This window comes from Salmo salar, chromosome 20, assembly GCF_965601325.2.
Source record: "Salmo salar chromosome 20, fSalSal1, whole genome shotgun sequence".
Lineage (NCBI taxonomy): Eukaryota > Metazoa > Chordata > Actinopteri > Salmoniformes > Salmonidae > Salmo > Salmo salar.
The window spans coordinates 64935884-65007972 of record NC_138310.1 but is presented as its reverse complement, the minus strand read 5'-3'; the positions used below and the strand labels follow the sequence as shown (position 1 = coordinate 65007972).

The 72089-nt window shown below is 44.6% G+C and overlaps 2 protein-coding genes across 5 annotated transcripts; both read left to right on the top strand.

Moving 5' to 3' along the window:
* Window positions 1–13736: 13736 nt before the first annotated feature.
* LOC106581168 (pre-rRNA-processing protein TSR1 homolog) lies at window positions 13737–33284 on the top strand. Its single transcript, XM_082966106.1, is given in 16 exon segments — window positions 13737–14182; window positions 17492–17595; window positions 17897–17966; window positions 18496–18684; window positions 18904–19286; window positions 19288–19365; window positions 22296–22419; window positions 22630–22811; window positions 26711–26916; window positions 27883–28048; window positions 28139–28249; window positions 31215–31347; window positions 31564–31680; window positions 32112–32252; window positions 32521–32595; window positions 32705–33284. Coding segments are annotated over 16 exon segments (2376 nt in total). The 5' UTR covers window positions 13737–14064; the 3' UTR covers window positions 32884–33284.
* Window positions 33285–44287: 11003 nt separating this feature from the next.
* LOC106581167 (hypermethylated in cancer 1 protein) lies at window positions 44288–63288 on the top strand. 4 transcript variants are annotated; one of them, XM_014163041.3, is made up of 2 exons: window positions 44288–44551; window positions 53776–63288. In XM_014163041.3, the coding sequence occupies exons 1-2, from the start codon at window positions 44492–44494 to the stop codon at window positions 56023–56025; spliced, it is 2310 nt and encodes a 769-aa protein (XP_014018516.1). In that variant the 5' UTR covers window positions 44288–44491; the 3' UTR covers window positions 56026–63288. The 4 variants fall into 4 exon arrangements, with proteins under 4 accessions (XP_014018516.1, XP_014018518.1, XP_014018517.1 ...); XM_014163043.3 differs by having other exon boundaries at window positions 44292–44551; window positions 53792–63288; XM_014163042.3 differs by lacking the exon at window positions 44288–44551 and adding an exon at window positions 45467–46531 and having other exon boundaries at window positions 53792–63288.
* The last annotated feature ends 8801 nt before the right edge of the window (window positions 63289–72089 follow it).

Sequence of the window (72089 nt, the reverse complement as noted above, 5' to 3'; positions counted from 1 at the left end):
CGGGGAAGGGGGCTGGGATTAAAAATAAAAATGACAAGAGAGACTGCCTTTTGGTAGGCCGTCATTGTAAATAAGAATTTGTTCTTAATTGACTTGCCTAGTTAAATAAAGGTTAAATAAAATTAAAAAAGAGACACCACAACACTACATAAAGAGACCTAAGACAACAACATAGCATAGCTCTCGAGAACCCAAGCAGACCAAAGGTGGTTTACAGCCGGTCCCAAATGCGATGCAGTTGGAGTCATGATAAGGGCAAAGCATTTCCACGAACATCACTGAAGTTGGGTTCAATTAGTGCAATTTAGTTTCAGACAGATACATTATTGGAATATCTAACAAATTATGCCGAGGGTCATAACTAAGCTATTACAGATTGACCAATTGTGAGTCCTACTATTCTATGTCAACACCCCAAAGAAAAGGAAAACAGACCATGTATTGTATCAGTGATATTAGTAGGCCTAATATGAAGTGCTTTGAGAGACTAGTCAAGGATCATATCACCTCCACCCTACCTGACACCCTAGACCCAGTCCAATTTCCTTACCACCCCAATAGGTCCACAGACGACGCAATTGCAATCACACTGCACACTGCCCTAACCCATCTGGACAAGAGGAATACCTATGTAAGAATGCTGTTCATCGATTACAGCTCAGCATTTAACACCATAGTACCCTCCAAACTCGTCATTAAGCTCGAGACCCTGGGTCAGGCCTCCGCCCTATGCAACTGGGTCCTGGACTTTCTTGTTCAAATATTTTTTTATTGAACACATACTCAAGAATGGTGTATAGGTATAAAAGACAAGTTTACAGTTCTTATCTAAACATAAGAGAACAGACATTAATCAAAAGACCCAGAGTTCTGGGCACAAAACAAATATTACAAAACAAGACATACAAAACAAGGACAGGTAGAAAGAAAAAAGGGTCGATGTAGCCCCCCCACTTTATCCCCCCCTTCTTCCACCCTATACCCCTCCCATCTGCTCGGGTGGCGGGGCCAACACATGCTGCCCAAAGGTAGATTACCATATGACAATTGAGAGTGCGTTATGAAGTGCAAATTCACAGCACCGCCTGGTCCAAGTAAGAGAGGAAAGGCTGCCAGATTTGTTCAAATGTTGATAATTTATTGTTCAGAATATATCTAATTCTTTCTAAGTGTACAGTGTTTGCCAATTCGCTGAGCCATAATTTGGTAGAGGGCGCTTCCCTCTTTTTCCAAAACAACAAGATTCGTTTTTTTGCCGAAATGAGACTGTAAGAGATGAGTTGTTTTTGGGAGTTGGTTAATCCGTTTAGGGAATCGGACACTCCCAGGATTATCAGAAGCGGGTCTGGGTCTATTGAAGTCTCCAGAACTTCAGAGAGGACCCCAAAAATTCCACACCAATACCCATACAAGTTAGAGCATAGGGAAAGCAGTGGAGTAGTGTACCCTGCTCAGCCTGACATTTATCACACATAGGGGATGTACCAGGAAATATCCTATGTAGTTTGGTTTTGGAATAGTGTAATCTGTGTAATACCTTGAATTGTATGAGACGATGTCTGGAGTTGATGGAGCATGTGTGGATATACTCCAAGCTGTCCTCCCAGTCTGCCACCGAAATATCAGTCCCTAGTTCTTCCTCCCATTTTGCCTTAATGGCATCAGTAGAGGATGCGCTAACAGATTGAAAAGCGTCATATATACGAGATATCAGTTTGTCTGAGGTGGGGCATATTTTTATGCATCCGTCAAACATGGAAGGTTTAGCATTCCCAAATGTTGGGAGGTGTTTTCTAACATAGTCTCTAATCTGTAGGTATCTGAAAAAGTTACTTCTGGGAAGATTATAAGTTTCCCTCAGCGATTCAAAGGAAGCAAAGGTTCCCCCTATATATAAATCACCTATGGTACTTATCCCCAACTCTCCCCACCGCTCAAAGGTGTTATCAAGGTTAGAGGGGGCAAAGGAGGGATTCCTGGCAACAGGAAGCATGAATGATATTGGTCTAAGCTCAAAGTGGACTTTAATTTGCTTCCAGATTCGGACTGTGCTATGTATAATAGGATTGTTACGGTAAAGTGACATCTCCAGATTGACAGGTGACAAAATCACAGCACCAATAGAGAAGGGGTGACACTCCTCACGCTCCATACTAAGCCAGCTGGGTGGCGGGTGTGCGTCATCCAGCAAAAACGTAACAGCGAGGAGGTTGGCGGCCCAGTAGTAAAATATAAAGTTTGGGAGAGACAATCCTCCTTCCATCTTGGATTTACAGAGGTGTTTTTTACCTATCCTGTGTGTTTTATAATCCCAGATGAAAGGATTGATAATAGAGTCCAGTTGTTTATGAAAGGATTTAGGTATGAATATTGGGATGTTCTGGTATAGGTAGAGCAGTTGTGGGAGGAAGACCATTTTAATGGCATTAATTCTTCCGAGCAGAGAAATTGGGAGAGTTCTCCAAAATTGTATGTTTGCCTTAAGTTTTTGCATCAGAGAGGGGAAATTCTCTTTAAATAGTAAGGAGTATTGTTTGGTAACTACAATTCCAAGGTAGGTAAATTCATCTGAAGATAGCTTAACTGGAAGATGTTCTAGCCAGGAGGTTTATTGCAACCGTATGGGCATTAATTCACTCTTGTTCCAATTTATTCTGTATCCCGAGAAGGTACCAAACAAATTAATCACCTCCAGAATAGCTGGAATACTATCTTGGGGTTCTGTTACATAGAGGAGAATGTCATCTGCGTATAGGGAAATCTTATTTAGAGTATCTTTAGTATTATAGCCGTGTATTGCTGCGTGAGATCTGATCGCTTGAGCGAGAGGTTCAATAATTAGGGCGAAGAGCATAGGCGACAGCGCACAACCCTGCCTTGTCCCTCTGTAAAGGTTAAATCGGGGCGACAATGATTGGTTAGTGAGTATTCTCCCGTTACTCTCTCCTCTTCCATCCTATCATCTCTTCCCTCTGCTCAAACCTTCTCCAACCTATCTCCTGATTCTGCCTCCTCAACCCTCCTCTCCTCCCTTTCTGCATCCTTTGATTTTCTCTGTCCCCTATCCTCCAGGCCGGCTCGGTCCTCCCCTCCTGCACCGTGGCTCGACGACTCACTACGAGCTCACAGAACAAGGCTCCGGGCAGCCGAGCGGAAATGGAGGAAAACTCGCCTCCCTGCGGACCTGGCATCCTTTCACTCACTCCTCTCTACATTCTCCTCTTCTGTCTCTGCTGCTAAAGCCACTTTCTACCACTCTAAATTCCAAGCATCTGCCTCTAACCCTAGGAAGCTCTTTGCTACCTTCTCCTCCCTCCTGAATCCTCCTCCCCCTCCCCCCCCTCCTCCCTCTCTGCGGATGACTTCGTCAACCATTTTGAAAAGAAGGTTGACGATATCCGATCCTCGTTTGCTAAGTCAAACGACACCGCTGGTCCTGCTCACACTGCCCTACCCTGTGCTTTGACCTCTTTCTCCCCTCTCTCTCCAGATGAAATCTCGCGTCTTGTGACGGCCGGCCGCCCAACAACCTGCCCACTTGACCCAACCTTCTCCAGACCATTTCCGGAGACCTTCTCCCCTTCCTCACCTCGCTCATCAACTCATCCTTGACCGCTGGCTACGTCCCTTCCGTCTTCAAGAGAGCGAGAGTTGCACCCCTTCTGAAAAAACCTACACTCGATCCCTCCGATGTCAACAACTACAGACCAGTATCCCTTCTTTCTTTTCTCTCCAAAACTCTTGAACGTGCCGTCCTTGGCCAGCTCTCCTGCTATCTCTCTCGGAATGACCTTCTTGATCCTAATCAGTCAGGTTTCAAGACTGGGCATTCAACTGAGACTGCTCTTCTCTGTGTCACGGAGGCTCTCCGCACTGCTAAAGCTAACTCTCTCTCCTCTGCTCTCATCCTTCTAGACCTATCTGCTGCCTTTGATACTGTGAACCATCAGATCCTCCTCTCCACCCTCTCCGAGTTGGGCATCTCCGGCGCGGCCCACACTTGGATTGCGTCCTACCTGACAGGTCGCTCCTACCAGGTGGCGTGGCGAGAATCTGTCTCCGCACCATGCGCTCTCACCACTGGTGTCCCCCAGGGCTCTGTTCTAGGCCCTCTCCTATTCTCGCTATACACCAAGTCACTTGGCTCTGTCATATCCTCACATGGTCTCTCCTATCATTGCTATGCAGACGACACACAATTAATCTTCTCCTTTCCCCCTTCTGATAACCAGGCGGCGAATCGCATCTCTGCATGTCTGTCAGACATATCAGTGTGGATGACGGATCACCAGCTCAAGCTGAACCTTGGCAAGACGGAGCTGCTCTTCCTCCCGGGGAAGGACTGCCCGTTCCATGATCTCGCCATCACGGTTGACAACTCCCTTGTGTCCTCCTCTCAGAGTGCTAAGAACCTTGGCGTGATCCTGGACAACACCCTGTCGTTCTCCACTAACATCAAGGCGGTGACCCGATCCTGTAGGTTCATGCTCTACAACATTCACAGAGTACGACCCTGCCTCACACAGGAAGCGGCGCAGGTCCTAATCCAGGCACTTGTCATCTCCCGTCTGGATTACTGCAACTCGCTGTTGGCTGGGCTCCCTGCCTGTGCCATTAAACCCCTACAACTCATCCAGAACGCCGCAGCCCGTCTGGTGTTCAACCTTCCCAAGTTCTCTCACGTCACCCCGCTCCTCCGCTCTCTCCACTGGCTTCCAGTTGAAGCTCGCATCCGCTACAAGACCATGGTGATTGCCTACGGAGCTGTGAAGGGAACGGCACCTCCATACCTTCAGGCTCTGATCAGGCCCTACACCCAAACAAGGGCACTGCGTTCATCCACCACTGGCCTGCTGGCCCCCCTACCTCTGAGGAAGCACAGTTCCCGCTCAGCCCAGTCAAAACTGTTCGCTGCCCTGGCACCCCAATGGTGGAACAAGCTCCCTCACGACGCCAGGACAGCGGAGTCAATCACCACCTTCCGGAGACACCTGAAACCCCACCTCTTTAAGGAATACCTAGGATAGGATAAAGTAATCCTTCTAACCCCCCCCTCCTTAAAAGATTTAGATGCACTATTGTAAAGTGGTTGTTCCACTGGATATCATAAGGTGAATGCACCATTTTGTAAGTCGCTCTGGATAAGAGCGTCTGCTAAATGACTTAAATGTAATGTAATATTCTCGCACAGGGGTTCCTATATAAAAGCTGGATCCACTTTATGAACCCATCCCCAATATTAAATTTCTGTAGGACCTTGAATAGATAGGGCCACTCAACTTGGTCAAAGGCCTTTTCAGCGTCAAGAGATATAACGGCAAGGTCCACGTTAGGTAACCTCTGAGAATACATAATGTTGAATAGGCGCCTGAGATTGAAGAATGAGTTTCTGTTAGGGATAAAGCCAGTCTGGTCTGAATGGACCAATTTGCCAATTAAAGTGCTAAGCCTGTTAGCCAAAGTTTTTGCTAAAATCTTTTGGTCTGTATTAAGGAGGGATATTGGTCTGTATGACCCTACCTCTTCCGGATCCTTACCCTTCTTATGTATAACTGTAATAAACGCCTCATCCAAAGTGAATGGGAGCACTCCATCCTCGTTGGCCTGAACCAGCATTTTGTGTAGGTAGGGAGAGAGCATGTTGCTGAATGTTTTGTAGAATTCACCCGGGTATCCATCTGGGCCCGGGGTCTTGCCACTCTTTAGAGATTTTATTGTTTCTCTAATTTCTTCAAGAGATATTTCCTTATTCAGGAAGTTAGAGTCTTCCTGGTTCAGGGCGGGAAGATTACAGTCCTCCAAAAAGTTTTGCATAATTAAGGTAATTGTATTTAAATTTGAAAGACATCATTTTTTTATGTTTCTCCCTAGATGGGTGTCTAGCATTCTCCCTATCCAGTAAGTGAATTTGTCCCTCCAGTTCTACCAATTCTCTTCTGTTTTGCCTACTCCTGGCAGTCTGAAAGGAGATGATACAGCCTCTCAAATAATCCTTCAGCATTTCCCACAGTAATTCTGGGGAAGTCTCTGTGTTGTCGTTGGTATCAAAGAAAAATGTATTTTGGTCTTTAAGATGTTCACAGAATGTTGGTTCTGTGAGGAGCTGAGGATTCAACCTCCAGACCCTCTCGTTTGGTACGATGTCACCCAATCTCAGGGAGAAGGTGAGTGGACTGTGGTCAGAGATTATAATATCATGATATCTCACATTACAGGTATAGGGGAGTTTAGCATCAACCAAAAAGTAGTCAATTTGAGTATAAACATTGTGAACATGAGAGTAAAAGGAGTATTCCCTACCCGTAGGGTTAGAGATCCTCCATATATCAAATAAGTTCGAATTTTTTATGTAGGTATTCAAGAATTCGCTTGAATAGGAGGTAGGGGTTCGCCGGGTAGAGGATCTATCCAAATATTGGTCTAGTACACAGTTGACGTCCCCTCCAATGACCAGGTTAGTATGGGAGATATCTGGAATCAGGGCAAGGACTCTTTTGAAAAAAGAGGGGTTATCAATGTTTGGCCCATAGATATTTAGTAGAGTTACAGAAGTAGAGTGGATCTCTCCTATTACGATCACATAACGACCCTCTTTGTCCACAATAGTGGTTTTATGTTGAAAGGGAATTCCTTTCCGTACCAGAATCGCTGTGCCTCTCGTTTTGGCAGAGAAGTTAGAGTGATACACTTGCCCCACCCACTTACATTTAAGTCTGCTATGAGAATTGTTTTTCAGATGGGTTTCTTGCAAAAATATAATATCAGACGAGAGTGCTTTCAAGTGGGCTAGGACCTTGCCTCTCTTAATTGGTTCATTTAAACCCTTGACATTCCAGGAAGTGAATGTAAGCCCCGCCCTCCTCTCATTTGTAGTTCCTATGGTGGCCTGCATAGCATGTAAGTTACTAAAAAGGTAAGAAAGCGCACCAAATCATCACGATCAGCATATGTAGCACCTACACCCGAGCAGTATCCAACCCACCCCTCCCCCCCTGCAAGCACCTTTACTCTCCACCCTGTTCCCCTACTTTCCCCAACATTTACCCCTCCCATCAACCCACATTTAACACATTGTCTGGCCGATGCCAAAAAAGCACGGCGCCACCTCGAACAAGAGGTAAAACAAAAATAAAATCCCAACTGTACGTTCACCTCTCACTATCCTAGAACTTCTACTAACATCTGAACTGAGGAGGCTCCCGCGCTTAAAGTGTTCAGATAGCATCTATTAAACCTAAACAGAATAAGTTGCAACTTAAACATATTGTGCACTTAAGCTTCATCTTGGGTCAATCCCTGAGATAAGCAAGATATAGTATCACAAGATTACATTGCTAAGCAATTCCGGTCTAAACATAAACCATCAGCAACCGACATAGACAGCAGTACAATTACATATTGTGGGTTAGGAGATGGGAACAAGGATTCAAGGGAACAAAATACAATTAAAAATAAAAAAAATAAAAAAATATATAGTTTTTCTTGTGAAGAAAAAAAAAGAAAAAAAGAAAATTGAACAAATTATCTTTTTAATAACTAAAAAAACAATAGTGAGATATATATATATATATATATATATATATATACACACACATACACATATATATACATATATATACACACACATACACACATACATACACATACACACATACATACACATACACACATGTACATATACATACACACACACATCCATACACATACACACATGTACATATACATACATACACACACGTGCACACACATCCACATATATACACACCCATGTGCATACCTACCTACACACACCCACGCGCAAGTATATACACGCATACCCACATACGTACACACGTGCATACACATACACACACTTACGCACATACACATCTACGTACACATACACACACATCCCAAAAAATCTACATACACACCCCAGAAAAGTAATCTACACTAATTTAAAATATACACATACCTAATACTAAAATGCTAAGAGAAAATAATAATAAAGTACACATAGTAATTATATGTACGCACACCTACACAGACACAAGCACCACGGAGGTCTGGTGGGAATCTAATCGTGAGGGCGGGCCAGGCTATGACAAAGGCAGAACAGCACAAAACATGAACTTGCTATCCAGGTGTCTGCGTCTGCCCCTTCCGAGCCATCACCCCCAGACCCCCGCAAGCAATAAATAACTGGTATGGTAAAAGGAATAATGTAAGAATTGAAAAATAAATAACGAAACAAAACAAAAATGGGGGAATATAAGTATATCCATCCGAAAGTGTCAATGATCAGACCTGGAAGGCCTCCCAAACAGGCACCACCCCGAACCCAGTCGGAATTAAAGTGAAATTGACGTTAAATGAGAGCTCTAACCGCCCTCCATTGGTCAGCTCAGCGTGTTACATGTTCGGCAGGCCTTGTTGAGACCGTTTAGTACGGTTTCACCCGTTATGGTATAGTATGGGTTCAAGTCCATGAGCAGACCCTAACACACAATGACAAGGCACTCTAACCTGTACGGGGGATTGGCGTATATTCCCGGATAAACTTCTCTGCGTCCAAAACCGAGGAGAGCCAAATCTTCTCTCCGGAAGGCGGGGTAATTCTTAGTCTTGCAGGGAAGAGCAAGGCTGGGCAAAGATGGAGTTTGTAGAGTTTGGTCATGACATCTCTGTAGCCGGCGCGGTGCTTTGCCACATCGGGCGCATAATCCTCATAGACACGTAAGGGGTGCCCTTTATGTAACAGGTTGCCCCTCATTCGAGCCTCGCGCAGGATAAGATCCTTGGTCTTGAAACTGTGACAACAGATGATTACTGGGCGAGGACGTTGGCCCGGTCGAGGCACTGGGACAAGGGCGCGATGTGCACGGTCCAGTTGGGGATCTGAAGCCAAAACATCTGATCCCATTGCATCCTTCAATAGCTTGGCAAAGGGGTCGGTGGGGCGAGAGCCAGCCTCTACCCCCTCTGCCAGACCAACAACGCGAAGGTTATGACGTCTGGATCGGCCCTCCAGGTCGACCACTTTCACAGAAAGCCTCTGCACACTATCCTGCAATGACGTGCATAGCTTCTCCAACTCGTCGATCCTACCAGCGTTGAATTCAGAAGCTTTCTCAAGGTCCACAATACTCTGGCCCTGCGAGGCGACCGTTCGAATGGTGCTCTCAATTTTAGTGTCCAGTTCAGCGATAGTAGCCTTAAGATCCTCAGCTATAGCAACACGTAGTTCTCCCAAAGCCCGGGTAAGTTCTGTAAGTGTCACGTTGTTACCTGTGCCTTCCGCCATGTCTGTCTCGTTGTTTGGCGGGGAGTAGGCCTCCGAAGTGGATTTATTGTCCTTTGGTCGCTTATTACTCGGCATTTTCACATAGAAAGTTACAATATTGTATTAGAAAGAAACGTTTGTTGTAAAAAGTGCTATAAAGTAGGTTAGGTTAGATTATTTGCAAAAAAGTTGCAGGAGCCTCTCACACACAGCCGTTCACTCCAACATGCTAGCTCCGCCCCCGGTCCTGGACTTTCTGACGGGCCACCCCCAGGTGGTGAGGGTAGAAAACAACATCTCCACCCCGCTGATCCTCAACACTGGGGCCCCACAAGGGTGCGTTCTCAGCCCTCTCCTGTACTCCCTGTTCACCCATGACTGTGTTGCCATGCACGCCTCCAACTCAATCATTAAGTTTGCAGACGACACTACAGTGGTAGGCCTGATTACCAACAATGACGAGACGGCCTACAGGGAGGAGGTGAGGGCCCTCGGAGTGTGGTGTCAGGAAAATAACCTCACACTCAACATCAACAAAACAAAGGAAATGATCGTGGACTTCAGGAAACAGTAGAGGGAGCACCCCCCTATCCACATTGACGGGACAGTAGTGGAGAAGGTGGAAAGTTTGAAGTTCCTTGGCGTACACATCACGGACAAACTGAAATGGTCCACCCACACAGACAGCGTGGTGAAGAAGGTGCCTCTTCAACCTCAGGAGGCTGAAGAAATTTGGCTTGTCACCAAAAACACTCACAAACCTTTACAGATGCACAACCGAGAGCATTCTGTCGGGCTGTATCACCGCCTGGTATGGCAACTGCTCCACCCACAACCGTAAGGCTCTCCAGAGGGTAGTGAGGTCTGCACAACGCATTACCCGGGGCAAACTACCATCACTAACATTGAGTGGCTGCTGCCAACATACTGACTCAAATCTCTAGCCACTTTAATAATAGAAAATTTGATGTAAAAAATGTATCACTAGTCACTTTAAACAATGCCACTTTATATGATGTTTACATATCCTACATTACTCAACTCATATGAATATACTGTACTCTATACCATCTACTGCATCTTGCCTATGCCGTTCACCTGTGTGTATAAGGTAGTTGTTGTGAAATTGTCAGATTACTTGTTAGATATTACTGCACGGTCAAAACTAGAAGCACAAGCATTTCACTACACTCGCATTAACATCTGCTAACCATGTGTATGTGACCAATACAATTTGATTTGATTTGATCAGATCTAGGCTAAGATTTTTTCTTGGTTTGCTGCTCTTGAAGCATTTTTATTCATGTGTAGGGCATATCATGATTATACATGTCTACAACAACTTATAATGAGTTATGATCATATGACCATATTATAACACATTATTCCATCCTTGAACATCAGCCTTCACAAATTAGGTTTGTAAAGTGAAGTCAATGTCTGTAATATTTTACAAGAAAAAACCCTAATGGAGTATTAGGGACTTGTGTAATAACACTGTAATCACACTAGTTATAACATAGCAAATTAGAATTAATTGCATTACAGGCTAATCCAGTTTATCCTACATTAAGAAAACCTTTGACTAATTCATGATTATACGGAATGTGAAACAGTAAAAAAAGCTGGTGACAACTTTCTCTTCTAAACTACAGTGAACCAATCGGTGCTCCAGATAAGCAGTTTATACTCTTGATTGGCTCCCAACCAGATGGCCAGCCCTACCAATAAGGCTGCAGCATCTCTTTATGAAAATGAACAGGAAGCCTTTCAGGCCATATCATGAATGGGAGATACAAAAGTGCTGTATTGCTACTGCAAGTAAAAATTCTGATGCCAAAGAAAAAAAGGTGATCATGAAGAATACAATGCTGTATATGAAAGGTGCATCCAGATTAAGATAAAGAGGATTTTGAAAGATAATCCTATTAAATGTACCCTTTTACAAGAGGACACCATTTAGAAAGAGGCTGGATGATAGGGCGCTAGATGTAGCCTATCCCAAAGCTGTTCAAGTGTTTGCTAAGAAGAAGAAAACTGTGAGCTCAGAAGTGCTATCCTGCCTAGAACTTCCTTCGTCCTATCTCTGCCTCTAGGCATTTCCTGATATAGGTCTGAGTGGGCTGCCTCTGCCCTATTTAAGGGCTTTATTGGCATGGGAAACATATGTTAACATTTCCAAAGCAAGTGAAGTAGATAATAAATGATAGTGAAATAAACAATAAAAATTACAAGTAAACAGTACAGAGTTCAAAAGTCATATTATGTCTATATACAGTGTTGTAACGATGTGCAAATAGTTAAAGTGCAAAAGGGAAAATAAATAAACATAAATATGGGTTGTATTTACAATGGTGTTTGTTCTTCACTGGTTGCCCTTTTATTGTGGCAACAGGTCACACGTCTTGCTGCTGTGATGGCACGCTGTAGTTTTCACCCAGTAGATATGGGAGTTTATCAAAATTGGGTTTGTTTTCGAACTCTTTGTGGATCTGTGTAATCTGAGGGAAATATGTGTCTCTAATATGGTCATACATTTGGCAGGAGGTTAGGAAATGCAGTTCAATTTCCACCTCATTTTGTGGGCAGTGTGCACATACAGTGGGGGAAAAAAGTATTTGATCCCCTGCTGATTTTGTACGTTTGCCCACTGATAAAGAAAGGATCAGTCTATAATTTTAATGGTAGGTTTATTTGAACAGTGAGAGACAGAATAACAACAAAAATATCCAGAAAAACGCATGTCAAAAATGTTATAAATTGATTTGCATTTTAATGAGGGAAATAAGTATTTGACCCCCTCTCAATCAGAAAGATTTCTGGCTCCCAGGTGTCTTTTATACAGGTAACGAGCTGAGATTAGGAGCACACTCTTAAAGGGAGTGCTCCTAACCGCAGCTTGTTACCTGTAAAAAAGACACCTGTCCACAGAAGCAATCAATCAGATTCCAAACTCTCCACCATGGCCAAGACCAAAGAGCTCTCCAAGGATGTCAGGGACAAGATTGTAGACCTACACAAGGCTGGAATGGGCTACAAGACCATCGCCAAGCAGCTTGGTGAGAAGGTGACAACAGTTGGTGTGATTATTCGCAAATGGAAGAAACACAAAAGAACTGTCAATATCCCTCGGCCTGGGGCTCCATGCAAGATCTCACCTCGTGGGGTTGCAATGATCATGAGAACGGTGAGGAATCAGCCCAGAACTACACGGGAGGATCTTGTCAATGATCTCAAGGCAGCTGGGACCATAGTCACCAAGAAAACAATTGGTAACACACTACGCCGTGAAGAACTGAAATCCCGCAGCGCCCGCAAGGTCCCCCTGCTCAAGAATACATATACATGCCCGTCTGAAGTTTGCCAATGAACATCTGAATGATTCAGAGGACAACTGGTGAAAGTGTTGTGGTCAGATGAGACCAAAATGGAGCTCTTTGGCATCAACTCAACTCGCCGTGTTTGGAGGAGGAGGAATGCTGCCTATGACCCCAAGAACACCATCTCCACTGTCAAACATGGAGGTGGAAACATTATGCTTTGGGGGTGTTTTTCTGCAAAGGGGACAGGACAACTTCACCGCATCAAAGGGACGATGGACGGGGCCATGTACCGTCAAATCTTGGGTGAGAACCTCCTTCCCTCAGCCAGGGCATTGGAAATGGGTCGTGGATGGGTATTCCAGCATGACAATGACCCAAAACACACGGCCAAGGCAACAAAGGAGTGGCTCAAGAAGAAGCACATTAAGGTCCTGGAGTGGCCTAGCCAGTCTCCAGACCTTAATCCCATAAAAAATCTGTGGAGGGAGCTGAAGGTTCGAGTTGCCAAACGTCAGCCTCGAAACCTTAATGACTTGGAGAAGATCTGCAAAGAGGAGTGGGACAAAATCCCTCCTGAGATGTGTGCAAACCTGGTGGCCAACTACAAGAAACGTCTGACCTCTGTGATTGCCAACAAGGGTTTTGCCACCAAGTAGTAAGCCATGTTTTGCAGAGGGGTCAAATACTTATTCCCTCATTAAAATGCAAATCATTTTATAACATTTTTGACATGCATTTTTCTGGATATTTTTGTTGTTATTCTGTCTCTCACTGTTCAAATAAACCTACCATTAAAATTATAGACTGATAATTTCTTTGTAAGTGGGCAAACGTACAAAATCAGCAGGGGATCAAATACTTTTTTCCCCCACTGTAGCCTGTCTTCAAGGTCTGCATACAGCGGCCTTTCTCAATAGCAAGTGAACTACGTCATCAAAGTTGGCATGGTGTCACGTCCTGGCCAGTATACGTCACGTCCTGGCCAGGGTTCATTGTTATTGTAGTTTGGTCAGGACGTGGCAGAGGGTATTTGGTTTATGTGGTTCGGGGTGGTGTTTTTTCTAAAAAGGGCATTTGATTTAGTATTCCGGGGTTTTTGGGCACTGTTCCTTGTTTACGTATTTCTATGTTGATCTAGTTGGTTGTATGTCTATGTTTGGTTAATTGGGGTGGACTTCCAATTGAAGGCAGCTGTGTGGTGTTGCCTTTGATTGGAAGTCCTATATTGGTTGGGTGTGTTTGTCTGTGTAATTGTGGGAGATTGTTTCTTGTTTTGCGTGAGTGAGCCTAACAGGACTGTCTGTAAATCGTGAGTTCGTTTTGTTAATTTTGTATGTTCGTTTTGAGTTTATTAAATGTTCAAAAATGAATTATCTCAACTCTGCTGCATATTGGTCCTCATTTTCCGACGATGATTTCGCCATATCGTCTGATGACGAAGAAATCCCTGACACATGACGTCTAACGAGCGTGGCGAAAATGGTGTCTGGTGGAGAACAACAGCAGGGCCACAGAGCCAGAGTTTTTCAACAGAAAAATAAAGAACATAAACGTGGCAAGCATCGGACGAAAGGAGAAATCCAACAGGAGAACAAGGGTAAGTTTTGATGGAGGAATGTGTCCCTTTTTGTCACTGGTTGTAGCCATGGACGTGCTGCTGCTGTGCTGCCGAACACGTGCTTCAAATTCTGTTTCGAACGTAACGTTAGCTGACAAATTAATATCATCAGATGTGGGAACTCCATACTTTCAGTGGTCGATTTTAGCATGTACATCTTGGTGGGGCAAACACAATTTTTTTGGGGGGGGATACATGACAGCAAAGGCACAACACTAAACAATACATTAATTGTACATCTATTCCTCCAGTGTTAATGCTAAATTGTAATTATTTCGCCTCTATGGCATATTTATTGCCTACCTCCCTACTCTTCTACATTTGCACACACTGTACAGATTATTTTTCTATTGTGTTATTGACTTTACGTTTGTTTATGTGTAACTCTGTGTTGTTGTTTTTGTTGCACTGCTTTGTCTTGGCCAGGTAGCAGTTGTAAATGAGAACTTGTTCTCAACTGGCCTACCTAGTTAAATAAAGGTGAAATAAAAAATAATAATAATTGCGCTGTGACGGTGAAAAACCATGCCCACAAACTGTTAGGGCGTACTGTCCCAACAGCAGTCCCAACACCTTACCACTGCCGCACCAGGCTAACAACAGAGTCTTGTCTGGCAGCAAAACAGTTCATTCAGCCTAATTTAATTCCTTTAAAAAAACAGCTGATATGGCTGACTTGCTTAACCCTTGTTGTGTTCAGGTCTGTGGGACCCATTTTCAATGTTTACTAATGTAAGGAGTGCATAACTGGCTGCAGGTAGTGCATAACTGGCTATGGAACCCTGACCTGTTCACCGGACGTGCTTGTTGCACCCTCGACAACTACAATGATTATTATTATTTGACCATGCTGGTCATTTATGAACATTTTTACATTTTGACCATGTTCTGTTATAATATCCACCCTGCACAGCCAGAAGAGGACTGGCCACCCCTCATAGCCTGGTTCCTCTCTAGGTTTCTTCCTAGGTTTTTGGCCTTTCTAGGGAGTTTTTCCTAGGGAGTTTTTCCTAGCCACCGTGCTTCTTTCACATGCTTTGCTTGCTGTTTGGGGTTTTAGGCTGGGTTTCTGTATAGCACTTTGAGAATATCAGCTGATGTACGAAGGGCTATATAAAAATAAATTTGATTTGAAATTTGAGGTAGGTCAGGCGCAGGAGAGCAGAAATGAGTAGCAAACGGAGCCCTTTATTGAGGCGAACAAAAACACGGCACTCAGAAAACTAAACACACATGGGTTACAATAACCCGGCGCAAACCAGCCTGGAGTACACATACATTTACACATAACAATTCCACACACAGACATGGGGGGAAACAGAGGGTTATATGCAAGATGAGAAATGAGGGAATGCAAACCAGGTGTGCGGGAAAACAAGACAAAACAAATGGAAAATGAAAGGTGGATCGGCGATGGCTAGAAGACCGGTGATGTCGACCGCCGAACGCCGCCCGAACAAGGAGAGCAACCAACCTCGGCGGATGTCGTGACAACTAAAAGAAAAATGATACAATGAATAATTGTTTTCAACCTGAGACTCATTGGCCTTTGCTCATTTTCTGGGAAGAACATGTAAAATAACACATTTTCATTGAGTGCACACTGTGCACCCCCTACAAATGTATATTACATATGTGGACCTGAGGGTAATAAAAGTGTATGTGTTTGTGTGTAGGTGAAAACCAGTAAAAATGAAACGAGGTTTGCTGTGTGCCTTCACTCTGTCTTCCTCCTCCCTGGGCCTGCTGTTTCAACACATCACCAATAACCTGTCTCCTGCTTTTCTCGCACACTTTACCCTTTGTAGTGTGTGAAACTACACAATGTCTTGTGGGAACCTGTACAATGTTATTACAGTACATTATTTTGATACGTTGTAAAAAAAAACAACATTATTTTCCCACACTCTACCCCAGCCAGGTGCAAATTGGGGGAGGGACACAACAAATATATAGCTTTGCATGTGTGGCTCCTTACCACAATCAATCAGTATGGCAAAGGTAATCTCTCCTCAGAGGGCCTTAGAAATCATTTTTGCAGAGAGAGCTGGTGTGAGCTAGTGTGGAGGGAGCATCTTCCACTGAAAGATGAAGAATTTTCCGAATATGAGGATCATGTCTTTGTCAATTCGGAGTCTGACAGTGAGTTGGAAGAAGAGGATGAGATTGACCCTCAGCCAGCCCGTCAGCAGCCAGCCCAGGACCAACCCGTTGGGAACCAGATCATCAGCAGCCTGCAGGAGAAGAAATCTGGACATCAAAAAATTCTGAAATTAAATGGTCTTCTTGCCCAAGGAATGAGCCACCCCGCATGGCTGCCAATGTGATAAGGGGCCGACGGTTACTCATGTCTTCTTTTGAACTGTTCATCCCAGACACCATCCAGAAAATCATTCTGGACTGCACTAATTTGGAGGGAAGGTGTGTTTTTGGAGAGAGAGATGATAGGAGATGGAACAAACTCATTTACATGCATACTTTGGGGTTCTTATCCTTGCTGGTGTTCAGATCCAATGGGGAATCAACAGAATCCCTGTGGGATGCAGAAACTGGCAGAGAAGTTTTCCGTGCAACAATGTCTCTGGAAAACTTCCACATTATTTCCAGGATTATCTGCTTCGATAACTGAGACACCAGGCCAGCTTGGCTGCAGAGAGACAAGCTAGCTGCAATCAGGTCAGTGTGGGACAAGTGGGTGGACCACCTTCCTCTGTTTTACAACGCTGGGTCAGTTAAGAACAAATTCTTATTTACAATGACAGCCTACCCCAGACGACACAGGGCCAATTGTGCACCGCCCTATGGGACTCCCAATCAGAGACGGATGTGCTACAGCCTGGATTTGAACCAGGGACTGTAGTGACACCTCTTGCACTGAGATACAGTGGCTTAGACCTCTACGCCACTCCGGAGCAACAGCAATGAGCAAAGAGTGGTTGTATTTGATGAACGCTTATTGAAAATGTATAGATTTCAGCAAACAATGAAAGGCACGCAACTACAGAGGACTAACATAGGTACATGGTAGGCGTTTCATAATTTACATTTTTGAAGTATTGACCTTGGGCAAGTCCATGTAGTAGGAGCTAGAGTCCACAAAGCCTGGTCTCTGCTCCACACCTTTGGTGGATCATCAGAAACCTCCTTCACCATGGAGAGGCGTTTAGTCCATTACCCTTACATCAACTGTAATTGTCTATCTGCTAGTGCACATGTTGGTAGCCATGCCCTTTCATTTGTTTCCATCCTGATCTGTCATTCACCTTTGAATGATGTCATCCCCAACAGGAAGAGTGTCGGTGACGGCTCTTACCAAAAAACAGAAGAAGGAGGCGAAAAAGCTGGACAAACGACACAAAGCCAACCAGCTGTGGCAAAATAAGAAGGACCTGGTAAGATGCTCTTGCATTTGACACAATGTCACTTTAGAACGACAGCGGTATAAATCAGGCAAGTTAAAAGTAGAGTCAGCTTTATGACATTGCAACGAGCAGCACCGCACATATTGAGATGAACGCGATGCAAGACTTTACAGTCACACAGAGTATATGCTACAACGTGGTAGCTATGGTACCAAAACAGGAGAAGTTCAGCATCAATGCACTCTTAGTTGTTGTGGAAATCAGCACAATATTGCTATTACTTCGTACATTGCTGAGTCTACCTTAAATGCTACGTGTCTGTCCTGTCCAGGTCCTGGCAGAGAAACGTCATCTGGGCAGCAGGGATGGTCCCCCCCCCCCCCCAAAGTCTACGCTCCTTCGTTGGTGATTGGTCAACAGTAGAGATTTTTCTATAAACTGTCATTCAACGAGAGACAACTCACTTTCATGCACATTTTTTAATTGAGAAATACTGCACCAAACATCTTAGTTAGATGTAAAATTGCGCTACTAAGATCTCTGCAAAAACATCATTTAAGTATAGATTTCTTGAGATATCGTAGATCAATTCTGACTATTTTGAGGAAGTGTATACTTGCTATGGCGTCTCAAAATGGACAAACAGTACTATTGTCGTTATATTTAAAAAAAATTAAGCAGAGGTTTTCTAAGGGAGTATGCGAGTGCACTCGTTTGGTTCGGCTAGCCAAGTTTGGCTAGGCAACAGCCGAACTGAAGCATGCTGACTCCTTTACAGGAGAAATTAGGGTTAAGTGCCTTGCTCAAGGGCATATCAACAGATATTACACCAAGTCTGCTCGGGGATTCGAACCAACTACCTTTCGGTTACTGGCCTAACGCTCTTAACCGCTAGGCTACCTGCCGTCATTTGATGCCGACGCTAGTACTAATCCGATAACATAATCTCTGACTCTATTCCCTCCCTCTCCCTTTTCTCTCCAGCTGACATGCACTCTCTACTGGATGTGGTGAAGGTAGCAGATAGTCTGGTGTTTGTGCTGGACTCTACAGAAGGCTGGGACAGTTATGGAGACTACTGCCTCTCCTGTCTCTTTGCACAGGGGCTTCCAGCCCATGGTGAGATTCCATATAAGCTATCCAAAAAAGATGCTCACAGTGCACTTGATTTTTTTCAACTTGTCCTCTCCCCTTGCTGATTAGATAAATGTTTAGCAGATGACATACTGTAGATATTATACTGATTCCTTTACTCCAAATCTCAACTACCCCACCCCTTTTTTCTCTGCATCCACTGTCATCTATATTCTATATAACTGGCACTTCTCTCTCCCCCAGCTCTGGTGTGTCAGGGCATTTCAGACCTAGCAGTGAAGAAGCGTGCGGACTCATAGCGGGCGCTAGCCAAGATATCCGAAATCCGCTTCCCTGGGGTGCGCCTCTTCCCTCTGGACTCAGACCAGGACGCCACACTGATGCTCAGACACCTGGGAGCACAGAGGCAGAGGAGGTTGGGCTTCCGCTCCCGTCGACCTCACCTCCTAGCCCAGCAGGTCTCCTACACCCCCAACAGCTCTGAGAAAGGGAGAGGGGAAGCCCCTACGGGCCTGGGGACCCTGCGTGTGTCTGGGTATGTCCGAGGCTGCCCTCTGCAGGTGGACAGGCTGGTGCACATCTCTGGGTTTGGAGACTTCAAGCTCAGTCAGATCGATGCCCCCATCCATAGACCCCCTTCCCCTCAACTCTATGACCGCTCGTCCTGCCAAGCCTGGGAAGGAAGGAGACGGAGAATGCAGGTGGGTCAGTTTCTCTCTCTCTCTCCTAGGGCTCAGGTCAGGAGGGGAGAGAAATGGGAGGATTAGGTGGAACGTATTTAAGTTCACACAGGACAAAAGATAGGATAGACTGACCCTAGCTCCCCGGCACACACAGGTGAAGTCGGAAGTTTACATACACCTAGGTTGGAGTCATTAAAACTAGTTTTTCAACCACTTCACAAATTTCTTGTTAACAAATTATAGTTTTGGCAAGTCGGTTAGGACATCTACTTTGTGCATGACACAAGTAATTTTTCCAACAATTGTTTACAGACAGATTATTTAACTTATCACTGTATCACTTATCACTGTATCACAATTTCAGTGGGTCAGAAGTTTACATGCACTAAGTTGACTGTGCCTTTAAACAGCTTGGAAAATTCCAGAAAAGGATGTCATGGCTTTAGAATCTTCTGATAGGTTAATTGACATTATTAGAGTCAATTGGAGGTGTACCTGTGGATGTATTTCAAGGCCTACCTTCAAACTCAGTGCCTCTTTGCTTCACATCATGGGAAAATCTAAATAAATCAGCCATGACCTCAGAAACAAAATTGTAGACCTCCACAAGTCTGGTTCATCCTTGGGAGCAATTTCCAAACGCCTGAAGGTACCATGATCATCTGTACAAACAATAGTACGCAAGTATAAACACGCAGACGTCATACAGCTCAGGAAGGAGATGCGTTCTGTCTCCTAGAGATGAACGTACTTTGGTGCGAAAAGTGCAAATCAATCCCAGAACAACAGCAAAGGACCTTGTGAAGATGCTGGAGGAAACAGGTACAAAAGTATCTATATCCACAGTAAAACGAGTCCTATATTGGCATAACCTGAAAGGCTGCTCAGCAAGGAAGAAGCCACTGCTCCAAAACCGCCATAAAAAAGCTAGACTACGGTTTGAAACTACACATGGAGACAAAGATCGTACTTTTTGGAGAAATGTCCTCTGGTCTGATGAAACAAAAATAGAACTGTTTGGCCATAATGACCATCATTATTTTGGAGGAAAAAGGGGGAGGCTTGCAAGCCGAAGAACACCATCCAACCGTGAAGCACGGGGGTGGCAGCATCATGTTGTGGGGGTACTTTGCTGCAGGAGTGACTGGTGCACTTCACAAAATAGATGGCATCATGAGGTAGGAAAATGATGTGGATATATTGAAGCAACATCTCAAGACATCAGTCAGGAAGTTAAAGCTTGGTCGCAAATGGGTCTTCCAAATGGACAATGACCCCAAGCATACTTCCAAAATTGTGGAAAAATGGCTTACGGACAACGAGGTCAAGGTATCGGGATGGCCATCACAAAGCCCTGACCTCAATCCTATAGAAAATTTGTGGGCAAAACTGAAAAAGCGTGTGCGAGCAAGGAGGCCTACAAACCTGACTCTGTTACACCAGCTCTGTCAAGAGGAATGGGCCAAAGTTCACCCAACTTATTGTGGGAAGCTTGTGGAAGGCTACCCAAAACGTTTGACCCAAGTTAAACAATTTAAAGGCAATGCTACCAAATACTAATTGAGTATATGTAAACTTCTGACCCACTGGGAATGCAATGAAAGAAATAAAAGATGACATAAATCATTCTCTCTACTATTATTCTGACATTTCACATTCTTAAAATAAAGTGGTGATCCTAACTGACCTAAGACAGGGAATTTTTACTAGGATTAAATGTCAGGAATTGTGAAAAACTGAGTTTAAATGAATTTGGCTAAGGTGTATGTAAACTTCTGACTTCAACTATTGCAGCATAGATACTGGAGGCTGAGACGCGGGGGTCGGGGGACACTGTGGCCCTATCCAACAATACCCCCGGACAGGGCCAACCAGGCAGGATATTACCCCACCCACTTTGCCAAAACACAGCCCCCACACCTCTAGAGGGATATCAACAGACCACCAACTTACTACCCTCAGACGAGGCTGAGTATAGCCCTCAAAGATCTATAGCCCGAGGGGGCATAAAAACCGGACATGAAGATCACGTCAGTAACTCAGCCCACTCAAGTTGAGTATAGCAACGTAGCTACCACGTTGCAGGACATGACGCATCCTTCCTAGGGACGGCATGGAAGAGCACCAGTAAGCCAGTTACTCAGCCCCCATAATATGGTCAGAGGCAGAGAATCCCAGTGGAGAGAGGGGAGCCCGCCAGGCAGAGACAGCAAGGACGGTTCGTTTCTCCAGTGCCTTGCTGTTCACCTTCGCTCCCCCTGGGCCAGACTACACTCAATCATAGGACCTACTGAAGAGATGAGTGTTCAATAAAGACTTAAAGGTCGAGATCAAGTCTGCATCTCTCACATAGAAAGGCAGACCATTCCATAAAAATGGAGCTCTATAGGAGAAAGCCCTGCCTCCAGCTGTTTGCTTAGAAATTCTAGGGACAATAAGGAGGCCTGCGTCTTGTGACCGTAGCGTACGTGTAGGTATGTATGGCAGTACCACATCGGAGAGATGGGTAGGAGCAAGTCCATGTAATCCTTTGTAGGTTAGCAGTAACACCTTGAAATCAGCCTTAACAGGAAGTCAGTAATATTACTGGAGTAATATGATACAATGTTTTGGTTCAAGTCAAGATTCTAGCAGCCGTATTTAGCACTAACTTAAGTTTATTTGTCAGTTTAGCTGGAGAGTATAGCATTGCAGTAGTCTAATCTAGAATTGACAAAGGCATCGTTTAGCTTTTCTGCATTTTTGGGCACAACATTTCTGATTTTTGCAATGTTACGAAGATGGTCACAGCTTATCACGGGCTGATATCATTACATAGAAAATTGACAGTGATTTAATGAATCATTTACAAACTATAGTGAAGGCATTTATCAGTGCTGCTTCTGCTTGTTGGCAGTACGTGCTAACTGTGCTCTCTATGTGTTTCAGGATGGTGGTGTTGATGAGGTGGAGTCAGTGCGGGTGCTGATGAAGGCAGACCCAGCTCGCAGGGAGAGTCTGCAGGCCGAGGCAGAGGTAGACCCCATGGATGGAGAGCAGACCTGGCCCACTGATACTGAACTGCTGGAGGCTGAAGGTAAAGGGAGAGAGAGGACAGAGTTTTATTGAGGGTCGTTACGTTGAATTACATGATAGATCTATGGTCGCAGTGCTGTTGTTGGCATCCATTGTATGGGTACTTTGAACTGGATCATGTCAACACATTGAGTTTATTATTGTCTCTGGGTTTACAATGTAATGAACTTCTCTAATAAATGTTCTCCTTCCCCCCTCGTCCTTCCCTCAGAGGTCAGAAAGAGCAAGCGTGTTATGAAGGTGCCTAAGGGGATATCAGACTACCAGGCCACGTGGATTGTGGATGAGGAGGATGAGAATGGCGAGGAGGATGAAGTGAGCACAGACGATGAGGAGGATGATGACGCGATGATGGCCGAATCCATAGATGGAGAGGACCTTGACTCTCAGGTGGTGAGTAGTGAGTACAAGCCACAGCCTGGGAAACTGAAAAGTCTGCACAGAAGAATACTTATGTATGTATTTTTCCAGCACATACAGCATTAGTTTCAAGTTTTATTGTCACGTGCACAAGTACAGTGAAATGCTTTTCTTGCAAACTCTAAACCCAATAATGCAGTATTCAAAAACAATGTAATAGTAAAAATAACATAAGGAAGGAAAAGCAAAGACACTAGAAATAAGAACACGAGAAAGTAAGAAGCTATATACAGGGTCAGTTCCAGTACCATATTTACAATGTGTGTCACGACTCACCGGCCTACTAGCTGCCACTGATTCCCTTTTTGTTTCCCCCCCTTTTCGTTATTAGGCGCACCTGTTTTTAGTTGGGCTATTAGCGGGCTTTATTAGCCAGCAGGCCCGCCTGCTCTTTGTGCGGGATTATTTTTCCCATTGTATGCTGTGCGTGAATACACGCGGTTTGTTGCACATTCTTCAGTAGTGCGTATGTTTGCGCAAGCTGTGTTTTGTCCCGTGTGTTTGGGGCACTTTGCTTTGTTGTGCGCTCTGTGCGCTGTTTGGGTTGGCTGTCGTTTTGTGTGGAAGCCTATTAAAGCCCATACACCGAATCGCTGTTCTCCTACATTTGATTCCTCATCTACCAACACCCACGCCTTACAATGTGCAGGGATACTGGAGTGATAGATATGTATAGGGGTAAGGTGACTAGGCATCAGGATGTATGACAGAGTAGTAGCAGTGTAAATGAAGATTGTGTGTGTGTCGAGTTAGTATAAATGTGTGTGCATGTTATGTGTGTGTTGTGGTGTCAGTGTGAGTGTGTGGAGTCCTGTGAGTGTTCATAGACAGTGCATAAATAAATGTGAGGGTCAACTCAGTTGGAGTAGCCATTAATACAGAAGAAAGAGTGACAACTGTTACACTGACCTCGTCCTGTCCCAGGGCATTGGGTGCACTGCTGTGTTTGTTTACGTGTTTGTTTACCCTCCGCCTGTTGCGATAGTGAAACCACTAAAGGAAAGCGTAAGCAGACAGGGTAGTGTAAGGAGAAGAGGGTGATCCTACAGTCTAAGTTGATTGTTGAGACGTCTGAGCTGATGTGGGGTGATGCGGAAGACGTCAGGGTGCTCAGACAGGACAGTGATTGGTGGTGAAAAAAAGTTGCGGGCGCCGGACGGTGTGTGGTTGGGGGTGGAACAAAACAGTGTATACGTAACCCGTAGTTGGTCTGCGGCGCAGCACCACTGTTTGTTTTCTCAGTGTCTGCCTCTGGGCTGTAATACCAGGCTGCTCACCGTGGCAACAATAGTGTTTGGAGCAAGGGTCCCGAGAGAAGCCACCTGACTTCCTGCTCCGCGGACACAACTTCCTGTCTGGACCAAGGGAGGGACGACCATTTATTTATAACAGCCCTGCTTGAAAGAAAGGGGGAAATTCGTCTTTGGAGAAAAGGTTCAGCTCCATTTATTTTCTTTAATCGTTATTAGAATGTGTTTGATGTTGGGGTTAGACAGGATTTAACATCTAGGAGATGTTAACAATGGGCTGGGGATGATCATGATTATTATTATTATTACAGCTGGAGTTGTTCTGAAGGTTGTGAATCGACCCCATGCAGTGTGGATTCCCCCCTCATGTATCTCTTGCTTACTGTAATGCCACTTCTGTGAGAACCACTTGTACACTTCTTCTAACTTCCTTGGGCCAACACCATTAGGTTTATAAATAGTATAATGCCCTTGGCTTGAACCTAATTAAGACCAGTAGTTTACATTACATACAGTGCCTTCGAAAAGTATTCTGACCCCTTGACTTTTTCCACATTTTGATACAGCCTTATTCTAAAATGGATTAAATAAATATAAATACTCAGCAATCTACACACAATACCCCATAATGACAAAATGAAAAAACAGAAATGCCTTATTTACATAAGTACTCAGACCCTTTGCTATGAGACTTGAAATTGAGATCATGTGCCTCCTGTTCCATTCATCATCCTTGAGATGTTTCTACAACTTGATTGGAGTTCACCTGTGGTAAATTCAATTGATTGGACATGATTTGGAAAGGCACACACCTGTCTATATGAAGGTCCCACAGTTGACAATGCATGTCAGAGCAAAAACCAAGCCATGAGGTCGAAGGAATTGTCCGTAGAGCTCCGAGACAGGATTGTGTCAAGGCACAGATCTGGGGAAGGGTACCAAAACATTTCTGCAGCATTGAAGGTCCCCAAGAACACAATGGCTTCCATCATTCTTAAATGGAAGCAGTTTGGAACCAGCAAGACTCTTCCTAGAGCTGGCCGCTCGGCCGAACTGAGATTAAGGTAGCCCCCCCGCACCTCTCTGAGGGGTTGGGTTAAATGCGGAAGACACATTTCATTTGAATGCATTCTGTTGTACAACTGGCTAGGTATCCCCTTTCCCTTCCCAATCGGGGGTCTTGGTCAGGGAGGTGACCAAGAACCCGATAGTAACTCTGACAGAGCTCTAGAGTTCCTCTGTGGAGATGGGAGAACCTTCCAGAAGGACAACCATCTCTGCAGCAGTCCACCAATCAGGCCTTTATGGTAGAGTGACCAGACTGAAGCCACTCCTCAGTAAAAGGCATATGACAGCCCACTTGGAGTTTGCCAAAAGGCAACTAAAGACTTTCAGATCATGAGAAACAAGATTCTCTGGTCTGATGAAACCAAGATTGAGCTCTATGGCCTGAATGCTAAGCGTCACGTCTGGAGCAAACCTGGCACCATCCCTACAGTGAAGCATGGTGATGGCAGCATCATGTTGTGGGGATATTTTTCAGCGGCAGGGACTGGGAGACTGGTCAGGATTGAGGCAAAGATGAACGAAGCAAAGTACATAGAGATCCTTGATGAAAATCTGCTCCAGAGCGCTCAGGACCTCAGACTGGGGCGAAGGTTCATCTTCCAACATGACAACAACCCTAAGCACACAGCCAAGACAACGCAGGAGTGGCTTCAGGACAAGTCTGAATGTCCTTGAGTGGCCCAGCCAGAGCCCGGACTTGAACCCGACCGAACATCTCTGGAGAAACCTGAAAATAGCTGTGCAGCAACGCTCCCATCCAACCTCTGCAGATCCTCTCAAGCTCTGTCAGAAGAATGGGAGAAACTCCCCAAATACATGTGTGCCAAGCTTGTAGCGTCATACCCAAGAAGATTCGAGGCTGTAATCGCTGCCAAAGGTGCTTCAACAAAGTACTGAGGAAAGGGTCTGAGTACTTATATAATTGTGATATTTAAGTTTTTTTATTTTTAATAAATTGTCAAACATTTCTAAACCTGTTTTTGCTCTGTCGTTATGGAGTATTGTGTGTAAATTGAAGAAAAAACTAATTTGATCAATTTTAGAATAAGGCTGTAACCTAACAAAATGTGGAAAAAGTCCTGTATATGATGTAGTATGTACAGTATCTATACAGTAGAAACTAGTGATGGTGTGGATCGATACAGTTGCATATCGTCGGGATATTATTTTTGACGATATATCGTATTGACAATATCGCAATATTATTTTTGCGCCAGATGGCTGTACTTTCACCAAAATTCCAGCATATTTCCTTCATAGCTTGTTTAATAGGGAGCCAATTTTGTTTTCAGCACTTTTAATTCAATGTCTGATCAAAACTCGTTTTCTCATGGCTCTGTCTCTTGTCCATCTGCAGCAGACATATAGTGAGCAATATGCTTGGAACATCGAATCACAATAAAATCACATTATCTAATCGTAATACATATAGAATCGTGAGAATCGCAATACATATCGTATCAGCACCTAAGTATTGTGATAATATCGTATTAAAAGATCCCTGGCAATTCCCAGCCCTAGTAGAAACATCCTGTCTTTTTCCATTTGGTTTAGGATGCTGCCTCAGGTTGTGGCTCGGAGGAGGATGAGGAGGACGAGCTGAATTCCACATCAAACAAGGGTGGATCAGACCAGCGCTATGATGAGCACATGGACGAGGCAGAGGAAGGGGAGGGGTTAAAACGCTACCGGGAGGCTCGGGCCAATGAGATGTTCCCAGATGAAGTGGACACACCTCTAGACCAATCGGCTAAGAACAGGTAAGGGCATGACTATCATATTGTCTATCAAATACACAGTGGCCCCTTTTCCTTCAGTACTGTACAGGACCCTCTGCTCTTAATGTAGGCTACAACACAGCAAAACCATTCAAACGATCCATGAAAAAGACATGTAACATCCACAGTCGACCCATGGCTCACATACAGGTAACTGCCAAAATAAAGGAAACGCCAACATAGTGTCTTAATAGGGCGTTGGGTCGCCATGAGCCAGAACAGCTTCAGTGCCCCTTGGCATATATTCTAAGTGTCTGGAACTCTATTGGAGGAATGTGACACCATTCTCACACGAGAAATTCCATAATTTGATGTTTTGTTGATGGTGGTGGAAAACACTGTCTCAGGCGCTCCAGAATCTCCTATAAGTGTTTGATTGGGTTGAGATCTGGTGACTGAGACACACACCGTTTAAACCCCCTATGCTCTTTTGAGACCCCTGAGTTCTCTTCTAGCCATAGTAACCAAAATAATGGCAATTTCTGAATTTTTATACATGACCTTAAGCATGATGGGATGTTAATTGCTTAATTAACTCTGGAACCAAACCCGTGTGGAAGTACCTGCTTTTGATATACTTTGTGTCCCTCATTTACTCAAGTGTTTCCTTTATTTGGTGGTTACCTGTACGTTGAGTTTATATTTACATTTGGAAAAATGGTCAGGCAGAATGTGATAACCTTGATGAACAGCTCATTTCCAGCCAGTGACTTGATCCTGGCCTCTGGTCAAAGGGTCAAAGCACTCCAAGATGTAACATTTCCTTTAGCAACACTCAAGGGAAAGTCTGAGGAGGGAGGAATGTACCAAACTTGTCTGAAACATCTGGTCATATGTAGTAGACAATGCCTTCGAGCCGTTAACGCCCAAACTTTACTTTCCAGGACGTCTTGGCCCAGCGTAATTATTTAGCTATACGTTGACGTTGCTAATTTCCTGTGTGCTCAGGTTCCAGCGTTGCAGGGGCTTGAAGAGTTTCCGCTCCTCCCCCTGGGACCCCGTGGAGAACCTGCCTGCAGACTACTCCCGCATCTTCCAGTTCCAGAGCTTTGAGCGCACACGCCGCCGCGTACTGGCTGAGGCTGCGCAGGAGGAAGAGGGGGCCATTTTAAGAGTCTGCCGTGTGTGTGTGTGTGACATCCTGTTTCAACCCTGTCCCCTCTCTGTGCCCCCCCCCATCCATTAACCCTGCTCTGCTCTCTAGGTGGGCTGGTATGTGACCCTCCATGTAGTGGATGTTCCCCCCACGGTGATGGAGAGTGTCCAGGCAGGCAGGCCTCTGGTGCTGGTCTCCTTACTGCCACATGAACAGAAGGTATAGTGTATTGGCATACTCCTGAATGAATGTCTTAAGTCTGAAAGTTAAGAATTGTAACCCATTTCTGCTGTTAAATATGTTGTTAAAAGTGTAGACAAACTACAGAATAATAGAAATTCTGAATATATATATTTGTATATTATAAATATGCACTATATATACAAAAGTATGTGAACACCCCTACATATTAGTGGCTATTTCAGCCACACCTGTTGTTGACAGGTATATAATATTGAGCACACAGCCATGCTATCTCCATAGACAAACATTGGCAGTAGAATGGCCTTACTGAAGAGCTCAGTGACTTTCAACATGACACTGTCATAGGATGCCACCTTTCCAAAAAGTCAGTTTGTCTAATTTCTGCCCTGCTAGAGCTGCCCCGGTCAACTGTAAGTGCTGTTATTGTGAAGTGGAAACATCTAGGAGCAACAACGGCTCAGCCGCAAAGTGGTAGGCCACACAAGCTCACAGAACAGGACCACCAAGTGCTGAAGGGTGTAGCAAAAATTGACTGTCTTCGGTTGCAACACTCACTACTGAGTTCCAAACGGCCTCTGGAAGCAACGTCAGCACAATAGCTGTTCGTCGGTAGCTTCATGAAATGGGTTTCCATGGCAAAGCAGCCGTACACAAGCCTAAGATCACCATGCGCAATACCAAGCGTCGGCTGGAGTGGTGTAAAGCTCGCCACCATTGGACTCTGGAGCAGTGGAAACGCGTTCTCTGGAGTGATGAATCACGCTTCACCATCTGGCAGTCCAACTGACGAATCGGGGTTTGGCGGATGCCAGGAGAACGCTACCTGCCCGAATGCATAGTGTAATGCATAACTGTAAAGTCTGGTGGAGGAGGAATAATGGTCTGGGGCTGTTTTTCATGGTTTGGGCTAGGCCCCTTAGTTCCAGTGAAGGGAAATCTTAATGCAACAGCATACAATGACATTCTAGACGATTCTGTGCTTTCTACTTTGTGGCAACAGTTTGGGGAAGGCACTTTTCTGTTTCAGCATGACAATGCCCCCGTACACAAAGCGAGGTCCATACAGAAATGGTTTGTCGAGAGTGGTGTGGAAGAACTTGACTAGCCTGCACAGAGCACTGACCTCATTCCCATCAAACACCTTTGGGATGAATTGGAATGCCGACTGCGAGCCAGGCTAATCTCCCAACATCAGTGGCCGACCTCACTAATGCTCTTGTGGCTGAATGGAAGCAAGTCCCCAAAGAAATGTTCCAACATCTAGTGGAAAGCCTCCCAGAAGAGTGGATGCTGTTATAGCAGCAAAGGGGGGACCAACTCCATATTAATACCCATGATTTTGGAATGAGATGTTCGACGAGAACGTGTCCACATACTTTTGAACGTGTCTGCGTGTGTTTGTGTGCATGTGTACAGTGCCTTCGGAAAGTATTCAGACCCTTGGACTTTTTCCACATTTTGTTACGTTACAGCCTTTTTCTAAAATAGATTTTTTTTTTTTTAAATCCTCAGCATTCTACACACAATACCCCATAATGACAAAGAAAAAACAGGTTTTTAGACATTTCTGCACATTTATTAAAAGTAAAGAACAGAAATACATTATTTACTTAAGTATTCAGACCCTTTGCTATGAGACTCAATTGAGCTCAGGTGCATCCTGTTTCCATTGATCATCCTTGTTGTTTCTACAACTTGATTGGAGTCCACCTGTGGTAAATTCAATTGATTGGAATGATTCAAAGAAATTGTCCGTAGAGCTCCTAGACAGGGTTGTGTCGAGGCACAGATCTGGGGAAGGGTACCAAAACATTTCTGCAGCATTGAAGGTCCCCAAGAACACAGTGGCCTCCATCATTCTTAAATGTAAGAAGTTTGGAACCACCAAGACTCTTCCTAGAGCTGCCCGCCCGTCCAAACTGAGCAATCGGGGGAGAAAGGCCTTGGTCATGGAGGTGACCAAGAACCCTATGGTCACTTTGGCAGTGCTCTAGAGCTCCTCTGTGGAGATGGGAGAACCTTCCAGAAGGACAACCATCTCTGCAGCACTCCACCAATCAGGCCTTTATGGTAGAGTGGCCAGACAGAAGCCACTCCTCAGTAAAAGGATTACAGCCCGCTTGGAGTTTGCCAAAAGTCACCTAAAGATTGTCAGACCATGAGAAACAAGATTCTCTGGTCTGATGAATCCAAGATTGAACTCTTTGGCCTGAATGCCAAGTGTAAACTTCTGGAGGAAACCTGGCACCATGCCTACAGTGAAGTATGGTGGTGGCAGCATCATGCTGTGGGGATGTTTTTCAGCGGCAGAGACTGAGACTAGTCAGGATTGAGACAAAGATGAACGGAGCAAAGTACATAGAGATCCTTGATGAAAACCTGCTCCAGCCAAGACAACGCAGGAGTGGCTTCGGGACAAGTCTGAATGTCCTCGAGTGGCCCAGCCAGAGCCCGGACTTGAACTCAATCAAACATTTCTGGAGAGACCTGAAAATAGCTGTGCAGCAACGCTCCCCATCCAACCTGACAGAGCTTAAGAGGATCTGCAGAGAAGAATGAAAGAAACTCCCCAAATACAGGTGTGCCAAGCTTGTAGCGTCATACCAAAGAAGACTTGAGGCTGTAATCGCTGCCAAAGGTGCTTCACCAAAGTACTCAGTAAAGGGTCTGAATACTTATGTAAATGTGATATTTCAGTTTTTATTTCTATAAAATTTGCTAACATTTCTAAAATCCTGTTTTGGTTTTGTCATTATGGGGTGTTGTGTGTAGATTGATGAGGGAAACATTTTAGAATAAGGATAACTTAATAAAATGTGTAAAAAGTCAATGGCTCTGAATACTTTCCAAAGGCACTGTATATAGATAGATAGAAGTTATAATTCTAACAACCCTAGCTTATGGTCTTAACACTATAGTTCATTAGAAACTATTGTTCCAGTTCCTTACCCCTTGGTTTCTTTCTATACTCTGTGATTAGATGTCAGTGATGCACATGCTGGTGAGGAGACACCCCAGCAACACAGACCCTATCAAGTCTAAAGAGGCGCTGGTGTTCCACTGTGGATTCAGGAGGTTCCGGGCCTGCCCTATCTTCTCCCAGCACACATCAGGTTGGGGAACCTGGCTAAACTGCACCATTTATGTCTTGAACAAAATGATCTATTGAATAAAAAGTATGGCAAATATGCTGACACTGTGGGGACTGGAGTATTGTGTGTTGGCTAGCTTTCAGCACTTTAGCATTAACAAAGCAAGTGATGGAACCATGTCTACAGTCAGTGTTCGTCTAAGTGTTGTATCTAACCTGTGATTGGCTCTCTCGCCAGCCGACAAGCACAAGCTGGAGCGTTTCCTTCGAGCCGACGCCCCCACGGTGGTTTCTGTATACGCCCCCATTACATTCCCCACCGCTGGGGTACTGCTCTTCAGACAGAGGGAGGATGGTAAGGGCCTGGATAGAGTGATGTTTGGCTGAATTAGCATGTCTCTACCTGTTTGAAGATGGGGAAGGCCAGAGGAACACACTGCCATTCTTTGCTTCTGTGTCCATATAAATGTTTGTGTATCTGATGTGTGGCTCAATTAGTATCTCTACCTGTATTTGACCCTGTATCTCTCCTGGGCTCCCGAGTGATGCAGTGGTCTAACACACTGCATCTCAGTGCAAGAGGTGTCACTGTAGTACCTGGTTCGAATCCAGGCTCTATCACATCCGGCCGTGATTGGGAGTCCAATAGGGCAGTGCACAATTTGCCCAGCGTCATCCGTGTTTGGCCGGGGTAGGCCGTCATTGTAAATAAAAATTAGCTCTTAACTGACTTGCCTAGTTAAATAAAAGTGAATAAATAATAATAAATACAATTGTCTGCCCCAGGCATGCAGGACCTGGTGGGTACAGGCAGTATACTGAGCTGTGACCCCCAGCGTGTGGTGCTGAAGAAGATCGTGTTGAGTGGACACCCCTTCAAGATCAACCGCCGGTCCGCTGTCTGCAGATACATGTTCTTCAACAGGGGTGAGGGGTCACTGAGCTGAGCACTACATGTTTCCCAATAATATCCTCATAACTTGTCAGTCTGTCGCAAATGGCACCCATTCCTTTGATAGTGCACTACTTTTGACCAGGGCCCATAGGTAGTGCACTATATAGAGAATCTGTACCATTTGGCCCACAACTTCTATCGTACTACCAATATGGCGATGTAGGAAGTGGCTCTGACTCACCTGTGGTTTACATGATGTATCTTCATTTTAACTGACCTCTGCTCTTTTCTCTCTGGTAGATGACATCCTGTGGTTTAAGCCTGTTGAGCTGAGAACCAAGTGGGGTCGGAGAGGACACATCAAGGAGGCCCTAGGTACAGAGAAAACACAAACATTGTCAATACTGTTTAGTGACATGAAACAATGTGTTGCCTTCATTGAGCAATTGTGTGAATACTTTACCTAAACCTGTATTTTTTTCAGGTACTCATGGACACGTGAATTGTGTATTTGACAGCCAGATGCGGTCTCAGGATACTGTCATGATGAACATGTATAAGAGGGTCTACCCTCGCTGGACGTATGACCCCTATATACCTCTGCCACTGCCCTGGGTCAAGGGAGAAGGGATTCAGATGCCGGATGATTTTGACATGGAGTAGGTGGTGGTCTGTTGCAAGAGGTGTACTATATGGGTTTTGGAGTCTGTAGAGATGGACTTGCATGGACTGTGGCAATGACATTTTCACTCCAAGAGATGGATTGTCATTTGTATTAAATAAAAGCAATTAGACCAAATCACTTGTTTATTTTTATTTAATTAGAAAACGTCCTTGTGGTTCAGTTAGTTCATTTCCTGGCCATTAGATGGCAGCAGTGTGTAAGAGGAAACAGGCTCTGTTGCAGTGACTGATAACTGGGTGGAACTGAACTCACTGATTATCTGAGAGCTATGCACTGTCATGTCCCTGTACTCAAACACTAAAAACGTGAAAAAAAGCATGAAGACAATGTTGAGGCATAATCAGAGAGCATGTTCAGATCAATAAAACTGTTGTACAGATTCCATTCTCAATTTCAACATGTTTGGCACATGAATTAGACAGAAATAGATCATCTGAACAACAATGATCACAATTTTGGATGAACTAGCTTGCCTTTCCTATTTAGGTCCATTGCTCACTCTGTTTGGGGAAGTCTTTTCCAGCTCTTTCCACCTCCATTCCTTTAGGTCTAACATTTTATTCCCATATAGTAATTGTTTTTTTGTTTATTTTATACAGATAGTGTACATTGCTGACTAAACAATTTGTGCCTCTTCAATTAATTTATTTGATTGAAAAAGTTTATTATAAACACTTGGTCGACTGCTTATATCCTCCACGCTAGCTACGGTCTCAGACCTTTACACAGTGCCCCCCCCCCCCCCCCCCCCCCCCACACACTCCATTTCATCACCAGTCAGACTCAAGCAGAGAGCGTGTGACCCCATGTTGGTCTCTCTGGATCCCCAACGCTCAACAGTTTTACATCCCTCCCCATCCTCATCCCATGCTTTGTGCTCCTCAGAGAAACAGTGATTTATGAATTGTAATATTTATCATAAAACTGCACTCTTGCATGCTTGCAGCTCCATTATTCATCTGGGGTCTCTTTTGGGACTGCACCAAAGAGGCATGCCAATATGTCTGGGAAACTAGAAGGTGAAGACTTGGGGTCGGAGGAGCGGAACATGATCCAAGAAATGGAGGGGATCAAAAGTTCACTGTACATTTTTTCATACTGCGAATTTGATTTCAGTGTGGAAAAAGTTGAAAAATAAAGATTAAACAATCGCACAAGTAATGCCTCTTTATTGCTTTGGGGGGCACGCCGGGAGCCCTGGACAGTTTGCTGAAACACTACATTATAAGCTTTTTTTGATTTACTCGTGTGGATGGAGGCAAGGGCACTGAACAGTGATGTGTTGAACACATCTTGTTTAAAGCTGAAGGAAGGGGTGTGGTGTGGCTGTTCTAGCTAGCTGTTCATGATCAGGAGGGGGGGGACCCAATATCCCCACCCGCCATGGAGATTGTCCTTAAAGTAACACATGTAAAAGAATGGGACTATGTCTATAGACAGCGTACACAACATTTCCCGCCGACACTATCAATTTGAAACAGATAAAAATGCAGTTGTTTAGGGACCAACGGCGATGTGGTAACGCGGTTCAATCCAGCCCAAAAATAAGTGAAGTGTGTGCTTGGTACTGCTGGGTGCTGGCCATGGTCAGAAGGAGTTGACTAACGTGACTGACTGAGGTCTGCTCTGCTTGCTGCAGGAATGTCCTGTGGTTCCCAGTTCACTGCCACCACACTTAGCTGGCTCCCACTGAAGATATAATGGGTGAGAGATTTTTCCGTTGGATGCATATAAAGAGAGGGGGAGGGGTTGGTCAAGGAGAGAGAGATAAGGGAAGAACCCGTCTAGGGGTGTTCAAACTGAATAAAACCAGAGATGGAGAGAGAGAATGCAAAAGGGATCTATAGAACTGGGAAATTAGAATAAGAGCTGAAGAGGAAGAGGGAGAGCTAGGTGGTGTGGGTGAGGGAGAAGGAAAGCGAGAGTGTCTGGCGTTTATGGATAGCAGATGTGGCGCTGTGGGGTTTTGGCAGGGGCCGAGCACGCCTGAATCCCGCACCGGCTGGGTGGCACCGGGGTGAGAGGGAGGTCACTGCACCGCAGCACACAGCCCATAAAACACAGAGAGGGAAGAGAGGGAGAGAAGGAAGACTGACTGGGCCTCTCACACCAGCCTGGGACTCCAAGGCTGTGAGGGTGAGCAAATCACACTCACAAACACTATGCATTCTTAGGTTAAGAAAAAACAATGATCTCTTAGACTGGGGATTTTAAAATTGGCCTGAGGTACTGCAAGTGAGGTACAGCAAGGGGTCCACGATTGTGAAAAATAATGATTTTATGAATATTGCTAGCTGAAACAGAATACATACCATCGTGGATACAATTTGTATTTTTCTGTGTCCAGTATGAAGGACATTATAGGTAGTTTCACAAGCCAATGCTAACTAGCGTTAGCGCAATGGCTGCAAGTTTACAGGAAAAGTTAGCATGCTAGCTATTCCTTTGATCCAACTCTGAGGAAGTAGATAAAGGGCTTCCTTGCCAAATTCTTGAACTATCCCTTTAATATGGAGGAAATTACAGTTATTGGTGCTAATTACAGGGTTTTTCTGTATAGACAATTCTTAAGCTGGCCATCTAAGTGGTAATTTAGTTGACACTGAAAAACAGTTTGTGTCAACTTAAACGACCAAAACCAGATAGAAAGCATGCAGAAAAGATTTTTAACTATATATATTTTTTATTAATACCATTTTTGAGAACAAACAATGAAAATAAAAACTAGACAGTCAGGGATAATAATATATATTTTTTAAACGGGCATTCAGGCCACATACCCATTGATTTTATTCTAACGTTTGAGTAGAAGAACATAGCCTTAGCAATGGCAAAATGCATAGAATCGCAGGAAATTAGCTTTAAAACTGCTAAATTGACTCTCAGCTCCATGCCAAACTGTAGAATTGGCAAAAATTTGCTTTACAACAGCAAAACACTCTCTACGCCGACAAGATACCTTTCCCGTTCTAGCTAATAGACTATTTTAGAGTGAACTCTGGAGACCTCAAAATAATGAAACTGTCTACCAAAAATGTTAATTTAAAAATGTTTATTACTTCTACTTGCCATTGACATTCACCTAATGATAAGACACAATTACACTGAACCAAAATATAAATGCAACATGTAAAATGATCCCAGAATAAAAGATCCCAGAAATATTCCATATGCACAAAAAGCGCATTTCTCTAAAATGTTTTGTACAAATGTATTTACATCCATGTTAGTGAGCATTTCTCCTTTGCCAAGATAATCCATCCACCTGACAGGTGTGGCATATCAAGATGATTAAACAGCATGATCATTACACAGGTGCACCCTGTGCTGGGGACAAGCCTTCCCTGTGGCTCAGTTGGTAGAGCATGGTGTGTGCAACGCCAGGGTTGTGGGTTCGATTCCCACGGGCGGCCAGTACAATTTTTAATTTTTTTTTAAATGCATGAAATGTATGCATTCACTACTGTAAGTCGCTCTGGATAAGAGCGTCTGCTAAATGACTTAAATGTAAATGTAAATGGACAATAAAAAGCCACTCTAAAATGTGCAGTTTTGCCACAACACAATGCTACAGATGTCTCAAGTTTTGAGGGAGCGTGCAATTGGCATGCTGACTGCAGGAATGTCCACCAGAGCTATAGCCAGAGAATTTAATGGTAATTTCTCTACCATAAGCCGTCATTTTAGAGAATTTGGCGCTAAGTCCAACCGGCCTCCAACCGAAAACCTTGTGTAACCAAGCCAGCCCAGGACCTCCACATCCGGCTTCTTCACCTGCGGGATCATCTGAGACCAGCCACCCAGACAGCTGATAAAACTGTGGGTTTGCACAACCGAAGAAATTCTGTCAGAAACCGTCTCAGGGAAGCTCATCTGCATGCTCGTCGTTCTCACCAGGGTCTTGACCTGACTGCAGTTCGCCATCGTAATAGACTACAGTGGCCAAATGCTCACCTTCAATGGCCACTGGCACGCTGGAGAAGTTTGCTCTTCACGGATGAATCCCTGTTTCAACTGTACCGGGCAGATGGCAGACATCATCAAATCAAATCAAATTTATTTTTATATAGCCCTTCGTACATCAGCTGATATTCTCAAAGTGCTGTACAGAAACCCAGCCTAAAACCCCAAACAGCAAGCAAAGCATGTGAAAGAAGCACGGTGGCTAGGAAAAACTCCCTAGGAAAAACTCCCTAGAAAGGCCAAAAACCTAGGAAGAAACCTAGAGAGGAACCAGGCTATGAGGGGTGGCCAGTCCTCTTCTGGCTGTGCAGGGTGGATATTAAAACAGAACATGGTCAAAATGTTAAAATGTTAAAATGTTCATAAATGACCAGCATGGTCAAATGTATTGCAATCATGTATTGCGTTGTTCATTTTCATTTTATCGATGCAATTTGAATGCACAGAGATACCGTGACAAGATCCAGAGACCTATTGTCGTGCCATTCATTCGCTGCCATCACCTTATGTTTCAGCATGATAATGCAAGGACTCATGTCGAAAGGATCTGTACACAATTCCTGGAAGATGAAAATGTCCCAGTTGTTCCATGGCCTGCATACTCACCAGACATGTCATCCATTGACCATGTTTGGGAGGCTTTGGATCAATGTGTACGACAGCTTGTTCCAGTTCCCGCCAATATCCAGCAACTTCGCACAGCCATTGAAGAGGAGTGGTACAACATTCCACAGGCCACAATCAACAGCCTGATCAACTCTATGCGAAGGAGATATGTGGCGCTGCATGAGGCAAATGTGATCATACCAGATACTGACTGGTTTTCTGATCCACACCCCTTCTTTTCTTTAAGGTATCTGTGACCAACAGATGCATATCTGTATTTCCAGTCATGTGAAATCCATAGATTAGGGCCTAATGAATTTATTTAAATTGACTGATTTACTTGTATGAACTGTTACTCAGTAAACTTTGAAATTGTTGCATGTTACATTTATATTTTTGTTCAGTGTATTGTTATTTTTCATAACAGACGATGGGAGTCCCTGGGTCGCCGGTTTGCCTGGGCATGGGTCCCTGGGAAAGAAAAGTTTGAAAACCCCGGTCTTAGACCACTAGGAACCTAGTAAACTCGTAATGATCAGTGCATCAAACAGTTAAGTAATGACACAGATTTCTTATGTCAAATGGATCAGTAATGTTCCCTCAGTGGTAGGTTCTCCATACAGTGAAACATATCATTTGATAATGTGGGTAGACTGGGAATGTTCAGCCACACCATAGCTCTGTATTGAACTCATGGCAGGATTGTTACAGCGATGCTAGAAAGTAGGCCAACCACATGTGGTCTGACCCATTCTTACACTGTCTATTTTCTTATTATCAATCCATCCTCAACACTTTAACACTGCGAACATACCAGACTAGGGCTGATAGAGGATCACACCGGACACATCTCTTACCTCACACTACCACTCCCACAATGTCTTATCACAAATCCTTTATTTCCCCCGATTGAATATACTCTCCCAAACTTTTCTATCACCTCACACTTTATTTTGTTCTTTCCTTTATGATATCCCACCCTCTCTTTCTTGTTCCCCTTTTTCTCCCCCTTAGCCTGGTCCTGACTCCCTGGTTCCTGGGGCCTGGCCAAGGCGTGTGTCCCTGGAGGAGCCAGCAAGGAGATGGAGAGAGGGGGCAGCGAGGGGGTGCAGAGACAGGCTCCAAAACCACAGCTGCAGCAGTCTTTCCTTCCCTTCCCTTCCCCTCTCTCTCTCTTTCTCTCTTTCTCTTTCTCTCGCTCTCGCTCTCGCTCTCTCTCTCTCTCTCTCTCTCTCTCTCTCTCTCTCTCTCTCTCTCTCTCTCTCTCTCTCTCTCTCTCTCTCCTCTCCAGTCCTCTTTCCCTTCCCTTCACGTTGTAAGGAACTGGCCTGGCACACTCCCCAGCTCTGCCATTAATCAGGGAGTGAGGGGTAGTTCTCTCTGTGTGTGTGTGTGTGTGTGTGTGTGTGTGTGTGTGTGTGTGTGTGTGTGTGTGTGTGTGTGTGTGTGTGTGTGTGTGTGTGTGTGTGTGTGTGTGTACGTGCGCACATGTGGCTGAATGTGTGTGTTTATGCGTATGTTTGTGTGTGCTGATAGAGAGCTGGATGGAATGGGGGTGATGGTACAGAGACCAGGACCTCCCAACAAAGCTGAAGAGTTCACCCAGCGAGCGAAAGGGAGGGAGGCTGACAGACAAAAAGCCTGGTGTACAGATTGTGACTGCCAGTGAGAGACAGAGGACGAGCTAGATGATCTACAGAGAGGCAGAGATGGTCCAGGCCTTTCCCTATGTACATGACCCACATTCTTCAGGCAGAGAAGTGATGGGACTGTCTGTTATCCCCAGAATGACTCTTCTGCCCAAGACCAACATAACATTTTAAATACCTTTCACGAACACTTTGAGAATGTTCATGTGTGTGCAGCAGAGTGCAAATCAGGGACAAGACGCAAGTGTGTGCGACAGGTAAGAAAGTACAGACATCATTATACAGGGACAGTTCTCTGAAGGAAAGCAGTTCATACAAAGTCCATGAGACCCTCCCTCCCTCCCTCCCCTCCCCCCCTCCTCCTCCACTCCATGCCCCTCCGCCCTCCTTCTTCAACTCCCCTCCCCCTCCCCTCCCTCCCCCCGCCTCCTCCACTCCATGCCCCTCCGCCCTCCTTCTTCAACTCCCCTCCCCCTCCCCTCCCTCCCCCCGCCTCCTCCACTCCATGCCCCTCCGCCCTCCCTCTTCAACTCCCCTCCCCTCTCTCCCCCCTCCCTCCCCCCGCCTCCTCCACTCCATGCCCCTCCGCCCTCCCTCTTCAACTCCCCTCCCCTCTCTCCCCCCTCCCTCCCCCCGCCTCCTCCACTCCATGCCCCTCCGCCCTCCTTCTTCAACTCCCCTCCCCCTCCCCTCCCTCCCCCCGCCTCCTCCACTCCATGCCCCTCCGCCCTCCCTCTTCAACTCCCCTCCCCTCTCTCCCCCCTCCCCTCCATCCCCCTCCTCCACTCCATGCCCCTCCGCCCTCCCTCTTCAACTCCCCTCCCCTCTCTCCCCCCTCCCTCCCCCCGCCTCCTCCACTCCATGCCCCTCCGCCCTCCTTCTTCAACTCCCCTCCCTCCATCCCCCTCTTCCACTCCATGCCCCTCCACCCTCCCTCTTCAACTCCCCTCCCTCCATCCCCCTCTTCCACTCCATGCCCCTCCACCCTCCTTCTTCAACTCCCCTCCCTCCATCCCCCTCCTCCACTCCATGCCCCTCCACCCTCCCTCTTCAACTCCCCTCCCTCCCCCCTCCTCCTCCAGTCCATGCCCCTCCCCCTCTCTTCCCTGATTATCCAGGTGGGAGTGAAATGTGAAGAAAAAAAACACTTCCAACCTGCTCACCCCCCAACGGGCCTCCCAGAATGCCTATCTGCTGACATCACTAAGCAGAGACCTGGCAAGCCAATCTCTTTCCTGCTCTGTTCTGCTCTTCCCTTTCCTCTTGCTCTCGCTAGCTCTCCCTGCTTCCTGCCCTCATGATGTCACACACCATATGGTTTTCAGCGAGTATCAAGCCGGAAAAGAGATTTAGTCGGCCGAGAGGAGAGAAAAGGAGGAGGGGTGGAGCGGGTGTGTGGTGTGCGTAGGACACTGAAAACAAAAGTTTGCTCTGTTAGTGGAAGGTAAAAGGAGATGAGGAGGAGAAGAAGAGGGGGTGAGAAGGAGAGGGTGAGAGGTAGAGGGGGTGAGAAGGAAGAGTAGGTGAGAAGGGAAGGGCTATGTTGTGTGAGGCTAATGAGGAGCAGAGACCACTCAGCGGACAGCCATGTGCACCACAGACACCCAGCAGGCTGGCCTGCTCACACACACACACACACACACACACACACACACACACACACACACACACACACACACACACACACACACACACACACACACACACACACACACACACACACACACACACACACACACACACACACACACACACACACACACACACTCATTGGGGTTACCAATATACTCCCCCTGCATGATGGTCCACAGGAACTAACAAACTGTAGGTGCTGGAGCAGCCCTGAGGGACAGGACTGGCAGCTGCACACCTCTGGAGCTACCCCAACCAACACTTCCACCTTGAGTGATAAACATATCAAACGTATGTTATGATAAACATACATTTTCACACATCTGCAGTATGATTTGCAGAGACATTTCAATGCCACCAATTTACTCTTACCATAGCCATTTCTCTGAGACGTGAATCCCCTACTATCCCTGTATAATCATAACTCATCCATGAGTATTTCTAATCTGGATTTTATATGGCAAGATAATTGCTCACCACAGACAGAGGGTGAACTAGAATAGCGACCAAACAACACACAACAGCTCAGGACATTCAAATGACATGCCTTGCACGCCTATCCTCTAAACCTGTCGCAAAGCTGCTCATTACATTGACTTAAGAGAGGGGTGTGATTCAATGTTGAGCCTACCGTTCAATCTCTGGTGTAGGGTTGGCTCTCCAGGGGGAGTGCATTTGATAAGGACCTGTCCACAGGGAGGGCAGGAGAGAGGGGAGAGTGGGATGATGAGCCTGGGTCAAAGAGAGAGAGAGACAGAGAGAGAGAGAGAGAGAGAGAGAGAGGGAGGATGAGCAGACTGCCCTGAGAGAGAAAAATAGAGAAAGTGGGAAAGAAAGACCCTTGGAAAGTTGGACTGGGAGCAGAGTGACGATAGATTCATCTGGTCTTGGTGTCTGGTGTAGGGCGGTGGGGTGCTAACTGCTAAGATGGCTGCAGGCGAACCATTCTATCCCCTGGTCCCTCCCGCTCTGCTCTGCTCTGTACTGTCTTGACTGCAGCAGGCCACCTGCCAGACAATAATGGAGCAATAATAACTTGATTGGAATGTTATTAGTCACTCTGAGCGCAAATTGAAACAAGGTGCTCTGAGCCTTGGAGGGCTAGCGCCCTCATATCTCCTCCTCACAACTTTCTGCAAAGAATTCCTAACTCATGTTGGGTCTACATCCATCCAAGTTGATCCAACCCTGCTCTAAAAACACACACACACACACAAAATTGCAGCCCTGACACAGTCGTAAATACACTGAGTGCACAAACATTAAGAACACCTGCTCTTTCCATGACATAGACTGACCAGGTGAATCCAGGTGAAAGCTATGATCCCTTACTGATGTTACTTGTTCAGAGGGTGAATCAGCAAGGCAAAAATATTTAAGTGCCTTTGAACGGGGTATGGTAGTAGGTGCTAGGCGCAAAAGGGGTTGCAACTCAATATTAGGAAGGTGTTCCTAATGTTTTGTATAATCAGTGTAAGTTTGGAGGTGTGTGATTTAGGTGACAGCTGACTTTTTAGTGCCTGTAGCTGTTTATCTCCAGGTCTGGTTCCTAAGTGTGGTCCTGGAGGAAGTGGCCATGTATTCTGCATACACTCTCTGTCTCTGTCTCTGTCTCTGTCTCTGTCTCTGTCTCTGTCTCTGTCTCTGTCTCTGTCTCTGTCTCTCTCTCTCTCCTCTCTCTCTCTCTCTCTCTCTCTCTCTCTCTCTCGTGTTCCAGCTCAGCACTCCTCAAACACAGTCCTTAATTCAATCATTGCTTACACCAGCAATTTGGAAGCTTTCTCAGTTCATTAACAGTTCAACATCTTAGATTTGTCGCACACCAGATTATGGTAAATTGTTTTTTAAAAAGCTGAAGTTAAATGTCCAGTGCAGGCCTCTGGAGAGTGCTCGACATCTCAGATAAGGCCCTGTCTGGGAAGAGCACTGTTATATCCAAACAGAGAGAAAAGAGAGGGGAGGGAAGAGAGAAGTGTACTTTAGGTCTACCTAACCAAACCAGCCAGAGTAGGAAGAGAAGTGAGAAATGTAATGTTGGCCTATCCAACAACCCACTTTTTTGACAGTCTTGTTTTTTCTTATGCCGTGATATTCAGTACAAATACTAAGATGTGTTTTACAAACAAAACAAAACAACAACATTTGAATTAATAAAATGGTGTATTCCCATGTTATATTATTGTACTATACTATGAAAATGTATCGAAGCTCTCTCACAGATCCTTAGATGGCCCATATCCTTGTCTGGTTCCATTCTGCCCACCACTGTGACTGAGGTTATCAACAGTTCATCATGGGAACCTGGAAGTGAGAGACAATACCTCCTCTCCTCTCTCTCCTCTCCACCAAGCTAGGCCCGAGGCTTCGAGTGACTTTGACCACTCTAATGAAACAGCAGCATCTTGAACTTGGATAATACCAAGAGGAAGATTGTCAGCTGCTATTGTGATTGAAATACCACAACACGCGTTGGCTGAGACGTGAATAGGCTCCTGCCCGGTAAGTGCCCTACTAAATCAACATCTTTTGTCTAAAGCCCAGCAACAAAATAATGATGGTGAAATAATCAGGGATCCGTCCAGTGGTGTTCATAATAACCTGTAGCAACCCTTAACATACTCTTATCATAACACATTGGTGTTGCTCAGACAATGGGAGGATTGGGTGTTGGAGGGAGCAGTCACAATCCACAGCAATGCCTATAGAATCTTCTATAGGGAACGGTTGAGTCGTTGTGATCATAAAAGATAAGACTGATTGAAACTCACTTTCAGTGACTCACTGACTGACCAAAATAACTAAATCGACTTAATCAAATGTCTTATGGAAACCTTGTTGATTTCTGTCATGTACAGTAAATATGTATTTTAGACACCTGCTAAATATTTGGTAGTTAGCACTATCAAATGAGAAGTTTAGACTCATGCATTTACAAACAAGTTGACATATAATTTCCTGTTCAAAATAACAGATTATCTAAAATAGACAGGATATGTTAATATGAACAAAATATTAACCTCAATGTATCTGATTTTAATAATCCATCCAATTTCGCGAAAAAGGTTCATGTTTTTTGGTACAGTTTTAATATTTTTTAAATTATCGATTATATAGATAGTTAAAAGTATTGTGCCCATATTTGCCCATGTTTGTGCCATTAAGGTAAAAAATGACATCACATTTAGAAAGTTTTGGAACAAATAATGACTGGTATCGGTATGGTTTTGTGTGCTTTACTGATGCGGTGATGTGTTCTATGCGCCATCCATTGAGGTTTCCCCACTACACTGGCATGTCTGGTAATACAGTGAATCTGACAGAAAATGTTCACATACGGCTTGGAGTATGGAGAAAGTATATACACTGAAAAAACAAAGCAATAGTGTAATATGGATTTTTCATAATTCCAAATATAATATAAGCACAAAGTGCAAATGAACTGGTTTAGCAGTGAATGACGGTACCTTTACGCAACGAAGGCTGCTACTGCTGCGCATTACATCCTAGAATGCCAACCATTGGGTGTCGCTGTGGGCGCATTCACCCTGCCATAAACCTTGGTCTGATCGGACCCCGACAAAATCTGAAGAGGTGTCTGATATAGTACTATAGCACGTGAGAAATAAAAGAGTGTGCGGGGCAGTGAAAACGGGCGAGCAGTGATAGAGAACAGGAGAAAGCACGGAAGAGGTTGGTAATAGCACGGAATTTTGGGCGAGTGAGCGTGGAAGTCTGGATGGGGGAATCCCGAGGAGGAGAACTCACAAACGGCCACGACACCAGACATGAGTCCGAGGTGGGTAAATGACAGATGTGAGAGAGAGAGCGAGAGAGCGCGATGCCCTCCACTAGCCTCATGCATATTGACATCCCGTCTGGATACTTACTGTGACTTTAGGTGCATTCAGTCAGTGAAGGCAATAGGCTATAAAAACTCTTCTACTTATGTATATATTTATAAACTTTTTTAAAAACAAAATCTCTCGTGAGAATCTCTAGGCCTATCTGAAAAAATCTATTGAAGACAAGTTGCAATTTTTTCTTGGAACGATTCGAGAGAGGAAACATGCCTTAGTAATTCAAAATAATGTTGTTAACTTATTAAGATGTTCGCGATAAGGGCAAAAGCCCCATTCGCAGTGACAACTAACAACGGTTTTACAATTGGTAGCCAAAGATTGTATACATATAGTCAATTGATGGAACAAAAATAATTTGACATATGCTCAGCTTCTAAAAGTTTCACAACTGATGTAAATGACAAAAGCTGATTGAGAGAGATTTCACGATTTTCAGACTCTGTCAGCCAACATAATAGTGCAACTATAACTGTGTACTAAAAATAGCAACGCCTAGGCTACAATAATTTGTTATTGTACAAACATGATCAATTTCAGAAGTGTGTACTATTGTGTGTGGAACACTGAAATTACTATAGGTCTGAAAACAAAATCAAACCTGCATAAAAGCCCTAAACAACCCTTACAGCTTCATGATGAATATATATTGTAATTATTTTGAGCTAATTTACAGTACAATTTATGTGTACACTTAATCACCTGTTACTGCGTATATATTTAGCCTACTCCAAACATAGAGGTACCTTTTCCGTTCCAAAATAGGCCCACGTTTTACGCACGAAATAACGTTTACGCGCGAAAACAAAGGCCAATGACTGCACCACTAGGTTACTATATAGTGTATGGTTGCAGGATTACCTTATAGTTATATTTGATGGATGGATAAAAATATCAGGGGACAGAGTTCTGCTCCTCCCTGCCCACCTCTGTCAGTGCGCGGAGTCTCGCAGGATATGGGCCGTGGCAGTTTACTTACTGTAAGCTCCTGTCTGCTTGTCTTTACGTAAACAGGTGAGACTCGTTAGGCCTTGGGCTACAAACACTAGACACCAAACTCTAATGATGAGGTGGCTCTTAGTTAGCCAATGGGGGTCGGACTGTAGAATGTCACATCCGTATAGGATATCAAAGGTTCACTCACTAGGACTAGTACACCATTTTAAACACTATCATAAGATTAACCTTATCAGTAGGTTTAATTGAAATATCCATTAACTAAAAGGGTGTAGTGTTTTAGATCAGTTTCAGTCAAATGGTATATGAATAAACCAGCCATCATCTATCGCTGTGTAGGCTATTTCCACATAGTCTAATTGTTGACAATATGCATTTTTGTTACGGGTCTCATATGTCTCCAAACTTCAGTTCAGTGTAGGACTGCAGTGGGCCGTGTGATATACAATAAAGACCTGTCTCTTTAAGACGAAGCCGCGATGTGTTGTGAAGTTCAAGTGGGGGTCAGTTCTAGTTCCTGCCCTCGAGTTTACCTTTTAGTTTTATTAAAGACTGACATCACATGGGGCGCTAAAACACTTAGGGTGCATAGAGGCTCCATTATCATCCCCGCGCACGTTATTGCCTCGACACAAAAAAATTGCCGAGGAAATTACAAAAATAAAATAGGAGGAAACTGATGGTGGACTAAGCACGTATTTTTTTTATAGGAAGGGGTGAGAAAGAGGGAGAGGGAGGGGCAGGGAGAGCGAGCGAGAGAGAGAGAGAGAGAGGACGAAGAGAGTAACAAGAAATTCATAGCAATTAATAATAAAAAGAGTTGGCAGTCGTGCTTGGAAAACTGGCATGGTTTTTGGAGGCTGGCAGTTCAAAGTTGAAACGTCAGAAATTACTCCAAAAGACTGTTGAGATGATCATTAAGGGAGACTTAGATCGGATGGCAGAAGAGATCGGGCATCCAGGTAATGTTTCAATACCAGCTTTTTAAAGTCCAGCACAGCTACAGATCAGGCAACATTATTGAGACCAGATATAGATAGTATTTAGCTTTTTAGCTATCTTTATGTGAACAAGGGGGTTTATCGCGCGTTTAGTGTTTGGTTAATTTGTGTGTATTTTTTAAAGCAAAACATAATCTCGTTGTCCTAATTTTGCGATGGAACCTCTTAGTCTATATATTTTTGTTTGTAATAAGAAATGGTTGCTTACAATATATTTTGTTTAATTCAAACATTCTCATTTCCACTTTACCAAACTACGAATATCCTACATAATTGTATCATGCTAATAAATGGATCACTGGACTAAGTTCTGTAAAGCTACAACAAGGTAAGATTTCTATTGGATTATTTCCTGTGAAGTAGGCCTAACCTATATGTCACCTATTGCCATCAGATGGTTGTGTAGTTATCTAGTTTTATACAGAAAACAGTGTAGTTCAGTCTCTGGCTGTTCAGCATGATGCCTCATCCTCAGTCAGAGGTAGGTTGATGCGGTGGGTCTCGGTGCAGAGTTCACACCACACCACCGTGAAGCTATAGATCACAGCTCTCCTAGCATCGGACTAATTACATTTTTTTTTTTTTTACATTTTAGTCATTTTAGCAGACTACAGAGCGACTTACAGTAGTGAATGCATACATTTCATTTTCATTTCATGCATTTTTGTTTTTGTACTGGCCCCCCGTGGGAAACGAACCCACAACCCTGGCGTTGCACACACCATGCTGGCGTTGCAAACACCATGCTCTACCAACTGAGCCACAGGGAAGATAGAGAGTGTACAGAGAGTGTATGAAATAAAATTAAACAATCAAAAAAATATTGACAACACGTTACGCATGTATAGGCCTATGTCATAGGCAATCACTAATCTACAGTTATTTCGATGAAATGTAGGGCTACTTGAATTTCCCTTTGTACATTGTGGAGGGGATTTAGTGTAGACTCGTGTGGTTATCTGACTGAGATAACGATGGTGATTTTTCTAATGCGAGGACAAGATTACAAGAGTAGGGATGAGAGAAGGCGAGATTTAGAATAGCTAAATCATGAATATCATGTTCAAATTGTTTTGTTGTTGTGGGAAATGTATCCTATCTTTAAAGAAAATAGGCCTATAAACCTGAATAACAAATGACTTCTCAAATGGTCCATTTCGTAATACACGACGTATTTATTAAGACATGTTGTAAAGATCTATAGCATAATGGACGCATTGAGTAGACATATCATTACATTTTCTAAAAAAGTTGACAGGGCTCAGGAGTAGGCGAATCTATTTTGTTAGAAGGACTTTGAAGGCCTATAGGCCTACTTCCCCTCTCGGTGTGTATTCAATCAAATCTAATGATTTAATTAAGACATGTTGCATAAAACTAGACTTATCTTTTACAACTTTACACATTTTACTGCAGGCAAAATATAGTTTAAAAAAGGAGGCATATTTTTAAGTAAGTATTGTTGGCCTTTCTTATACAAGTTAGTAGTGACAAGGAAACTAACAGCACAAACCTATTATAAAACAAATACAAAAATATTTTTTGAGGAACCATTTTTCTCTGTCCATCGATAGGCTTTGAGTCCTTTGATTCGGTTTTTGAGACATCGCTATAACAATTATGGTAATAAGGGATCGTTTTGTCAATTTGACAACTGCTACCACTGTGGCTCTGAGAAGTAGGCACATTTAATAACGGGGATGTCTACGGCGGGATTATGAATGGAAATGTGGGGGTCTGTATTCTAGAGAGACGAGGTGCGCAGCTCGGGAGTTTCAGCTGAGTGTCTCATTTGAAATGCCCCTTATAAGGAAGTCAACGACAGAGCGAATCAAATTCATATCCAAGATAAAGGCGAGGTTGCGTTGATAAGGTGACGGACTCATTTTGGCGGCTGTGTTTAAACCTCTAAACTCCCTTATCTAGCCTTCTGACTATAGAGGAAGTGTAAAATGCAAATGTCTCTGGCCTTGTCTAAAATCAAACAATGTCGATATAATTCGAGCCATCTCTCTGCACTGTTTAGGCTAAGCACAGGACACCCACCCCGTAGGCTACTTATAAAGCCTCAAGTGTGGTTTTCATTAAATAAGGTTTCATGCTCTACTGCTTTTATACAACCCATTCACAAAAATATCCTGCTACGTAAAGCCTTATAAGCTATAGAGTTCAGCGGCTCACAGTTTTTCCTTGTGGTTTGACAGGGTTCATGTTATCCCCGTAAACCAAATGACAACAGCAATGATCGATAGTATTTCACAGCATGAAAACAAACAGTTTAGCTATTTCCCCAAATGTTCGTTTTTACTCGAAACATTAATTTAGAATAGACTAAATAAAGCATGCATTAAACACAATTAACATTTAATTTGCGATCATTAAGTAGACATTTTTTTCTTTGCAACGTTAATTTATTATTATGTGCCTGAAATAGACCATTCTCAAACGAAAAAACACAACACTGATGTCCCAGAACAATATTGTTGTGTAGGAAGTTGCTCTAATTAATACCAGAATCTGGAATTTTTGCATAAACATGGTAAACCTACATGCATACAAAGTCGTTCCCTGAAAATCAGACAGGCAGAAGGCGTGGATAGGAAGTGTGGAGTGTGTTCTTAACCTAGAGCAGACCCTCTCAGTCTAAACCCAGCCTCACCCCCATACCAGAGCAGACCCTCTCAGTCTAAACCCAGCCTCCCCCCATACCAGAGCAGACCCTCTCAGTCTAAACCCAGCCTCACCCCCATACCAGAGCAGACCCTCTCAGTCTAAACCCAGCCTCACCCCCATACCAGAGCAGACCCTCTCAGTCTAAACCCAGCCTCACCCCCATACCAGAGCAGACCCTCTCAGTCTAAACCCAGCCCCCCCCCATACCAGAGCAGACCCTCTCAGTCTAAACCCAGCCTCACCCCCATACCAGAGCAGACCCTCTCAGTCTAAACCCAGCCTCACCCCCATACCAGAGCAGACCCTCTCAGTCTAAACCCAGCCTCACCCCCATACCAGAGCAGACCCTCTCAGTCTAAACCCAGCCTCAGCCCCATACCAGAGCAGACCCTCTCAGTCTAAACCCAGCCTCAGCCCCATACCAGAGCAGACCCTCTCAGTCTAAACCCAGCCTCACCCCCATACCAGAGCAGACCCTCTCAGTCTAAACCCAGCCTCACCCCCATACCAGAGCAGACCCTCTCAGTCTAAACCCAGCCTCACCCCCATACCAGAGCAGACCCTCTCAGTCTAAACCCAGCCTCACCCCCATACCAGAGCAGACCCTCTCAGTCTAAACCCAGCCTCACCCCCATACTAGAGCAGACCCTCTCAGTCTAAACCCAGCCTCACCCCCATACCAGAGCAGACCCTCTCAGTCTAAACCCAGCCTCACCCCCATACCAGAGCAGACCCTCTCAGTCTAAACCCAGCCTCACCCCCATACCAGAGCAGACCCTCTCAGTCTAAACCCAGCCTCACCCCCATATCAGAGCAGACCCTCTCAGTCTAAACCCAGCCTCACCCCCATACCAGAGCAGACCCTCTCAGTCTAAACCCAGCCTCACCCCCATACCAGAGCAGACCCTCTCAGTCTAAACCCAGCCTCACCCCCATATCAGAGCAGACCCTCTCAGTCTAAACCCAGCCTCACCCCCATACCAGAGCAGACCCTCTCAGTCTAAACCCAGCCTCACCCCCATACCAGAGCAGACCCTCTCAGTCTAAACCCAGCCTCACCCCCATACCAGAGCAGACCCTCTCAGTCTAAACCCAGCCTCACCCCCATATCAGAGCAGACCCTCTCAGTCTAAACCCAGCCTCACCCCCATACCAGAGCAGTGACAACGCAGACACAACACAGGTATCATGGAAACCAAACTGTCCCCAAGATGACTCAAGCACTGTTTTTCACCAAGTCACCCTTATACCAAATCTAGCACTCACCTATAACTAACCACCCGGGAAACAAATCATGCTACAGGAAAATATTCAGAATGGACATAACAGACACAAGAACCTTCAATATCCACTTACTGTTTAATCATATTCCAAAAGATCACTCATTGTGATGATACATTTTACAAATGATTTAAAAACATTTGTAATAATTGAGAATAAACAATCTATAGGTTAGAGAGAGAGAGATAGAAAGAAATAGAGAGGAAAAATATGAAAAATAAAGTAGCCTCATCCTATATTGTGCAGGTTAATGATATTTGAGTAATGAATATAAACTTGCAATGAGATGCTTCTCTCACAGTTTTAAAACGTTTGATTGGCTCAGTGGATTTGAGGGCTGTCTTTGATAGGCCGACAGGAGGATACAGTAGCCTAACTGTTAATGCGTGATGTTCAGACAAAGTTTTTAATACATTATTTATTTTGGTAACACTTCCTTCTCTTTCAACAAGAGAAAAAGCACAATGTGCATATTACACAAATTCTACAGATATGACACAGTTCATTCGTGTATTCTAACTGAATGATCATGCTAATAATATTTCATTTTAATTAATTTTTCGCCCCGCAATTAATATTTTCTTCAAATAACGGATTTAAATGTGTTAATATTTAACATTTTATTTTTGCAATTGATATATCCAAACGATGCAGAAAATGACAAACCCGCCTTTACGCATAGGTTACAAGCGGATTCACGTTGATATTTCATGCACCTGCAAGAGAAACAGGGATTTAGTGGTGGAGCCCGGTGCGCTGCCACATGCAAGGTTATTTTTTATCTAGCTGTTTAGACCATAGATCATTTCTGTGTCTGTGTGTGCCTCTGTGCGCGTACGCGTGTGCGTGCCTGTCTGTAGCCTACATGTGTGATATGATAACGATTTCATAAAACATCCAAGTAAGATAGCAATCAAACAAACGGAAACGAACCTAAGCAAAGTAAAGCATAATTGTGCCATACATGCAAACCCAATCTCGTGCGTTGGACAGGTGCGCTTGTAAATTTGACAGTGTTTCCAGATTATTATTATTTTTTTGTATATAAATATTTGCCTGCTATTTTTTCTGCTCTACCTTTGAAACATTGAAGTAAAACCCTATTAAGTAATTGATGGCTGCCATCCCATAAGGTGGTGGTATGTTTGTCGAAGCGCGTAAAGGGGACAGAGTAGCCTAGATCTCTGTTTCATGCTGCCTTTTTATTCTCTCAGGCCATGTATAGCCTGCTGTGACAGAATAAAAGTGTATGGTGCACTCCCATTCACCCTGGGGACACATCCACGCCTGTCCCAACCTCATGCGTAAAAGCCTATGAGGGCTAAGCTTTACGCACAGCGCACCGTCGAGTAGCGCAGTGCTCAGATATATGCCTGAAATTCTTTGCGCTGTTAATGTATAACTTATCAATCGCTCTGAATATCAATTTTCATAGGAGCCATATTGAATTACCTGTTCCTTTTCTTTGATTTGCTCCTCATACTGTGGAATTTCTAGTAAAATATGACCTGGGAGAAATGAAAGACCGCAGCGTTTAAGAGAGCAGCAGTGGAAACCTGTAAATGGTTAGGTTATGGGTTTTATTGCACCAAAACGAGACCATGTTTTAAATGGCTAAGTTACTTTTGGGTAATGCTAAACATATATCAACACAACTACACAGAAAACTCCTTAAGACTGAGGTGTGTCTTTAAATGATAGGAATGGAAGGCTATGAGACAGCCAGGGTATACAACTCTGTAATAGAACCACATGAACTGCTTTTCTTTAGATGGATTGCTTGATATGTTTATGTGTGGTGTGCAGAGGGCTTGCAGGGCCTGGTTGAGCAGTGGGCAGAATACTGTCTTAAGGAGGGCTCAGTAGGTCATTAAATGTCCGCTTGAAATCTCATGCTTCCCTTTCCCTCTGACTGGGGGCTTATAGTCAATGACATAAACAATAAGATGATGAACTTATGTCAGGAAGACCACGGTCGGACATATTTATTCAGTTGCTTGTTTCCCATCAGTGAGACCAAGCCCTTAGGGACAGTTACAAACTGTTTCATCTCATCAGTAAAATATCCTCAGACACCAATGTTTGAACAATGCATCCTACTAAATTTGTTCAGTTAATAATGTTTACTTAAGCCTTAGTACAACAATACACAACTTTTGAGTGTATGTGTTTGAGTGAGTGTGTGTGTATTGGTATGCGAGAAGCATGTGTGTGCACATTAGAATCCCAGAGTTCATCTCAAGTTAAACCATTGGACCTTCTCATTTTGTCTTGATTTACACCCTGTGTGATCAGAGTTCCTTATATGACTGGGCCGAATGGGAGCTCAAAGACACATCTTTTTTTGGACTCGTCTTCTCCCTCCACAGGTTTATACCTGCTGTTCATCATACTTGCAAAATGTTCACTCTCTGCTTTGTTTAAAACACTGCACACCCCACCTCTGGAATATTTTTTATGGAAGCCGGCAACAAGAAAACATATCCATATCTGTATCTTTCTTTTTCTCTCTCTCTCTCTCTCTCTCTCTCTCTCTCTCTCTCTCTCTCTCTCTCTCTCTCTCTCTCTCTCTCTCTCTCACTCTTAGCATTGCAGTTTAGGAAGTGAATGTGTACACTTGAGTTTCTGATAATGACAAAACCTTCAACTGCTGCTCAGCTATAGAAATAGATCACTTTTAAAGAGCGACTCCTACGTGTGCTGCCTTTACTGTAAACTGAAGCCAATCTGTTCACTTTTCCTTACATGGAATCAATACAATTAATCCGAAACCAAGTTAAGTAAGGGGATACAGTGGCATAGTTCAGCTATTAGCAGGGCTGGGGTCAATTCTAAATGAAGGCAGTCAATTCAGGAAGTGATTTTAATTCCGAAATCAAAAATTGATAATAAAAAAAATGCTTCTACACCTCAGTTTATTGGAAAGTTGGGATTTTTTTTATTTTTAAATGTTATTTACTTCCTGAATTGACTGCATGCAGTAAATTGGAATTGAAGATTGAGATGTCTGGCGGTAGTAGATTTATATACAGATGCCAAATCAGACCCTTGTCAGCAATGAGATTACATTTTATGTATGAAAAATAAATTGGTTTTAAATGTCTCACCTAAATAGATAAAAAGAAGACAAAAACTAATTGGAGAATGTACCACAATGTCATGCAAGCATATTAGAAAATATAAAAAAAATATGTATAGTAGATATTGACTGATTGTGGACTGATACTACTGGCACTGCATGACGTTTACAGATATCTGCTGTTTTAGGTGGCGGTCTGACGACGATGCTCCATGCCATGGAAGTCCCAAGTCATGCTAGGCACCTCCTCCTGCAACTCAACACCCAGCGCACCAAGGGCTTCCTGTGTGATGTCATCATCGTGGTGCAGAACGCGTTGTTCCGAGCCCACAAGAACATTCTGGCCGCCAGCAGCCTCTACCTGAAGTCCCTGGTCGTCCATGACAACCTCATCAACCTAGACCACGAGATGGTGAGTCCCGGGGTGTTCCGGGTCATTCTAGACTACATCTACACGGGCCGCCTTACCGAAGGAGACCCCAGCTCCCCAACAGAGCCCAACCTGGGGGCCGTGCTGGCTGCAGCTAGCTATCTGCAGCTGCTGGACTTAGTGGCGTTGTGTAAGAAGAAGCTGAGGAGAAATGAGAAGTGCCCTCTCCGCCCCACTCCTGCCTTTCTGCGGTATGGGAAGATGGGCCCCAATAGTTTGGGTTTAGGGGGAGGGGGCAGGTATCGGGTGTCCACCCCTGTTATTCAGTCCTGCTACCCAGGGGGAGTTGGGAACACCCACACGCCCCGTGCCCCACCACTAGAGGAGCTGCCGCTGCACCCCCATGCCATCCATGCAGGGGAGCTGTATGCCCCCACCTCTTCACAGGGCCCTCAGGTGTTCCCCTCCACACCCTCAGCCCTGCCTGCCCAGCCCAGCCTGCGCCCAGCCCACTCTGACAGGAACTGCTCCCCCATCTATGGCCTGGACCTCTCCAAGAAGAGTCCCAACTCCCAGTCCCAGAACACGCCCTCCCACCCCCACCTGGCTCATGCCCTGCCCCACAACGATGAGGATCGGGAGGGGGGGCTGAGCGGCCGCACTAGCCCCATGCTGGGGGCCAACGGCGGGGCCTACCCCACAGAAAAGATGGAAACGGCTGATCAGGCTGGGTCTCTCCCACTTCACTCCTACCCCCACCTCAACCAGCCCCTCGGGCCCCACCTGCCCCACCTCCACCGCTCCAGCTCCCAAGGTCCAGACCACTACCCATGCCCCCCCAGCCCCGACACCCCCACAGAGGCTGGAGAGCCCAGCAGGGAGGTGGGCAACATCTACCGCTGGGTGAAGCATGAGCCACTGTCATACACAGCTGAGGATGAAGAGGATGAGGAGGATGAGGAGGAAGGGGGTCGAAACGGAGACCAAGACCACCAGCATCACAACCACCATCATAAGGCAGGGGAGGAGAGCGATGATCGCTACCGTAGGGTGGGCTGTGACGGGGAGGATGAGAAGAGTGGCTCAGGCAGTGAGGAGACAGGCAGTAGTGAGGGTCGACCATCACCCACAGGGGCCATGGGGAGGTTCCACCTACCCTACGAGCCTGAGAGCTTTGGGGACAACCTGTACGTGTGCATCCCCTGTGACAAGGGCTTCCCCAGCTCTGAGCAGCTCAACGCCCACGTGGAGACCCACACAGAGGAGGAGCTGTACTCTGGAGGGGAGATGGGTAGCAGCAACAGCAACCCCAAAAACAACAGCAGCAACAGCAACGGTAACGGCAGCCTGGGCAGCCTGTCCTACCTGGAGGTGAAGTCCAGCCAGAGCCTGACCCCTGGGGTCCTGGGGGAGATCATCAGACCCTATCGCTGTAACTCCTGTGAGAAGTCCTACAAGGACCCGGCCACGCTGCGCCAGCACGAGAAGACCCACTGGCTGACAAGGCCCTACCCCTGCAGCATCTGTGGCAAGAAGTTCACCCAGCGCGGCACCATGACCCGCCACATGCGCAGCCACCTGGGACTCAAGCCCTTTGCCTGTGACCACTGTGGCATGCGCTTCACCCGCCAGTACCGCCTCACAGAGCACATGCGCATCCACTCCGGGGAGAAGCCCTACGAGTGTCAGGTGTGCGGGGGCAAGTTCGCCCAGCAGCGAAACCTCATCAGCCACATGAAGATGCACAGCAGTGGGGGGGCCGGAGGGGCTCTGACGGCCGACGGCAAGCTGAAGCTAGACTTTGCGGAGGGGATTTACCCCCTGAGTAAATACGCAGCAGAGCACCTGGGGCTGAAGCAGGAGAAGGCCTCAGAGCTACTGGCAGAGCATGCCATGGAGAGCCTGTTCCCGCTGTCCAAACTGGCAGCAGAACACCTGCGCCTCAACCACCATGACAAGATGGATGTCCTGGGGATCCAGGCCCTGCCCCCTCCCCCAGGGTCCCTCTCTGACTCCCACTCCCGTATCATTGACCGCTACTCCCCCAGCTAAGATGGCCTTGGCTACCACACGGTCCTGTGTGCACACAACTTAACTTACAGTATTCTAACGTCATTCACCTCAACTTCATCAGTATCTGCACCTCAGACTAAGGCCAATACCTGGCCTAAAGAATGCACACAATCTGTGTAGACTCCTATAAGTGCCTTTCTTTCCAAAGTTTGCATTATATGCATTTCAAAAACCTTCCTAGAGGAACTGTGCTATTTCTATTATATTTTGACCAAGGAATACCCACTCAAAACAGTGTAGAATTGATCTATACGTAAACAAGGTTTTTTTTATTAAACCACCGAGCCAAAAAGAAATTGAGAACCAAAAAGCAATTGTTTTTATTTATTTTTTTATGCGTAATGAAAAACCAAAGAAACTGTTGCAAGAAAGTGTTGCAATCAGACCCTAAACCTGTGTACTAAATGTACTATTGTACTATTACTGTTGTAAATGTATATAACATGGAAAAAAGCACATATGGACATGATTCAGGGCTCCTGTCCAGAACTGAAAGGAACGCTGCACAAAAGAAAAAGCCAAACCTTTGGGATTTGCAAGTGATTGGACCACTTCATTTAGTTTTTGGGGTACTGGATTTCCTCTGTATCTTCCTGTTCAGTCTTACCCCATGCTCCAGCTGTTCTAGTCATGAGGGAGTGAATAACGGAAGACAGCATTCGCTCCGCCATTTAAGTCAAGTGATCTATGCTTTGTTTTTCCACCGTTGTTACGTACTTCATGATCATGATGTTGTGTACAGAGAGACTCATATTAAATAATAGTAGCTTACTGACTCTTACACCCAGTGCCATAACCCTTTGAACCCATAACCTCTCTTTTGACTTGCATCCCAGTGCCTTCAAATTGTTATTGAAAAGTAGCGAGGAGCACAACCCTGTGATTTCACAACTGGGACGCATCATGGTGCATACCCAACTGATGACACGCCAATCCTCCTCCATGGCTTCAACATCCAGTGGTGTGGAGTGTAGACTAAGCATGGGTGTTGCCTGTGACATTGTGTAATATTTACAATGGTGGGTGCAGCTGTACAACTCACCAGAGGAGAGCACAGAGAGGCCATCCAAGTCAGTGCCGAGAGGCTAGAGTCAATTACCACCAATCAGTCACTACCAATAGCAGCAATTCCCTCTAACACAGATGATGAATCAGGACTGACAATTGTCCCATACTGCAGATAAATAGTACTAACCACTTTAAAACCTTTTGACCACCCCCATGCAGTCACAACTCTGTCTGAGAGATAGAGGGCCGTGCTATCATTGACAGGCCAGAGTGACTTCTCCGCTGCTGCCCTAATACACACACGTTCACACACACACAGGGACTGGGAGCTGCTAATGTGACGGCGTTGTGAACATGAGAGCTGGGCGCTAGCTGCCTCTGACAGTGCTCTGCTCGTGGTGCGGCGGCAGGCCGGGCCGTCGTTGTGGGTGAACAGCACAGCACACCCCAGCTGCTGGCCTCCCAGTCTTCCAGTAATCCCTGTGAAATCTCACATTCTCCCTGACAATTCACACTGTCTATTGGCCTGACGGCCCATTTCATGCCTGCCATACAGCCCCTCTGATCCACACCATGACAAGACATCCGAGTACTGCCGAGTCCTACATCTGCCCTCCTCTGCCTCTCTGCCTCTCTGCTAGCAGGCTATCAAACATGGCACAATACAGTACAGTAGCATGTCTCAATATCACCTGACCAGATCCTTTAGAAAACAATCAGCACTTATGGGTTTGAACGCACTTATTGTTTTGCAATTTAAAAAACAAATGTATTCCAAGGAGCATGCTGGCTTTTTCTTTTTCTACGTTGTCGGACCTTGTGTCAGATTGGAGTTTGTTGACCACTATAGTGCCAATGCCAACCTCAGTAGGTTAATGTGAAGACTAAAGCCATGAATGCACTGTGATAGACTTAGTGAATCTTAAAACCTTAGCTTGGAGACTGAGACAGTAAGCCCTAGTATTGTGGGATTGTATTAATGTACAACATTAATTGAAGGGCTTTATTCTGTAGCATAATGAGCATATCAAGGTGTGTTTTTCTGTCCCATATTTTCTTTCTCTTTCTTTAGATTTTGAACCAAAGCAAAGTGAAACTGGTGCTTACCTCAGGACTGAACCCAGCATGGGGACGCAACACTTTAGCTACACAGCAATCAACCAAGCAAACACACACGTACACACTTAGATACAAGCAGATACAGATCTACACACATTTTTATTTGGACATTTTTTATTTTGAAGGGACAATAGTCCTGTGTTAAACTTGTGGTTATTTCATGGTTATGAGATGTTTTACTTGTCTTACAATTTTGTTGATAATGTGATATTAACATTTTCTGCTTTTATCTTAATATTTTTTGTAAATGTTCCTATTTTACTGCCCTCAGAGGCTTTGTGTGGTTCAGACCAATGACATTATCTTAATAAGGAAAAGTCAAGCTGGTGATCTTCTTTAATTCAACAGAATATACAAATGTACATGTTGATAAGGCTTGTAAGACAAGACCTAAGGCAATACCTCTGGTTCCAAAGAAACATATAAACCCTCTATGTGAATTAGGTATTTTATTTTTCACCCGAAGCCTTAATGTTTAGTGACGTGTTTGGTTGCACACGATTTCCCTAAACTGATAAACAGCGGCTGGGCTGTGAGTGGGTGAGAGCTATAGCCTGAAGATGTTTGACCCATTTCTCTGGAGGGGGTTTGTGAGCTGATGTTGATGATACTCAGACTAAGGCTGTGTGTGTGTATTCATACACAAACACACTTTAAGCTAGCTTGTTTCCAGCCTACGTGGAACACAAAAATCCACACTTGTCTCCAAAGTTAATTTAGAAAAATAGTCTCCAGCTGTTTTGTTATAACAAAATAAACTAGTTTAAATGACAGGGGCAGTGGACAATTTCAATCTTCTATTTATCATGGCAGTATGAGGTTGGACCACAGACATGTGAAGTCCCATAGACAAGAGGTAACAGCCCATTTTAAGTGGATGTCGATGGTGGGGATATAAATCTCTCCTGCTCATTCTCTCTCATTCATTAGTTCAATATCACTGAAAGTCTATCTCCCACTTTCCTTTTTTTGCACCGTTAAAACAAGAAAAAATGTGTTTCCACTGACACTCCGAATCTGTACAGGAAGAGAGAGCAGGATAATGTTCAGCGTTACTGTTCTGAAATTACGCTTTATATAAAGGGAAAGGGAAGGTGGGATACCTAGTCACTTGCACAACTGAATGCATTCAACTGAAATGTGTCTTCCGCATTTAACCCAACCCCTCTCAATCAGAGAGGTACGGGGCGCTGCCTTAATCGACATCCACGTCTTCGGCGCCTGGTAAAGTTGGGTTAACTGCCTTGCTCAGGGGCAGGGGGGCCGTGTGTGTGTGTGTGTGCGTGCGTGCATGCGAGTTTAAAGGGAGAAGTGTTGGGTTGTCTGTTTGTGTCCACATGTTATTTGAGTATATGAATGGCTGTTAATGTATGCTCTGGGAATAGTTCTGGTGTGAAGGAGAGCAGAGGTGTGGAGGAGCAGGAAGTGAACTCTTGGCTGGGCTTTAGTGTTGAGCAGGATGTGCAGTGTGTTTCTGCTCGCAGACCGATAGAGACACAGATAAAGATTGGGAGGGAGAAGGGAGGGAGAGGAGCATGGAGAGCTCAGCAGGGTGGACATGAGCCCATTGTTTAAATATGAAAGACTGATCTTACTTCTAAACCTCTCCATTCAGAAAACGTTAAGAGCCTCCCTATCTTCTTTTTCCCCTCTTCCTTCCTTCCTTTCTTTAAAAAAAATTTAAACGGGAGGAAACCCCTGTCCACTCTTATATTGTACAGTGCTGTTCTTACTGTGCTCTACTTCCAGAAAGGTCCAATGCAGCCGTTTTTATTTAAATATTACAATTTCTGGGTAACAATTAAGTACCTTACTGTGATTGTTTTCAATCGAAATGGTAAAAAAATAAAAAGAAGCTTCTTAGCAAAGAGCAATTTCTCAAACAAGTCTGTCTGGGAGGGGTCTGAGTGGGGAGGGGAAAACTGAAAACTAGCTGTTATTGGCAGAGAGGTTTGGAACTCTCTTTCTTATTGGTCTATTAACTAATTTAGGCTGACCAAAACTCCATCCCACCAAAACTTTTCAAACAGCTCTTACACCAAAAGGGCATTCTCATAATTTTCACAATTTCACAGTATTATTCCAACCTGGTAGTGTGAAAAATATATATATAAAACACAGGAAAATCACGATTTTGACTGCACTGGTCTTTTAACAACCACTTTCATAAGCTTATTACCAAAGAAAACATCCTACTTTGTGGTGTACTTTTAGCACAGCCAGTTCAGAAGAGGGCTCTCTATGACATAACTGGTTAGGAAAAAGAAGAGCAGCCTCCCTCCATATCACCACTATTACAGTTAACATTTACTATACAATATCTGCCAAGAGAACGTTAGCATTTTGTTGACAGTGCTAGGGCTCAATACAAGACAGGAGAAAAATAAAGCTCTGTCAGTTTTAATGCAGAGACAATATTTTCAGAATTATTTAATTGGGATATTCTGTGCCTCATTCTTGCCTTGCAGGCTGACTTTGCCTTATAAGAAAAACAAGCAATACTAATACTAGCATTCAATGCAGACTTGTTGTAACTCTTCTGGTCAATGTTCATATTGAGGTTTTAATTTTTTTACTCCTGTGATTTTTTGGGGGGAATCTTATAAACTCATGCGGAAACATGTATTGGTATTTGAACCCTAAGCCTGATCCATATGTCAATTATTATGAAATAAGCCTGCAGTACATTAGATTATGTAAATTACTCTGATGTCTGGTGTGCGTGTGCATCTGCTGAGTGACCACAATGCACCTGTCCATCTGTGTTATTTCTCTGCTGTTCCCACAGTGGACCTGTTTGAATTAGAAGGGAGGGAGAGAATTGACACTTTCAACGGTCTTTATTACAAGCAGCTGCTTTCCTCCATTTATTCCCCCAAACTGCACTTTTCTGGAGAAATCATTGAATTATGATTTGTATTACCCTCGTGACCCCCTAAAACCCCCCTCAATCGCCTTTCCTCGCCCACGTTGCTTCCTCCTTGTCCTCCTTTTTCTTCCTCCGTCTCTCCCTGATCCAACCACTGGCCTCCCACTTTTTCTTCCCACATTACTTCAAAGCACTGCTCTCCCCTCACCTCTCTGTCTGTCTCCCGCTCTCTTCTTGACACTCAGCACGAACCACTAGCCCACGCCGCCAACCCTCCTCCTCTACTCCTCCTTCCCTATTCCCCCTCTCTCCCATGATCAAGTCACTTCCAGCTGTTTTTCCTGCTGAAGAAGACAGTTGTCTAAATGTTTACGCAAACAACTACTTTCTTTTTCTTAACGCCCTGATCAAGTTCCAAAATGAACTTCATGGCATGTGTTACAATACTGAGGATGACGGGCCAAATACATTTGATGACGTTATTATGTACTTGCTTTTCAAGTCAGGAAGTGTATTACAAAGGCAGATAAAATGGCATTATTATTGAGGAAATGCAGGATACTATGAGAAGGAAATGTTCAGGGGGAAATATGCTAAGAAAGATGCCAGTAAAGTAAACATGAGTGGATGAAATTGCACAATTGAGCCGGACCACAGCTCCACCAGCCAAGTCATCTGCTGAGATGGAGAGGGAGAGAAAGAAAGAGAAAGAAAGAAAGAAAGAGAGAGAGAGAGAAATAAATAATGAGAGAGTTAAAGTACCAGTCATAGCTTAAGTAAACAACATAGAAAAAACTGATTGGTGGTGAGCTGCTGCATCGTCAGGTTTTCATGTTGGCGTCTCAGTCTGATATCCCTCAGCATTGGTGTCTTCTTACCAGGCCTTCAAATCATCACTCAGTCTCCACATGATAGAGACAGACAGTCTTTGTTCAAGCAGAGGAGAGTGGTGTGGCTAGTGGCTGCCCCATGTCTTCTTCAGTATGTTTTGCTTGGAGCGTTCTGTCTCCACCAGGCAGTGAAATAGTCAGACCGCAGACCTGATCAACAGACAAGACAGATTTAAGTGGACACCGTTTAATCTAGAATATCATATTGCCGTTTCTCAAGGCTTGACTCTAATGATATTATTCATTTACGGTACTTCTCCTAAAGTACCCGTTTCAGATCTAACCCGGGGTCTAATAGTCATGTATGAGTGTACACACACACACACACACACACACACACACACACACACACACACACACACACACACACACACACACACACACACACACACACACACACACACACACACACACACACACACACACACACACACACACACACACGGATGGCAGACTGCCCTGTCACTGTTCAGGACTGGCTGTTCCAGATTAGGTCAGATTTAATTAGGCTTCCCTGCTCCTTTTGGAGTGTCGGTTCTTGTAGAAAAAGTCATTACTAAAGAAAAGGCAATGTTACTGACGGCCTGAACTGAACACACACTGAGACGCCTGCCAGAATGTCACACAGGGTACACACACTCTCCTACACACACTCCCCATTTATATCACGCACACACACACACACACACACACACACACACACACACACACACACACACACACACACACACACACACACACACAACCAATATGATCCCATATAGAAATGGTGGATTTACTGAGGTGATTGAGGTGGAAATAGAATTTGAATTTGTGGTTACAGAGATGGAAAGTTCAACAGGCATGTATACTGAATAGGGAAAGGGGAAGACAGAGGCACTAAACTTACAGTAAAACTTCACCAATTTACATCAGATTTTATTCTGGTTTTTCCAGGAAGATAATGGAATTTAATTTACTAAACAAGCACACCAGTATTTTTTTATTTTATTAATTTAAAATAGTTCAGTTTTTTCAAGCGCTTTCATGAAAATAAAAACCAAGGGTTTGAATACAAAGCAATAAACAAAAAACCAAACAGTATTTTTCTAAGTTACATTTTCAATATTGTTCTTATTTTGCATTAGTGAAATGAATGTATTTATTGCATGTCTAAATGTTTTATAGGTAATTGTTTTGTGTACATTTCAATTGTGGGATATTATCATTATTTTCTTTAATTCCAATGTCTAAATAAATCATGTTTGATAAGGCTTTTATTTGTTTTAAGCCATTGTGAAAATGTTATGTTTTTGTTTGTTTCTATACTCAAAATCAACTTGGCAATAAAAATGAATTGCATAATGGTTTCACAAAGCGGCTGTCTTGTCACTTTATTTTTCTTGTCACTTTTAAGGAATGAATCCATCCACATCAATAAGATAGTCTTTCAGCACCAGACTTAATTAAATCCATAGCAAAGAATATCTGCATTGTAGAGCAGTTCACATTTAAAGGTCATTTCCGATTGCGCCGACATATTCAGCGTTTACTGCAAATGCAGTCTCCGTAACCACGGAAACGTTGCCTTTAATCGCCAATCTCTTCAGAGCCACGGATTGAATAGAGCCCCTAGTGTTGTGTTGAAGAGTTTCACCACATTGTGCCAGACAACGACAGCTCACACAACGCAGTCTGTGATTCGGCTTCCATCAAATACCTGAGGTGAGTGAGATAGCTATTTTACCTTCCGAAAGACAAATAAAAAAAGTCCAGCTTTTATCACCTCCGCAGGAAATATTTCTTTGAGATTTCACTGAATGTCAATGATGATTACCATATCTTTTTTAATGCATTCTGAAATAAAGACCCATGGAACAGAGACAAGAACCTCATGTGGAAGTAAGAATTTCAGCGGAATCTCATGCATCATATTAGGTCCACATGCAACACTGAACAGATCAATTACCCTGTCAGCAAGAGCAAGAGCAGCCAGAGACACACACCATGTGTGCACGTTTCCTGATACACTATTCAACAGCATGTGAAATCATTGTATAATTTACATACATATCTGGATATGGATCCATAGCCAGCACCTTGCTGCGACTTGCTTCGTGACATAGAAGAAATGTAAAAGAGAGAACGCTGTACCTGAAATCTAGAGCTCTACTTGCGCCACCACCTTCACATTCAATGAATAGGAACATTATGACACAGAACATTGACACGGTCAGTGCCACAAAAGAATCTCTATTCAAATACATAAATTCACTATAAACTGTAATGCAAACTTCTCTTTGGTGTGATTTCATTGGGAAGCTTGTGTACCAACATGATATACACTGAATGTCCCAGTGCCCCAGCTAGGTGTATTCCTGTCCTGAGCCTTGGAGAGGCAAGGGTGGTGGATCCGAGGCCGGGGCAGAGATGCCTCTGCCCAGGGTACATTCTGATGGGGTGGTCTGAAAAGGCAGGACCTTACTGGCAGTGTGCCAACTCTCACTTTGCCCCCCTGCAACACCCCAAATCAAATGGCAAAGGTCTGAGGTGTCTGGTATCGGGCACTGGTGCCCTGACCCAGCATGGTAATGTCAGGGGGCACAGAAGGTGGGTGCCCCCACCACCGTCCCCCCAAGCCTGTCACACAAGCACTCTTATGGGCATTCCTTGCAAGGCACAGACTCATGGGCATATACTTAATCACTGACATGCATAGGTATATGAGATCATGATCAACACAGATATGAGTGTAAAAAACATGTGGAGCCACATGCCAAGGATCACATTCAATCTACATCATTTAAACTCACTTTGGTTACATTGAGAACATGTTTATGCTCTTAGGGCATTGCCAAGGTGTGCCCTCAATCAACAACAGCCAAAGGTAACTCCCCATTTCAGATGGTCATATCAGCATGGCCCTAGGTACTGGGTGTACCACCATTCTGCATAGGCATACCAGTAGTCTTCCAGGAAAACGACATCTAGGGATGAGAGTGGTCTTGTCTGTGTGTGTGCGTGTGCGTGCGTGTGGACAGTATGCAGGCCTGGCTGTGTGTGGCGTCTGGAATGGGGTGATGAACCCTGGAGAAGTAGGGGAGGAAGGCAGGGAACCGAGGTGAGGAGGAGTCGGTGGACCGAGATGAGGGAAGGAATTCGGGGGTGAGGGGGGCTGGATGAGAAGGCCAAGGGTGCTGTCTGCTGTCTCATCCTTAGGGGCAGGGGCCTTGCCAGAGTCAGGACAGAGGATATAGAAATACACACACTGTCTGTCTTCTCAGTATTTGGCTTCCCCTCCCCAAACCAACACACACCACTTTAGCCTATAGAGGGAGCTAGCATGTGTATGTGTGGGTGTCTGTTGAGGGGCAGAGCTGTTAATAAGAGGGTACTGCTCTTCTGATCTCTGTCATACTCAACCCTCATGTTCTTCACCACATGAGTCTCTCCCTGTATCTCTCTTCCCCTCTCTTCCTCTCCCTGTCCACCCAACCCTTCTCTCCCTCTATCCCTCTCTTCCTCTCCCTGTCCACCCAACCCTTCTCTCCCTCTATCCCTCTCTTCCTCTCCCCTGTCCACCCAACCCTTCTCTCCCTCTATCCCTCTCTTCCTCTCCCTCTTCCCCTCCCTTCCTCTCCCTGTCCACCCAACCCTTCTCTCCCTCTATCCCTCTCTTCCTCTCCCTCTATCCCTCTCTTCCTCTCCCTGTCCACCCAACCCTTCTCTCCCTCTATCCCTCTCTCCCACTCCCTCTATCCCTCTCTCCCTCTCCCTCTATCCCTCTCTTCCTCTCCCTGTCCACCCAACCCTTCTCTCCCTCTATCCCTCTCTCCCACTCCCTCTATCCCTCTCTTCCTCTCCCTGTCCACCCAACCCTTCTCTCCCTCTATCCCTCTCTTCCTCTCCCTCTATCCCTCTCTTCCTCTCCCTGTCCACCCAACCCTTCTCTCCCTCTATCCCTCTCTCCCACTCCCTCTTTCACTCCTTGGACTTCCACAGAATGGAAAACAGCTGGGTCTGGGACTGCCCAGAGCACATTATGCCCAGCTATTCAATGATCCCCCCCACCTCTCCCCCTCCTCTCGTCCTCCCCTCTTCTCCTCCACCCTGTCCAGCGCGTTCCCTTGCTCCCTCTCCTCATTTAAGGTGTGGTTGTGCAGCTGAACAAAAGGAAAACAGCTTGTATGAGAACATGGTTCTCACCCACATATGGTACTCTTCTCTCTCTGTTTCTGTGAATTCCTTTCCCAACCCAACTCCCTGCTGATCCTCTGCTGTTATGACTGCTCCTGCTTTTGGCAAGTAGAAAAAGGCTGAGATATAGTGCAGCCGAACTCTCCAGCTAAGTATTTGTAACCTTAACTTGGGTAACGTGTTAAAGAAGTTACTACCCCCCCCCCCCCCCCCTCCCACCCCACCCTCACCTAGTTCACCTGCTGTGGAAGGTAGAGGGGTTGCAGACTGCAGATTAGTACAACAACAGCAGCTGCAGGGGCCAAATAACAGAGAGAACAATGGCACATTGGTTGGACATGAGAGACTTTTCTATTAAAAGATGATTGATTAAACATAAAGCAGCATGTTGGTAAAATGGCCACTCCACTGGTCAGACATGTAGGAGATAGTGGGGTAAGTTGAGCCAAAGGTTTAGTTGAGCCACCTCTTGTTTCTAGGAAACCATACACAAAAGTAATCACGTGACCAAAATATCTAAGAAGAGATTATGGAAAAAGTTGTAAATTAGGTTAAAAAAAACGGACTTTCACCAAGTCAAATGAATTTATTGTGTTATAGGTGTCATGATGCTTGTATCTAACCCAAAGTTGTTTTAAGATTGTTTTATATACCAGTTGGGGTCTCTGTAAGCTACAATATGAGGTCCTACCCCTAGCATCAAAATAGCTGGTTGTTACTCCAATGTTTGCCTTGTGGTAACTTGAGCCAATGGCCACCTTACCCCATACAAAAGATGATAACATTTTGTCAGTTTTATGCATAATATGTGTAGTATTTTTGCAGTGTGTCATGCATATGAACTCAAGATAGTGCATTGTTACAGGGCAGGTATCATCATGCCCCGTGTATACACTTAGAAAAAAGGGTTCCAAAAAGGTTATTCAGCTGTCCCCATAGGAGAACCCCTTTTGGTTCCAGGTAGAACCCTTTTTGGTTCCAGGTAGAACCCTTTTTGGTTCCAGGTAGAGCCATTTTTGGTTCCATGTAGAACCCTCTGTGGAAAGGGTTTTTACATGAAACCAAAAAGTGTTCTTCAAAGGGTTCTCCTATGGGAACAGCCTAAAAACCCTTTTAGGTTCTAGATAGCACTTTTTTAAGAGTGTAGGATAGAGGAACACAATCAGAGGTCTAGCCCCCCTTGAGGTTCTTGAGAGAAGAAAGAAAACTCACATGTACCTGTGTGAAAGACAGACTATGACAGAGTAGCAGAGACACACAAGGTCTCATCTCATGACATGGAGTCTGAGCTTGCTAAACATGTCAAGAATCTCGCAGACTAGTTTCATGGGCTTAGTAGCCTCAAATGCAGAGAACTTGCCTACAAACTGGAACATTAGTAGCCTCAAATGCAGAGAACTTGCCCACAAACTGTTCAAGAAATGAAAGGGTAAGTGATATCTATATCTGAATGCAGGCATACATGAATTAAACTTTGACCTACCAGCATGAATTAAACTTTGACCCCCCACTGAACAAAACAGGGGAGAGTTGTACCATTTTTTTAGGGCATTGGGGAGTGTTGTTTGGCTTTTTATTGGGCACAGGGGATGGTTTACATTCACCCTTTTGCAGGTTTTACTATATAATTTCTTCTATATAGCCACATTTCCTCATCGGCTTTCATGTGCCTACAATATCAAGGTGTTTTGGTGCTTCCCTTATGCACTATGCTTTTCTGCACGCTTACTATACCCCAGGTCAATATAGACTACCAGTCTATACTGCCATACATCAGGACCAACTGATCAAGTGAATCCAGGAGATTTAACATGATGTCACATGTTAAATCCACTTCAATCAGTGTAGATGAAGGGGAGGAGACAGGTTAAAGAAGTATTTTTAAGGGTATGGTAGTAAGTTCCAGGCACACTGGTATCAGTGTGTCAAGAACTGTATTGCTGCTGGGTTTTTCAAGCTCAACAGTGTGTATCAAGAATGATCCACCACCCAAAGGACATCCAGCCACTTACCACAACTGTGGGAAGCATTGGAGTCAACATGGGCCAGCATCCATGTGGAACACTTTCAACACCTTGTAGAGTCCATGCCCTGACGAATTGAGACTGTTCTGAGGGCAAAAGGGGGTACAACTTAATCTTAAGAAGGTGTTCCTAATGTTTTGAATGGTGCATATCCACCATTCATAGTGACAACAGTGGTAGGTAGATCATTTGTCCCAATGTGCAATAGGCTAACCATTCAAAGCTGCTCCTTTTTTCTACATAAATGCACATGAACATAGAGTAATAGCTGATAGGCAGCGGAGAGGCCAGGTGTGTCATTGCTCATCAAACAACAGTCAAGACATGAGACGCACACCTTAAAAAGCTTCCCTATTGATCTTGTTTAGGGACAAGACAATTATCTAGACTAGCCTACAACACCACAATGCAATTAATAATGGCATTCTTTTCAAGTGTGTGTGTGTGTGTGTGTGTGTGTGTGTGTGTGTGTGTGTGTGTGTGTGTGTGTGTGTGTGTGTGTGTGTGTGTGTGTGTGTGTGTGTGTGTGTGTGTGTGTGTGTGTGTGTGTGTGTGTGCCATTTCAATTTCCTGCCCTATGATTGACTCAAATGTGGGCACCTGCCTTGACAGAACCACCCATCCTGTTCCTCTCAGCTTGCTGTAAGTACACATATATACACATGAACACACACACGCCCAAAACACATACACACAAAGAGATGAAGACGCACACAAATACGACCACAATGCCTCTTGTCCCGCACACCTACCCACCCTTACCCACACAGAACAACACCTTCACAACCCACCACCCACTACAATCTACAACTTAATTGAAGACAAAAATATGTTCTGTAATAACAAAGCATGTATACATGTGTACCACCCTCCATGGAACTGCTAGTTGTACTACATTCTAAGCAGCTTAGGATAATGAATAAGTAATGCATGGATTCTGGAAGCTGTGGGGAAGCACATGGTAAACAGGGACTTTTACAGTCAGAATGGGCACATCCAGCACAGCGGAGGCCTGACAAGTCCAGACGGAGCCCCCGTGGCCTGGGGGGGGAGTGGGGCCAGGGGAAGACTGCGTGGCTGACTGGCTGACTGGCTGGGAGGCTGGCTGACTGCGTGGTTGGCTGGCTGGCTGAGCCAGCTCTGGAGCTCAGAACAGAACAGAGGCATGGCAGCCAGAGAGGCAGGGTCAGAACAAACACATTCATTCACATGTGGATAATAAGGAGATGTCTATCTATCAGTGAAGAGGAGGAGAGGAAGAGAGGTGGAGAGGAAGAGAGAGGAAGCGAGAGAGAGAAAGAGAAAGAGGTAGAATAAAGGAGAGAGAGACTTTACATGCCTACAAGGGGGCAGGATGATCTGAAAGCTAATGTGCTGGCATGCAAACCAATTACCATGCAGACAGAGGAGTGGTGTGTGTGTGTTTCAGTGAATATGTGTGTGTGTGTGTGTGTATGTATGTGTTTTCCAGCATATGTGTGTGTGTACAGTACATATCAAAAGTTTGGACACACCTACTCATTCCAGGGTTTTTCTTTATTTTACTGTTTTCTACATTGTAGAATAATAGTGAAGACATCAAAACTATGAAATAACACATAAGGAATCATGTAGTAACCAAAAAAGTGTTAAACATATCAAGATAGATTTTAGATTTTAGATTCTTCAAAGTAGCCACCCTTTGCCTTGATGACAACTTTGCACACTATTGGCATTCTCTCAACCAGCTTCATGAGGTAGTCACCTGTAAGGCATTTCAATTAACAGGTGTGCCTTGTTAAAAGTTAAATTGTGGAATTTTTATATATTTCTTAATACATTTTAGCCAATCAGTAGTGTTGTGACAATGTAGGGGTGGTATACAGAAGATAGCCCTATTTGTTAAAAGACCAAGTCCATATTATGGCAAGAACAGCTCAAATAAGCAAAGAGAAACGACCGTCCATCATTATTTTAAGACATGAATGTTAGTCAAACTGTAAAATTTCATGAACTTTGAAAGTTTCTTCAAATGCAGTCGCAAAAACCATCAAGAGCTATGATGAAACTGGCTCTCATGAGGACTGCCACAGGAAAGGAAGACCCAGAGTTACCTCTGCTGCAGAGGATAAGTTCATTAGAGTTACCAGCCTCAGAAATTGCAGCCTAAATAAATGCTTCACAGAGTTCAAGTAACAGACACATCTCAACATCAACTGTTCAGAGGAGACTGCAGGAATCAGGCCTTCATGGTCAAATTGCTGCAAAGAAAACACTAATGAAGGACACCAATAAGAAGAAGAGACTTGCTTGAGCCAAGAAACACGAGCAATGGACATTAGACCGGTGGAAATCTGTCCTTTGGTCTGATGAGTCCAAATTTTAGATTTTTGGATCCAACAGCCGTGTCTTTGTGAGACGCAAAGTAGGTGAACGGATGATCTCCACATGTGTGGTTCCCACCGTGAAGCATGGAGGAAGAGGTGTGGGGGTTGTTTGCTGGTGACACTGTCTGTGATTTATTCAGAATTCAAGGCACACTTAACCAGCATGGCTACCACAGCATTCTACAGCGATACGCCATCTCATCTGGCAGCATGCCAGCTTAGTGGAGTCTGCCACTAGCACAGTCAGCGTAGTCAGCTCAGCTTTCCCCATTGAGACCGTGTCTGTGCCTCGATCTAGGTTGGGCAAAATTAAAAATGGCGGTGTTCGCTTTAGCAATCTCACTAGTATAAAGACCTCCTCCATTCCTGCCATTATTGAAAGAGATTGTGATACCTCACATCCCAAAATTGGGTTACTTAATGTTAGATCCCTCACTTCCAAGGCAGTTATAGTCAATGAACTAATCACTGATAATAATCTTGATGTGATTGGCCTGACTGAAACATGGCTTAAGCCTGATGAATTTACTGTGTTAAATGAGGCCTCACCCCCTGGTTACAGTAGTGACTATACCCCCCGTACATCCGGCAAAGGCGGAGGTGTTGCTAACATTTACGATAGCAAATTTCAATTTACAAAACAAAAAACAATGACGTTTTCGTCTTTTGAGCTTCTAGTCATGAAATCTATGCAGCCTACTCAATCACTTTTTATAGTTACTGTTTACAGGCCTCCTGGGCCGTATGCAGTGTTCCTCACTGAGTTCCCTGAATTCCTATCGGACATTGTAGTCATAGCAGATAATATTCTAATTTTTGGTGACTTTAACATTCACATGGAAAAGTCCACAGACCCACTCCAAAAGGCTTTCGGAGCCATCATCGACTCAGTGGGTTTTGTCCAACATGTCTCTGGACCTACTCACTGCCACAGTCATACTCTGGACCTATTTTTGTCCCATGGAATAAATGTTGTGGATCTTAATGTTTTTCCTCATAATCCTGGACTATCGGACCACCATTTTATTACGTTTGTAATCGCAACAAATAATCTGCTCAGACCCCAACCAAGGAGCATTAAAAGTATAAATTCTCAGACAACCCAAAGATTCCTTGATGCCCTTCCAGACTCCCTCTGCCTACCCAAGGACGTCAGAGGACAAAAATCAGTTAACCACCTAACCGAGGAACTCAATTTAACCTTGCGCAATACCCTAGATGCAGTTACATTACATTTACATTTAAGTCATTTAGCAGACGCTCTTATCCAGAGCGACTTACAAATTGGTGCATTCACCTTATGATATCCAGTGGAACAACCACTTTACAATAGTGCATCTAAATCTTTTAAGGAGGGGGGGGGTTAGAAGGATTACTTTATCCTATCCTAGGTATTCCTTAAAGAGGTGGGGTTTCAGGTGTCTCCGGAAGGTGGTGATTGACTCCGCTGTCCTGGCGTCGTGAGGGAGCTTGTTCCACCATTGGGGTGCCAGAGCAGCGAACAGTTTTGACTGGGCTGAGCGGGAACTGTGCTTCCTCAGAGGTAGGGGGGCCAGCAGGCCAGAGGTGGATGAACGCAGTGCCCTTGTTT

Excerpts from the sequence above, each read along its gene's own strand:
- LOC106581167 (XM_014163041.3), top strand. The coding sequence starts at position 44,492 with ATGGGGGAATCCCGAGGAGGAGAACTCACAAACGGCCACGACACCAGA. Across the intron at positions 44,552-53,775 it reads ACACCAGACATGAGTCCGAG|ATATCTGCTGTTTTAGGTGG; the intron begins GTGGGTAAATGA and ends TGACGTTTACAG.